Here is a 72,089-nt window from a genome sequence, read left to right on the forward strand (position 1 = left end):
ATCTGCAACTCTGGAGAACAGGGCTTGATCCTGCGGCCAGCTTCCAACTGAAGCCTCCATGTCTACCTCTCTCTAAGGTTTGTTCTGGCATGGGAACAGCTCCAGCTAAAGGAGTTGGAAGTGCGGGGATGTTAACAACTTTCCACAAGATCAACCCTCAATTAATCAGGAGTGGGAATAGGTGGATAAATACTCCTGTTTCCTCAGCTCTTGGGGGAATAATTATAAAGAAGAGTTTATACAGTCTCCCAGAGGGGCTCGGCAGGATTGAACCCCAGTTGCCCACAGAAGTGGCTCATTAATTAATATATCCTTTATTGGATTTCTTCCTTCCCTGTCTCACTTCTCTGCTTCTTCACTGAAAATCTGGAATCACATACCAAACAAGGCACCGCCACTCAAACGCTTGTCTTGGTGTTTGCTTTAGGTAAATTATCAAATTAAGGCACTTTGTATAGGGGATAATGTCTTAATCTAGTAGAATATATATTTAATAAATATGATTTTTATCACTTTTTACTGAAGTATATGTTGAAGCATAAAACTACCAACCAAACTTTCTTCAGTCTGTCTCAAGAAATTCAAGAAATAGGCCACACACACAAAAGAATCATGTTACAAATATTTAATTTTAAATAATGATTTTTAAAACGGTTGAAGCATTGATTAAACATAACTTTAGGATCCAAATGTTCTTCATTTTGCCACTCTAAGTCCAGAATATGTATGCAAACGGAGTGTAGACTACAGTTGTACTGTCCAATATGGTAGCCCCTGCCCACACATGGCTAAATTAAGATTATATAAAATTAAAAATTCAGTTTCTTAGTTGCACTAGCCACATTTCAAGTACTGAATGACACATATGGCTAGTAGCTATCATATTGGACACTGCAGATATAGAACATTTCCATCGTTGCTAAAAGCTCTATGGGATATGTGGAATTAAAAGAGAGAGGACCCCTAAAACAGAAAGACAGAATGGACTTTGTGTGGCTAACTGGGACCTAAAACAAAATATTGAGTCATGTGGTCATGCCAGGATCCAGGTACAATCATGTACTCTGTTCTCAGAAAAACCACGACTTGACCTGAGGCTGAGTGTTCCTCCCTGCAGGATGGCCAGAAGCCTGATCTAGCTGATTTTAGAACACCACTCTCTACAGGGGAAACAACGAATCAGAGACTTTTCAAAACAATCTCTGTGGTCTATGGTTTTGGCTTTTATAAGCTCCGCCCTTCCACACTCTCCTCAGAGTGTATTTTCAATTTGTTCTGAGGGCTGTGTCTCCCTGGTTTTCAAACTGAATAAGCAATAAAGTTTTCTTAACTAAATTCTTGTATTCCAGATATGTTTTTGTTGACAAATAGCGCTAGCCTAGGCTCTCATGATTGGCAAATACGTGGATGACGCTCCTCCCTCTTGCTCATGGCAGACAGGCTGACTGATCACGCTGCTATTTCCCTTGAGCTTGTCCTTAGTTTCACAATCCTTCCAAAAACAAAACTCCAGACTCTCATTGCCAAACAATTAGAATTGGCACATGTATTAGCCAGAGTAACGCTAAGCTATGCTGCAGCAAAAAATTAACCCCGAAAATCACTGGGTTTCTCAGACAAATCCTGATATGGTTAGGTAAACCCTCCAGGGCAGCCATCCTCTGTGCTCTAGGCAACCCAGGCTACCTCCATCAAGGGGAGGCTCTGGCAAAATAAGTTTCTCCTGAAAGCAGGCTTGGGTCAGAAGATCAGAATGCTCTAGCATATTTCAAAATGGCTGCATTTCCCCTCCCCGGCCGGATGCACAAGGGGATTTTTCTCCCGTCTTCACTGTGGGAACCTGGAACGCCTCCTGGAGACGTGACTCACAGAAGTATGGGGCCCCCTCTATGACCGGGTCCCCTGGAGTTTTTAATTCTCAGATTTGATCACCCCGAGCCTCCAGCAATTCATCAATTACGTTTGGGTTTTCCCACCCCAGTACTGGTTCTGGCAGGGATTCTTGCTCACGGGTTAATGCTCTGGTAAGTTGTTATTTTCTGTCTGTTTCACCAATTCTGGGGTCAGTGGTTTGCCCTGTGACCTCAATTTTCTGATAGATCTAAGAAGAGCTGCTGATTTTCAGTTTGTTCAGTTTTTCTCTTATTGTTAGAATGGAGTGATCACTTCCAAGCTCCTTGTATGCTGGCACTTTTTAAAATAAGTTTTATGTTTCTATGGTGAGGTAGATGGGCTGCTCCTTTTTCTCCCCTGCCCTTTATTTTTCTTTCTCCACTCTGGACTTCCTGAGAGGAAGGCTTCTTTATTGTTCTCATTAGAAGTGGCTTCTTTCAGAGTGTTTTCTTCCCTGTGGTTATAGTTATTAACTTCCTCTACCCCAAGTGCATTGGACCCAAAACTCATTATTACATCTCAAGTGTTCTCCTTACCCTACTTATAAAGAAACCTGTCACAGTGACACAGGCATTAGGAATTCTTTCTCTATACAGTGATACACTACATAGCATCATTTCAAAGACTTAGGAGGCATATGCTGCAATTATAGGACAAAAAAGCAATGAGCGAATTGTCATGGCCATTTCAACTCCGATACTTGCTGTTTGTATGTCCTCAGCTGGCCCATCTCGCACAGCACCTCTTCTGTTTCCTAATTTTTAGAATTTTGAACTAAAAAAGATATTGATTGGCTTGCTACCCAATGAGCTGGATGTTCCATTTGGTTATTTCTGGACAGCCTGGAGCAATGTCAATCTGTTTACTCCCTTCCTCCAAACCCCATTCTTCCCAGGTAAGGCTCTTTTGAGGAATCTTCTCTGTTAATTCACCAGAGGAAGAAATAAAACCCAGGTAGAGGCGCTGCATGGTAGCACATCACTGAGTCTTTGTCATCTGCAATTTTGTAGCGTCATACTGAATAGCTTAAGTGCTTTGAACTACCAAGGATCAGTCCGACTGGTTATTTTTTTGGTCCCACCTTTCCATACAATAGGCTTTTACATCAGTCTATTAAATAGTTAAAATATATTTGCCTCTCATTCTCTCTTGGACATTTTTACAGACTTGCTGGCTTTGAGCAATTACGTTACAGTAAACTCAGTGTTATCATGCTAGGCCAAGGAAGAACTTTGTCTAGTTAATCACGTTGCCTGATTAATTGAGATGCCCAGATTTTCAAATAATTAAGAAATACATCTAATGCGGGTTTTGTGTTAAACAGAATCTAATTTTCTTTGATGATTCAGAGGGCACTTTTAATCATCATTATTAGGAAAATCAATTGCCAGCTAAGCAAGATTTCAGACTGATACATGCAGATAAAACAGCTTTTAGAACCTATTACACCAAGCTCCATTTTTTCAGAAGTTATTCATATTCTCTACAATTTAAATCAAAGATCATATTTCTAAAGCTAAATGTCTTCCTCCCCTGAGATCCCTAGGTGACATAGATATCTGCAAAGTTTTGTTTTCTTCTGTAAACCAAGAGCCTGGAACAGTGCCTGACACATATTACAAGTTCAATAAGTATGTGTTGAATAAAGAACTGTACGAACACGTTCATAAAATATTTTTTGAAGCATCCTTCTTACTCCAGGGAGAACCATTAACTCTGCCTAAAAGGCTGTCAATTTTGCATGCCTCCGTTCCTGCTGAACTATCCAGGGGGTTCTTGGGGGTTCTACCCATTCAGGGACAAGTTAAACACACAATAGCTTTTACACAGAGTGGAAACTATGCTCTTTAAATCTTCAGTTACCACCTGTCTCCAAACTGTCTTGCAAAATGGAAGATGCTTTTTGCAAAGGAAAAGATGCTTTGGGTTTCAAAATTTAGATTCTCACTTTAGAGTGAAGAAGTACAAAGACAAAAAACATCTCCTTAAACTTCAGGAATGAATTGCATAACCTGCACTTTAAATCTCTAACTTTTTTGTCTGAGATTTCCCCTTGTTCTTGCTTAGCTATTGACCGTAGGCTGTCTGTGCATATTAAGCAAGACAAAGCGTACCTCTGGACTTTCAGTAAATGCATCTTTTTCTTCTACCTTCCCTACTTTTGTACTCTAGCTGCTATCACACTTGTTTTAAACGCGATGACTACATCATTTTAGCTTCAAGTAGTTGTGACCATTTTAGCTGGAAGTCTCAAATAGTGACAACTCACTAAGTCACATGTAACTTTTTCCCCTTGTAGTGAACATTCATTCCCTATGACAAGTCATGGTCTCTTAGATTTCACCTTAAAAATATAATAAACACTCTGATACTGTCTTTTTAAAATTTTGAAAGTTTAAGACTTTTCTACATTAATTTTGATTTTTAAAAATATTGTTCATTCTTTCACTCTTGCAGCAAAATCAGATTTAAACACAGGCACAGTTAGGGGAGAGCAACGGTTTACATTCCTATTAGGGTGGAATTTTCTCGTTTTTTCTTTTCTTTTCTTTCTTTCTTTCTTTTCTTTTTTTTTGGAAGAAGATTAGCGCTGAGCTAACATCTGCTGCCAATCCTCCTCTTTTTGTTGAGGAAGACTGGCCCTGAGCTCACATCCATGCCCATCTTCCTCCACTTTATATGTGGGAAGCCTACCACAACATGGCGTGCCAAGTGGTGCCATGTCCACACCCGGGATCCAAATCGGTGAACCCCGGGCCGCCAAAGTGGAACATGCACACTTAACCGCTGCGCCATCGGGGTGGCCCTGTGGTAGAATTTTCTGAGAGTAGATTTGAGCAAAGATGAAGGTGATTAAGACATCAGCAGGAGGGTGGACTGGGAGCCACAGGCCCTCTTCTCCCACAGAGACACCAAGTTAACAACAATCTATGAATAGCCCTGTGAGTACTCTAGAAATTAATTGAGAAGTTACAGCACCTAGGCTATTGTAAAACAAAGATAGTATTCCAGTGGAAAGGGTAAGAAAATTCATGGTATTTTTCACATTCATTTGTGCCCTCCACCCATGTGGCATAGCACCGAGCAGCTGGGAGGAAGCCCTAACCCCCGAGTAGGGCTCCTTCCTTGGGATGCAAATGAAAAAGTAGACCAGGTATCCAAAATTCTGGCTTGTCTGGGGGCAACCTGAGGGAATGGTTTGTGTCTTGCCTGACTCAGAGTGCTAAAGGGATTTGGAAGCCACTGAACAAGCTTGTTAGAGCTGCAGTTCTTCAGGCAGATTTAAAGGGCAGCAAAAGATCAGAAAAGGTAGGAGAGGTCCTGAAACCTTCAGCCACACTGATTGCTGAAGATCTTCCCTACGTGAAGCCAGTACACAAAGACTGGGAGAAGTGGTTGTTTTTTCAAATGCCCAAATCCCAACAACAAAAAAAATCATAAGGCACGCAAAGAAACAGAGGAATAATGCCCAATAAAAGCAACAAAATAAATCCCCAGAAACTGACCCTAAAGAAATGTAGATCTATGAGCTACCCAAAATTGAATTTAAAATAACTGTCACAAAAATGCCCAAAGAGCTAAAACAGATCACAGATAGACAACTAAGTGAAATCAGGGAAACAATGCATGAACAAAATGAGAATATCAACAAAGAGATAGAAACTATACAAAAGAACCAAATAGAAATTGTGGAGCCGAAAAATATAATAGCTTAACTGAAACATTTGTTAAAAGGGTTAAACAGCAGACTTGATCAGGCAGAAGAAAGAATCAGCAAAATTTAAGACAAGTCCTCTGAAATCAAGTCAGAGAAGCAAAAAGGAGAAACAGCATATTAAAAGAATTATACACAGTGACCAAGTGGGATTTATTCATGGAATGCAAGTATGGCTCAACACATACAAAAATCAATCAATATAATGTACCACATTACCAGAATGAGAGACGAAAAAACACGTGATCACTGAATTTGATGCAGAAAAAGCATTTGACAAGATTCAACACTCTTTAATGATAAAAACACTCAACAAAGTAGAAGTAGAAGGCAACTTTCTCAACATAATAAAGACACTTACGAAAAACCCACAGCTAACATTCATACTTAGTGTTGAAAGAATGAAAAAGCTTCCTCTAAGATTAGGAGCAAGGCAAGGAAGTACATTTTAGCCACTTTTATTCAACACAGTATTAGAATTCCAGAGCAATTACATAAGAAAAAGAAGTAAATGTCAACCAAATCAGAAAAGAAGAGGTAAAATTATTCTGTTCACAGGTGACATGATTTTATATACAAAAAATCCTAAAGATTCCATATATAAAAAAGAAAACTGCTGAAACTAATGATCAAATTCAGCAAGGTTGCAGGATGGAAAACCAACACACAAAAATCAATTGTGTCTCTGTACACAAAAAATTAACAATCTGAAAAAAAATTAAGAAAACAATTCAATTTGTAATAGCCTTGGATATTATTAGAAAATACTTAGGAATAAACCTGACCAAGGAAAACTATACTGAAAACTATAAAACATTGCTGAAAGTACAAGAAGGCACAAATAAATGGAAACACATCCTGTGTTCATGGATTGGAAGACAGTATTGTTAAAATGTCCATACTACCCTTGGGGCTGGCCCGGTGGCAGAGTGGTTAAGTTCGCGCCCTTTGCTGCAGGCAGCCCAGTGTTTCGTCAGTCTGAATCCTGGGGGCAGACATGGCACTGCTCATCAAACCACGCTGAGGCAGCGTCCCACATGCCACAACTAGAAGGACCCACAACGAAGAATATACAACTATGTACCGGGGGGCTTTGGGGAGAAAAAGGAAAAAATAAATAAATAAAAATTAAAATAAAAAAAAAAGTCCATACTACCCAAAATGATCTACAGATTCAGTGCAATTCCTATCAAAATCCCAATGGCATTTTTTGCAGAAATTGAAAAATTCATCCTAAAACTCATCTGGGATCTCAAGGGATACCAAAGCCAAAACATTTTTTAAAAAGAACAGAGTTGAGAGATTCACATTTCTGATTTCAAAACATATTACAAAGCTTCAATAATCAAAATAGTATGGTATTGGCATAAAGAAAGACAAATTGACCAAGAGAATACCATAGAGAACCCAGAAATAAAACCTCATATATATGTGTCAAATGATCTTTGATGAGGTGTCAAGATCCTCAAAGAAGAAAGGACACTCTTCAAATGGTGTTGGGAAAACAGGATGTCTACATGCAAACAAATGAAGTTGGACCCTTCTCTTTCAACATGGACAGTTATGCGTTGCTTAATGACAGGGATATGTTCTGAGAAATGCATCGTTAGATAATTTGGTCAGTGTGTGAACATCATAGAGTGTATTTTCATAAACCTAGATGATATAGCTGACTACATGCCAAAGCTGTGTGGGTATAGCCTATGGCTCCTAGGCTACAAGCCTACCTTACTGTACTGAATACTGTAGGTAATTGTCACACAGCAGGAAATGTTTGTATATCTAAACATAGAAAACATTCAGTAAAAATACGATGTACAAGGTGAAAAATGGTACACCTGTATAGGGCACTTACCATGAATGGAGCTTGTGAGACTGGAAGTTGCTCTGGGTGAGTGAGTGAGTGAGTGGTGAGTGAACGAGAAAGCCTCAGACCTTACTGTACACCATTGTAAACTTTATAAAGTGTGCATACTTAGGCCGCTCTAAATTTATGAAAAATATTTTTCTTTTTTCAATAATAAATTAACCTTAGCTTACTGTAGCTTTTATACTTGATAAACTTTTTAATTTTTAACTTTTTGACTCTTTTGGAATCACTCAACTTAAAACACATACACATTGTACAGCTTTACAAAAATATTTTCTTTATAAACTTATTTTTTTACTTTTTAAACTTTTTTGTTAAGAACTAAGACACAGAGGCCTACAGAGGGTCAGGGTCATTAATATCACTGTCTTCCACCTCCACATCTTGTCCCACTGGAAGGTCTTCAAAGGCAATAAAACACACAGGGCGGTCATCTCCTATGATGCCTTCTTCTGGAACACCTCCTGAAGGAGCTGCCTGAGGCTCTTCTCGAGGAAGTGTCACTCTTTTCAGAAATATGTCTGAGGTGGTCTGTTTCTTTTTTCATCATAGATTTGCTTGTAAGCAGATAATGCACCATGGACATTCCTCTCTATTTATGAAAACCTTTCAGTATTGAGGTCCATGTTTTCAAACATTTTAAGGAGCTTATTGAGTTCTGCAGAAGCTTCTGGTAAACCCTCCATTGTGAATTCTCTTGGAAGTTCTTCTTCTTTTTCTTCTCTTGCAGTTTCTTTTCCTCTTGCCTCTTATTCAGCTATGTGTTCCTGTTCCAGTTCCAACAATTCTTCATTAATCAATTCCTCAGGAACTACCTCTAGGAGCTCCTCAATGTTATCCTCACCCACATCCAGGTTAAAGTTGTCTGCCATCTCAACCACAGCCTTGTTGATTTTTACAACCTCCTCATCCTTGGAAAATCCTTTGAAGTCATGGATGAACCTCTTGTGTGTCTTCTTCTAGATGCCATTAATGCACTTCTTAGTGACATCACTCCAAGCCCAAAAATGTTCTTGATGCAGTCATAGATGTGTGATCCTTCCAGAATTGCATTAGTGCCTTTTCAGAGTCTTCCTCACCTGCAACAATAGCCTGGGCAAAGGTCTTCCTCAGGTAGTACGCCTTAAAAGTTGCTGTTATTTCTTGATCAATTGGTTAGATCAAAGAGGTGGTGTTTGGAGGGAGAAACACGACTTTGATATTGAGATGGAGATCATCAATAAAAGAAGGATGTCCAAAAGCATTATCAACAATAAGCAAAATCTTGAAAGGTATGTTATTCTCCAAACAGTACTTCTCCATTTGACTGGCATAGCAATTCATGAGGGCATCTTGGAAGAGGAGCTGGGTCATCCATGACCTCTTATTGCTCCTGTAGTACACTGGCAGTGTGTGCTTATTGATATGCTTGAAGGCTCTGGGTTCTCACTGTGCCAGATCACAAAGGGTTTCATTTTATAGCCTGCAACATGGCCCCCAAGCAAGACTGTTATCCTGTCCTTAATAGCCTTGAAACCTGGCATTGACTTAGCTTCCTTATGGATAGAAGTCCTTTCAGGCATCTGTTTACAGAATAGGGAGTTTTCACCCATTTTGAATATTTTCTCTAGCAAGTAATTTTCCTCCACAATCAGCTTATCTGGAGTTTCCAAAATTTCTTCAGCTGCCTTCACATCAGCACTCATAGACTCACCACTCACTTTCACATTATGTAATGAATAACAATTCTCGAATTATTTAAACCACCCAGAGCTAGCAGTAAATTCAACATCATAGTTGGGTCCAGCCTTTTCTTTCAACATTGCATTTTTTTTGCTTTGGGCACAATCGTCATTGTGCTGAGAGGGATACACTTCTGTGTCTGGTCTTTAATCTGGTGATTAGCAGGTTCTTCATGTCTGATATAAGCCCTTCTCAAATTTTTGTTAGTATCATTGCCTTCGATCAAACAGATCCTTTAACAGTTCCCATCACTTTCTTCTTATTCTTCAAGATTGTAGCTATAGTGGAAGGGGACATGCCTGACTGGTAAGCAGTAACCATCTCTGATTTTCCACCTTTGTAGTCCTTAATCACTTTTAATTTTGTTTCCAGGTTAATCACTCAATGTGGCCTCTTACTGGCAACATTAGCAGTGAAATTTGTATGCTTAGGGGCCATGATAAGCAAAACCACATGAGATTAAATCAAACACAAGAGAAAATCTTGCAACCAAGAGACACGGTAAACACAAAATGTAGGAAGCTGCTGCCTGTGTAACATGGCATACTGTTTTACAGTAATCATTTTTTTTAAGTAGAAAGAGTACACTATAAAATAATGATAAAAAGTATAGTATAGTAAATACATAAGCCAGTAACATAGTCATTTCTTATCATTATCAAGTATTATGTACTGTACATAATTGGATGTGCTATACTTTTATATGACTGGCAGTGCAGTAGGTTTGTCTACACCAGAATCCCCACAAACATGAGTAATGCATTTCACTATTTGGTTAGAACAGCTAAATGTCACTAGGCAATAGGAATATTTCACTTCCATTATAATCTTATGGGACCACCATCATATACGCAGTCCATCACTGACCAAAATGTTGTTATGCCACACAAGATTGTATAGAAATTAACTCAAAATGGATTAAAGGCCTAAACATAAGACCTAAAACTATAAAGCTCCTAGAAGAAAACATATGGGAAAAGCTTCATGACATTGGACTTGGCAATGATTTCCCGGATATGACACCAAAATAACAGGCAACAAAAGCAAAAATAGACAAATGGGATCACATGAAACTTAAAAACTTTTTTGCATCAAAATACACAAACAACAGAGTAAAAGAACAACCTATGGAAAGGGAGAAAATATTTGCAAATCATAGATCTGATAAGGGGTTAACATACAGAATATATAAAGAACTCAAAACGCAACAAGAAAAAAAAATCAAATAACCTGATTAAAAAATTGGCCAAGAACTTAAATAGACATTTCTGCAAAGATGATATATAAATGGCCATGGTCAACAAGCATATGAAAAGATGCTCAGCCTCACTAATCATCAGGGAAATGCAAATCAAACCATGATGTGAATCACCTCACACCTGTTAGGATTGCTAGTATCAAAAAAAGAAAAAAATAGATAATAATAAGTGTCGACAAGGATGTTCAAAAATTGGAGCCTTTGTACATTGTTAGTGGAATTGTAAAATGGTGCAACTTCTATAGAAGACAATATGGAGGGTCCTCAAAAAATGAAAATTAGAATTACCCTATAATCCAGCAATCCCACTTCTGGCTGTATATCAAAAGGAATTGAAAACAGGGTCTCAAAGAGATATTTGCAAATCCATGTCCATAGAAGCACTATTCACAATAGCCAAGAAGTGAAACCCAAATGTCCATCAATGGGTGAATGGACAAAGACCAAATGTTATATACATAAAAAACAAATATTATCCAGCATTATGAAAGGAAAGAAATCCTGTCACATTCTACAACATGGATCTACTGTGAGGACATTATGCTAGGTGAAATAAGCTAGTCACAAAAGTACAAATACTGCATAATTCCACTTATACCAAGTATCTAAAGTAGTCAAATTCATAGAAACAGAAAGTAGAATTTTGGCTACCAGGAACTGGGGTAGGGGAGAGGGACAGTTGCTCAGCTGGCATAGTTTCAGATTTTCAAGATAAACAAATTCTGGAGCTCTGTTTCATAGCAACACGAATATACTTAACACTACTGAACCGCATGCTTAGATGGTGAATTTTATATGTCTTTTACCACAATAAAAAATATGGCATCAAAATATTATTTATCTTGATTATTGAGTTTTTTGGCACTCACTTACATTTTGCACTGTCAGGGAATGCCCCACCCGAGTCCCAGCTCTGCACTCCCTCACCAGCCAGGAGTGCTTACTGAAGTGGTGGAAAGGAAATTAAAGTAAAGGCATTCTGTTGGTGAAAAATGCCCAAATTTCTCCAAATTCCTTTCATTTCTCTCTCTACCTAACAAGAAATGTGCATATTTGGTCCTTGATAAATAAAGACACCAGCAAAGATGATGCCAGATTTAACCTCATTGAACATCTCCAGAGATCCTTTGTCACATCTGGCTCCACAAACCAGTCAAAGGTTAGAGGGATCTGTATTAGTCATTCAGCACCACACACAGTCGCCCCAGAGGCCTGGAGACCTCAGATGATTTGAATAAACACCAAAACTGGCTGTTAAAATAGCATTTAGAATTGAGTAAGAGTGCAGTTCATAGAAATTGTAGCTTAGAGACCAGATATGACAGATATTTGAATGCACAATTCTGAAAACAGCTAATTTCTTTAAAAGAAGCATACTATCTTAAAGAACAAAATAATCAGAATGCAGAAGAATGGGGAAGATAATTAGTATTTAATAAGACTTGTTCCACTTCAGTGAAAAGCAGCAAAGTTAATAAACCTAAAAGAAGGTCAATCTCCTATCTTGTCCCTTAAGCCTGCCATTTTTTATGTCTTTATTGTATTTCAAATGCACTTACAAATAGAAAAGTCCACCAACAAGATTTTTTGAAATATTTGTTCAAATATATTTAACAAGTATTTGAGCACTTCCTGATACAAACACTCAGGACACATTTGTGAGAAAAAAAATATCTCCAATTTCTTGAATAAAAAACCACACTAGTAAGAAATCTTACTTTATTTTTCTCCTTATTTTCACACATTGAAGTGCTATTTTGGAAATCTGAAGAGGGAATGAAATACAAGCTTTTCTAAATCAACGGCCCCCAAATTGTTTACTGTGGGCCTAATTTTTATCAGTTGGTGTTTAGTCCCCAGGCAAATCCCACTCTCTGTGGCCCTCAGATATCTCTATTATTAGCACGTCAAGTTCTCTAGCAGGAAAGCCTTACCTAGGAGTTGTTTATTCAATGATTTTTTTTGAGGAAGTGCTGTCAAGAGAAACCAGTAAGGGAGTAAGGAAAGCAAGATGGAGCAGGGAAAGGAGCTGAATAATAATGTGGTCTCGGCTGGAGTCAAGCTTCTGCCTGATGCTATGAGGAGCTCTGGAGGGTTCATTACACCACAGAGAGGTCTCAGCCAGAAGCAAAAGAGTAGGCTTAAAATTCCAACATTATTCAGTGTCGGCCATAGCTACTCTGACTTGGGGTAGATGGGATATGGAGACTAAGGGAAAAACTCCCAGGCATCTCCAATAAGGTGGCTCTCGTTAGCTAAGGACAACTGGAGGATGGATGCCCAAATCCGGTAGAGGAGATCTATGCAGGGCAACAACAGCATCTACCCTGGCTATTGAAAGGTCTGAATTTTTCAGTGAAGCAACCACAAAGTGGTAGACTTTGAAAAGCTACAGGATGAAAATATCCTTTCTCCTAGGAAATGGTCTACAGAATTTCTTAATGATGCCCAAAGCCTTCTCCAGCCAACCATATTTGCTTTAATGCGTGGCCTGTCCCCCTTAATTCTCCAATCCCAATAAATCCGGAGCACTATTATGCAGTGAGTAGGAGAGAAAGCCTTCCAAGAACTGTTGGGTAGACCCAACTTTGGAGATCTTCTGGTCCAACAGCTTTCAGACACTGGTATCCAAGAGTTCTCATTCACCAGAAATCTCATGGAAATCCAATGTGTAGATCCAATGAAAGGGGACTCATTTTGGTTGGAGGGTGGAGGATAGATATCCATCCCTCAGAGACTTTGGTGGTTCTTATTAGGGTACAAGGGATGCATTTTCCCTCCAATTATTAGCATACGTCTTAGGTCAGATTCTCTATAAGAAAAGGTTCACACTGGGGTTCTTGCAAGTGATGTATTGATGGTGTTGTCTCAGGAGAAACCTGTGGGTTCAAATAAAACAAACAAACAAACACAGTGATCTAGTCAAACTTTACCCTTGTGTAGTTGTGTCCCTCAGAGGTCAAAACACTTGCCCACAGCGTCACAGCTCCCCTGTGGTGGACCAAGGCTTGAAGGCAGTCAGGCTTATGTCTATGCCAGGGCTATTCTCATGATGTTTGTTTTAGGATAGGTTCCCTAGAAGCTGATCCTGAAAAAGAGATTATTTTGCAAGTGTTGTATTCAGGGGGTGATCTCAGCAGAAACTTGCAAGGAAGTGAGGGAAACAGGTAGGGCAGAGGAAGAAGCTGAGCAAGGAAACAGTCTCCTCTGATGTCTGATTTAAGGCTGACCCCATGGGGAAGGGTACCACAGTCATGTCCTAAATGGAGGCAAGGGACCAAGATTTTGTACCCCAGTATCAATCAGTCAGTGGTTTGGGACTGTAAGGAGAACACAGCTTCACAGGCATTTCCTGGAGAGGCAGCTCCTGGTGGCCAAGGGCAGGTTTCTGGATAGGAAGCAGCTGTGGGTCATTGGTTTTCAACACTCACAGCAGCTGGTGGAAGGGCTGAACAGAGGGGCAATGGGCAGGCACCGATAGCTTTTCCCACAACATCTCATGGGCTCCCTGGCAGTTGCAGTCTCTTCATGTGATTATCCACACCCTGAGAGCCCAAACCCAGAGCAGTGCCTAAGGAACTGCTTGAAAAGGCACAATCACAGCTACCGCCCACAGTTTCAATTTGGTCTTCTGGTTTTTTTCCCCATAGTGTGAGTTTTGTCAAAGGTTTTTTTAAAAAATATGTTTCCATTTAAGTTATCTCTAAAGAAGCCAACTTTTGTTTCCAAAAGGAAGTTGCCAAAAATATAGATAAACCTTTATGTTCGTTGAGGAGCTTCTCAGCTTCTGCTAGGACTGCTCATTTCCAGTCTCAGTGGTGAAGCTGTAGGGAGAGCCCCCTGCCCAGCAGACCAGTGCCCTCCACACCCCCATCCCTCCGCCTCCAGCTTGTAGCCACACCCAGGGGATGATACTTCTGATTGTGTTACTATGGCTACCCTATTCTGGATAGTCTCCGTGGGTTTTAAACAGCCATCCAATCAGCTGTTTTGTGACAGTTTGTTGTGGTTCCCCACCCCTCCCCAGTCTGTTTGTTTTCTTTTTGCTCTCATCACCATGAAATCCAATTGGATTTTTTTAATGAGGTTTCGAAGGATCTTGTGCTGATTTTCTTTTTAGGAGGAGCGCAGGCAGAGAAGGTATTAACAGAGGAGGTAGTCCACTGCAGAGATGTCAACCAGAGAGCTGGAACTGGAAACATCCTTAAAGATCTAAATCACGTTTTCTACTTATTTTCTCAGGAGCCCTTGCATTCCTCAGAGGTGTCTCTGGTTTAGTTTCCAGAGCTCCAGAGAAAGAGAAAACACTGGGCCCACGCACACGCTCACCATCACAGAAATCACAGTAGCTCCATGCTTTATTGGCTTCATATGCTGTTTTATCTTCCTTAAAAGGATTTGAGCAGCTGGTTAAAAAACAAAGGTCTGAAAACCAGGATTCGTTTTAGAGCAGATGCTGCAAGTCACACTCCATATTCCCTCAGCACTCACTATTTCTATGCACGCCACTTGCATATCTTTACCTAAAGATTTTCTCTGGTTGCAGGAGCCTGCTCTGCCACACAGGCTGGCTGGTCATGCCAGGAAAGTCACACCTCCTGGGAGCAGCCCTCAACCACAGACTGAGGGCAGTGGGTGTATAAATGCCCCAGCTCCCTCACCTCTCTGGTGGGACTTCTCTGGGCATATGGTCTACCCTGCGGCCCAAGCTTCCCCAGTGGGCTTAGGGTCCAGGTGCCCACAATGGTAAAAGTTTGATAATACACCTCCTATTAGCTGCTTTCCCTTCTGTGCCTCACTTCCCTACCAATCTTTCCTGGGCTCTCTTTTTAGACAAACTACTTGCACACAAATCTTCATCTCAGGGTCAGTTTCTGGAGCAACCCAAACCAAGACGTAGCCCAGTTCCATTCAATGTACAGATCAAAATTGGATACTCAAAGCAAAAAATGCTATACTGTTTTCTCTAAATTTTACATTTTTTTCTCTTTAAAGATAAAATTAAACTAAATTATCATTTATTTTTATTTTCATTTTTTGTTTGAGGAAGATTCACCATGAGCTAACATCTGTGCCAGTCTTCCTTTACTTTGGATGTGGGATGCCTCCACAGCATGGCTAATGAGGAGAGTAGGTCCATACCTGGGATCCTAACCTGGAAACCCAGGGCCGCTGAAGCCGAGCCCATGGAACTTTAACCACTTGGCCATGGGGCCAGCTCCTAAATTATTTTTAATGATTGAATGTTGAAGGAATGACTTCTTACTGAGGGCCTAGGAAATTGTAGGCCATGTGCTAAAAGCAATAATACACTGAAAGAAACACCTCCACTAACAAGTGAGTAAACTGTTGTTCAAAGAGCTTAGGTGAGTAACCCAAGGGATCTAGGCAAGGCTTGGATTCAGAACCTACTTTGGGCTCCTCATTTCAACATTAGTACAACATAGCCATTGATCTTTCTTATTAATCTGTGATCCTCAATTGATTCTTTTCTCTCAGGGTAGCAGTCCTCAATAAAATATATGTTCCCAATATTAACTTCAAGTGGCTACATGAAAATTAACAATGTGTATAAATTATATCAAACATGTATGGCTTAATGTAGAGTTCAAATATACGACTTTGTAATTTTCTTTATCAAATATATGACATATATTATATATATATGACACATATATATATAATGTGTCATATTATATATGACAAATATATGACAGCTGTTCCAGTCCAAATTGCCAATGTACGCAATCGTGAGAGACACTAAGATTTGGGTCACTTGTTATGCAGCAATAGCTAACTAGTATCCCTTCCTTATTCTAAAGGAAACTTGGGAAAATAAATCTAACATTTAACATTCAATCGGTTTATGGTGCCTTCAGGAACAAATCAAAGCCCCTCAGCTCTATATGGTAGAAATTTCCAGTTCAGCTTCTCCTTATCTTTACAGTCTCAGACTCATCTCGTAAACTCCTGCACACAAGCAATGGACCTGCCCCAATGAACTTTTCTCCATTCTCTGAAAATGTCCCCCTGCCTTTCCTTACGGAATAATAACAACATTTGTGTAAAGTATGTTATGCAGTAAGTACCGTTTTAAGAATTTTACTACTATTATTTCACAGTTTTCACCACACTTCTACATGTCAAGTGCTATCATTCTTTCAAGTTTGAAGATGAGGAAAAAAGGCATAAAGAATTTAAGTAATTTGCCCAAGGTCATGCAGTAGTGTAGCAGAGATTCAGTCCTAGAGTATCTGCTTCCAGAGGCTGAGGGCTTGTTTAACCATTGCCATCTCTGTTTTAATATTTGTTTTCTTTTTGCTGAGAAAGATTTGCCCTGAGCTAACACCCATTGCCCATCTTCCAGTCTTCTTCTTTTTTACCTTTTCATGGGAGCTGCTGCCATTGACCACTAACAGACGAGTGGAGTAGGTCTGCACCCAGGATCTGAACCCAGGCCACTGAAGTGGAGCACACCGAACTTAACCACTAGGCCACTGGGGCTGGCCCAACCATTGCCTTGTCTTATTCTGTGCCTAGCATGCTTAGCCTCTCATTTCAAGACCTAGTTCCCCAACAGAGCCACCTTTACATGCCACACCCTGGGTTCCAGGCAATGTTCCAAGACCTTTGGATACTCGAGTACTAATCCACCCAACAGTGTATAGTTATTATTGTCCATCATTATCCCTATTTTACAGATGAAGAAACTGAGGTACAGACAGGTTAAGTTACTTGCTCAGTGTCACACAGCACATTAGTGACAGAATCTATATTCAAGAAGAGGCCATCTGGCTCCAGAATTCAGTCTCTGTCATACCACAAACTATTGCTCTCACATCACCTACTCACATCAGGGACAGGCTTGTGTGGCATCCCCAAGGAGAGCTGTTCCTTCCTTCTCTTGTTCTCCCATATCCTCTTACGCAGACCACGGTCCACGCTTTTGTATTTATTCCAAACCTTAACTTTCTGACTGTCCATCTTCCTATGAAAGAATTTGTTCTGCAAAATTAGGAACCATATTTGGAGTCATAAAAAATATAGATTTCCCAGGGCTGGCCCCGTGGCCGAGTGGTTAAGTTCGTGAGTACTGCTTTGGCAGCCAGGGGTTTCTCCAGTTCGGATCCTGGGCACGGACACGGCACAGCTCATCAGGCCATGCTGAAGTGGCATCCCACATAGCACAACCAGAGGCACTCACAACTAGAATCTACAACTATGTACTGGGGGACTTTGGGGAGAAGGAAAATTTAAATGAAAAAGAAGATTGGCAGCAGTCATTAGCTCAGATGCCAATCTTTAAAAATAGAGAGAGAGAGAGATTTCCCTTTGGGAAAAGAAGCTTCCCACCAGTCTTGTCTAGTGGGGAACCATAGATCACAAGTTCATGTCCATGTTTAAGGATAAGGAGCTGTAGTGGATACTGGTGCTGGCTGCACAGGGGCCCTTACTGGGCTGGTGCACCCATTGTCCAGCTATAGGAATGTTGGCTGGAATCAGTTCACAGCTTCCTTCTTCTCCACAGGATCTCCCTCATCCAATAAGAACCCGCCATCCTAGAAATGCCTGAGAAGTTCCACCAGCCAATGACTGAGTAATATGGAGGCTCAAAAAATTGCCCCCCGCCTCAAGCAGGGATGACTCTGGGATGAGATTTACACTCCAGAGTTCTCCTTGGAATCAAGCTGGAGCTGATGTCCAGCTGCATCCACCTCTTTCCTTGGCTCTTTCTCCTTGCCCATCTTGCTCCCCTCACTGCTTTAGATGTTTCTCTTGAGAGTCTTCCTTCAATAAATGCAAGAGAATCTCAAAGTCAAGCTCTGCTTCTAGGAAACCCAGCCTAACACAAGAGCCTTCTAAAGATGGGAAGTAATTTCATCATGGATAAAAGTGGTGTGTATTCAGGGAAAGTGCTATAAATTTATTTTTTCATGACAATATGGTTCTTTCTGACATCAAAGCCTGAAAGAATATTTCTGAGCAAAATTAAGTCTGTATTTGCTCTTATGTAAGGTAGGCTAATGTTAGCTGCTGTAACAAACAGACCTCAAAATGCAATGGGTCAAATAAGGTGGAAGTCCATTTCTCTTTTATGTGTCAGTTGGAGTGCCAGGTTATCAGCCCATTTGACTCCATGGAATCTTAAAGACTCAGGCTTCTCGTGTTTTTCCACCATGTCCTACTCAGAGGGGTGTTCTTTTCTGCGTGTTGGAAGCCATGGTACAGAAGCTAGCTTGCAGCAAAGTAAAAGAGCACTGAGGACGCACATCAGCCCCTTTAAAGGCTCTGTCCAGAAGTGATGTCTCTTCTGTTCACATTCCCTTGGTGAGAACCAAGTTACCACACCCAGCTATAAGGGAGAGTGGGAACTGCCAGGTAGCTGGTCAGCCAAGTAGCATTATATTATTGCAAAAAAAAAAACAAAAAAAAAACAGGAGAAGGGATTTTGGTGAAGAGTCAGCAATTCTTGCCAAAAATCCTTATTATTAGTTTTGCATTGAATCACTATTTTTTTCTAACATTCAGTAGAAAGAAAATGAGGACACATGAGGTAACAACTTTTTAAATTTACTGCAATGTCTGCCTTTTTGTAACTTCAAAGCTTGTAAAACCTGCTTTAGAAAATTTCTTGTCCTCATAAATGTGTCATAAGAAATAGTGTTAACTCATAAATTGGGCCTGATGTTAATCATTATGTTGTAAATGAAGTCACTAGGTTTTTTTTCATTCCATCTTCTAATCAGGGCTACTCAATAGAACTTTCTGTGATGATAGAAATGTTCTATATTTTTGCTGTCCAATACAGTAGCCACTAGACCATGTGACTATTGAATACTTAAAATGAGGCTAGGATGACTGACAAACTGAATTTTAAATTTTATTTACTTTTAATTAATTTAAATTTAAAGCACTCCATACAGCTGGTGGCCACCATAGTGGACAGAGCAGCTCTATATAATATATGAAAATTCTGGTGAAAGAGAAAGTCGTTCAGTTTATTTATCTCATAGCAACTGCTTTTACCAAATTTATATTGATGGTTCCTCTAAGAGTAACAGCTTCTGATCCAAGCACAAGGCGACTCTTCGTTTGTTCACTGTGCATTATCTTTGCTGCTATCTTTCAGCACCAGGCAGAGCTATTGGCACATGGTAGGCTTTTAATAAATATTCACTAGAAAAGTAAATGAATGAATACTATGTACTCCGCTCAGCTGAGCTAGGTCTGCTGCATATACAATGATCTGACCTAGCTCCTAATTCAGAACATTTTGCAATACAAGTAACCAAAAGTGAAACAATTCATATCAATTATGCATCAATGTGATTCAGCTTTTCAGATGGGCACAATTATTGGACCAAATATATCACGGCTATAGTGTTTCTTCTGGCTAGACATTAACAATGGCATACAAAGAACTTACACTCCAAATAAATTCTTCACATTCCAGATATTTTGCCTCTCTCCCACATGTGCAACACAACATTATTCGGTTAACAGCTGCATACAACTTTACTGGAATGGCAATGCAGTCGAGTACCAGAAGTCACAAGCACATTTGCCATCTGGATTCAAGATGAATGTAATTTATCCATGTCTGGGTTAATCAGAGTTTAAACTTAGTCAATTGATGGACCAAATACAAAGAGCCATCGTTTCATAAATGTGGGCCAAGTCAGTCACAAGAGATATTAGCTCACGTACTTTATGCTTAGCTCCACTTCTCTCCAGAGTAGAGCCTCCAATACTCTGCATGATTTTTACTTGTTTGCTGAACATCATGAATTAATTCATCCTTGCTGAGCCAGTCTGATTTAGCAATAAATTCCTAGTGATGTAAGTGGAGCCAAGAGCTGGGGTTTTTCCCTCTCCAAACTGATAGGGCTTTACACAAAAATATATATTTACAGATATGATTAAAAACGAGCTTCCATGCTACCTCCATCTCCCCTAGACCTGGCATGGAAGAAAAGGAAGGCCTTTAACCAGAGAGTGAAATAAAGAACTCCAGTATCTCATCACAGTGGACAGAGCATGGAATGGAGAAAGCGATGAGAAGTATCAGAGAAGAAGGTGAAAGGGTGCAGAGAAGGAGACCAAATGAAACTTAATTCTTCTTCAGTATCTAGAGGAGGACAAGAACTTCAGCCAAAGGGTCGCAGCAGTTGTAACGATTGTAAGGCTTGGGCTGCCTGAAGAAATGAGCATGGGATTATCTTTTTTTAAGGAGCCAACTGAATGTAGTTCTTCGTCTTACTGACAGTGGTCAAACATTCAAATAGTGGTGCCCTACCCAGGTAATAAATGCTCAAATAGAACAATTGTAATATAGTTTAAATATGTTCATGTTCACCAATTAGTGTTGTTACCCCTCATAATATTTCCATGACAATAGGCATAGTTTGGGTTGGAGGTAACAATCAGTCTGAATGGGAGCCACATGATGTGTCTTCCCAGAGATTGGCTCTGTCATCCAACTCAATAAGAAAACCGGGGCTGCAGAAATAAACCCAAGCATATATGGTCAACAAATACTTGACAAGGGAGACAAGAATACTCGGTAGGGAAAAGACAGACTCTTCAATAAATGGTGTTGGGGTAACTGGACAGCTCCATGCAAAAGAATGAAACTGGAGCACTATCTTACACCATACACAAAAATTAACCCAAAATATATGAAAGACTTGAACATAAGACCTGAAACCATAAATCTCAAAGAAAACATAGTCAGTAAGCTCCTTGACATTGGCCTTGGTGATGATTTTTTGAATTCGACATCAAAAGCAAAGGAAAAACAAGCAAAAATAAGCAAGTGGGACTACATCAAACTAAACAGCTTCTGCACGGCAAAGGAAGTCATCAACAAAATAAAAAGGCAACCTACCAAATGGGATAAAATATTTGCAAATAATATATCTGATAAGGGGTTAATATCCAAAATATGTATAGAACTCAAGCAACTCAATAGCAAAAAACCTAAAAAATTCAGTTAAAAAATGGGCAGAGGGTCTAAATAGAGATTTTTCCAGAGAAGACATACAGATGGCCTACATGAAAAGATGTTCAACAGCATTAATCATCAGGGGAGTGCAAATCAAAACCACAATGAGATATCACCTCACACCTGTTAGAATGCCTAGTATCAAAAAGACAAGAAATAACAAGCATTGGTGAGGATGTGGAAAAAAGAGAACTCTCCTGCACTGTTGGTGGAATTGTAAATTGGTCCAGCCACTATGGAAAGCAGTGCAAAGGTTCCTCAAAATTTAATTCCACTTCTGGGCATTTATCTTAGGAAAATGAAAACACTAACTCAAAAAATTATCTGCACCCCATGTTTACTGCAGCATTATTCACAATAGCCAAGACATGGAGACAACCTAAGTGTCCATCAAGGGATGAATGGATGAAGAAGATGGGGCATATATACACAATGGAATATTATTCGGCCATATAAAAGAACGAAATCTTGCCATTTGTGACAACATGGATGGACCTTGAGGGCATTATGCTAAGTGAAATAAGTCAGACAGAGAAAGACAATACTATATGATCTCACTTATATGTGGAATCTTAAAAACAAACAAACATCAACAGCAAAACAAGCTCATAGACACAGAGAACAGATTGGTGGTTACCAGAGATGGGGGATGAGGGGATGGGCAAAATGGGTTAAGGGGGTCAAAATGTATGAATTTCCCACTGTAAAATAAGTGTACAGTATGGTGACTATAGTTAATAATACTATTTCATATTTGAAAGTTGCTAAGAGAATTGATCTTAAAAGTTCTCATCACAAGAAAAAAAGTTTGTAACTCTGTACAGTGACGGATGTTAACTAGACTTATTGTGAAAATAATTTCACAATATATACAAATATCGAATTATTATGCTATACACCTGAAACTAATACAATGTTATACATTATTTATAATTCAACAAAAAAATTTTAGATTTTCTTGCATCAAAAGACATTCTCATAGAAGGAGAGCAAATATTTGAAAATCATATATCTGATAAGGATCTAGTATCTAGAAATATAAAGTACTCCTACAACTCAAAAACAAAAAGACAAAAAGCCCATTTATAAAGTAGGCAAAGGATTTCTTTTTATAGTGGTAAAATATATAAAACATGAAATTCACCATTTTAAACTTTTTTTAAGTGCACAATTCAGTGACAATAAGTACATTCGCAATGTTACACTATCATCACCACTATCCATTTCCAGAAGGTTTCTATCATCCCAAATAGAAATTCTGTATCCATTAAACAATAACTTCCCTCCTCTCCTCTCCTCAGTCTCTGGTAACTTCTATTAACAGTTTCTGTCTCTATGAATTTTCCCCTTCTAGTTACCTCATATAAGCGGAATCATACAATACTTGTCATTATGTGCCTAGCTTAATTTAGCATAATTAAATATTAAATTACTATTAAATTTGAGGTTCATCCATTTTGTAGCATGTATCACAATTGCATTCCTTTTTAAGGCTCAATAATATTCCATTGTATTTATATACCACATTTTGTTTATCCCTCTTATCTGTCAGTGGATATTTGGGTTTTTTTCCACCTTTTAGCTATCATGAATAATGTTATTATGAACATTGGTGTACAAGTATCTGTTTGAGTCCTTGCTTTCAGTTTTTTTGAATACACACATAGGACTGGAATTCCTGGATCATATGATAATTCCATGTTTAACTTTTTGGGAAACCTGGGCAAAGGATTTGAGTTGACATTTCTCCAAAGAAGATATACAAATGGCCAATAAGCACATAAAAAGTGCTCAGCATCATTAGTCATTAGGAAAATGCAAATTAAAACCACAGCGAAATGCCACTACACATCAGTTAGAATGGCCTTACAAAAGGAAACCTGACAACCTCAAGTTCTGGGAAGAAGTCAGAGGCAACTGGCTCTCTCATCCACTGCTGGTAGGAATGTAAGATGGAACACTTCAGAAACAGTCTAGCATTTCTTATAAAGTTAAGTGTTAACTTGCCATATGAGCCAGCAATCCCACTCCTAGGTATTTATCCAAGAGAAATGAAAACATGTCCACAAAAACACATGTACAAGAATGTTTACAGCAGCTTCATTCTTAACACAAGACTGAAATTAACCCAATGTCCATCACTTGGGAATGGATGCAAAACTGTGAGACATCGCACAGTGGAATACTGCTCAGCAGTAAAGAGTGAACCATTGAGACATGCATCAACATGGATGAATCCCAAAAACATCAAGCTAAGTAAAAGAATCCAGACTCAGAAGATTACACACTGTATGATTCCATTTCTATGACATTCCGCAAAAGGTAAACTATAGGGATGGAAAATACAGCAATAATAGGGAGTGGGGTTGATTACAAAGAATTAAGGAGTCCTTGGGGTGATGGAAGATTTCTACACGGCAATTATAGTGGTGGTCATACAACTACTCATTTATCCAAGCTCCAAGAAGTGTTCTCCTCTACAGTGTGACTTTTACTACGTGTAAGTTATACCTCAGTATACCTGACAAAAGAAAAGAAGTGCACTCCAGGAACTTAATATTAATACACGTGTTCTTATATCAATCCATTAACCGTTCTTAATTTTGCCTATTTTTTCCTCTGAGGAAAAAAAAAAGTTAGGGTAAGAGAGAGTAGTGCTCTCAGATGCTATCATTGGGCTCTTCTTTAAATCTCATTTCAACAAAAAATAAGCCAAAATAAATGACACACTGGTGACTTGGCAGCACAAAGAAGAGACAAAGCAGACAAAATAAAATAACATGATATCATTTGTTGAAATTTATGAAGTAATTTATTTGTAATGATTACAGCTGTGTAAATAGCCGTAATGGGGCTTGCAGAGAGGCTTGTGCAACCCCTGTCTGCACATCCAATTTCCTCGCTGAGAATATGGGCCTGGTGGAGTTGGACGCATACGAGAAGCTTGAAGGAACACAGACCTTCAGGACAAGACTCAGCCGGCACCAGAACTCGTGGCTTCGTGGATTACCAACATGAGCCTGATTTCCACTTGGAACTGTAACTCAAGACATCTTTAATACACAACAAAACTTGGACAGTTTACTGCTTATAAGCCTCTCTGAAAACGTGAATATTTCTTATCGGTGTTTCAGATGATAGATGAAAATGAAGCTAGGAAAATGTGAGCTGTTGGTTCTTTCACCACACACTATTCTCTTCAGTTCTCGTCAGCCTGTAACAGAGATTTGTGGGCTCTGTTTAGTATAATAATAAATAAATTATCTTTAAATCAAGGATCAGTTGTTTGAGTTCAATAGACGAACATCTGCTGCGAATCATACAGAGGGAGCTGAACTAACTTGAGAGCTACACAAACCCTCCCTTCTCTTTCGTCCCCTGCTGGTGGCTGCCCTGTTGTTCCTCCCATTTTAATGCCAGTCAGCATCCTATGGCTGAATTGGGAGAGAGAGGGGGAAAGAAGAGGAGAGTCATGGCAGGCAGTTTACTGCCACTGAAGAGCTAGAATCCACTACATTCATACTCTGAATTACCATCCTTTGCTAAGGCTATAACTTGTGATATGAAGAACGAAGAGTGTGGGGGTAAGTGTCATCTAATAGTCAAAGTAATTTTTCAGTAAGTACTTCAGGTTATCTCAAACTTCCAACAAGGGATCTCTTGTTTGAACTACAATCCACTGGCCTCATATCTAAAAGTACAACATACTTACATTAAAGATATCTGAGAACCCCAAATTCAAATCTTTTGCTCTCCTCATTATCAATTCTAAAAAAAAGATTGATTTTGAAAGAAATTAAAATACTGCTGATTTAAAGTTTGTGTTATTTCGATTCATATTTGGGTTATTTAATTTTATCTATAATCTATTTATTCATTCAAAAAATTTGAAGCTGGTGTGACTTGAGATCAATAGAAGATCACCGTGAATGTCCAGTCCACTCATTTGTTTAACACGTTTCATCCAGGCACCGCCCCATGCTAGGAGTGAGAGATGATAGTGAAGAAGATAGGCAAATTCTACGTCCCTCATGGAACTTAATGTTCTAGGGGCAAACAGGGAAACAAGAGCAAATCAATATACAAAGAAGGTAATTAGAGAATGTGGTAAGTAAATAAAAGAAATAGGTGGTGAAGTAAAAAAGATAATGTGAAAGGTCTAAGAGGGATTGGGGTCCGGAGACCACCGCCATCTCCCACAGTGGCTGATGCCTGAAATGCAGTGGCATGATGTGGCTGTACAGCTGAAAGGGAGTTGAGACATCACTGATTCTACATAAAATGATCCTTCATTTTGCATTTAAGAATAGCAGGGTCTGATAGAAAAGCCAGATTTGGCCACGTGAAAATGTCTGGGTGGGCACCAACGCCTAGAGCCCCCTGCAAGTATCAAGTAGAAATAGGAGTCCTCAGGTGCCCATGCTATCAGTCTTTGTGACACCTCAATTTTCCCTCCACATCGAAACTTCTTTCAAATCTCTCTGCCAACTCTGAGAAAATTGGTTTTGGAATCATGCTCACTGTTGCTTTGGGGAAATCTTCAGGACACAAGGTTTCAGCACTGTTTAAGTACTTCCATTCTGGAATTCTCCAGGTAGTTCCTTGTGGACCAAAGAAACAATGTCTTCAATGACTGCCTTTGCTGACATTGGCATAGCACCTCACAAGACACAAAGCATGTTAATGGACATTTGATTCTTGCAATACTACTAGGTGGATGTTGTTATTTCCACCTTATAAAAGAGGCCATAGGAGGCCATATGACCTGTCCAAGTGCACATGGCTTGTTCCAAATGGCAAAGCTGGAACTTAGTTCCAAGTAGGGTGACCCACTGTACTGGGGGTTCCCAGGAAGTGAGACTTTCAGTGCTAAAACCAGGACAGTCCCAATCAGACCATGTCATCTTGTTAAACCTAACACCAGCTCCACTTAATGTAATCTCTGGTAGGCTTGCCACTAAATGACAGCTAGAGTAGGACTCTGGAGTTGATTCTTTCTCCAGGCCCTAACGCAAGTCATTCTCCTTGACCTGTGTCCTATAGCTCTATAGCAAGTCATTACCCCACCAGCCTCCAGCAGCTGTGTATATTTTATTATGGTGCCACACGGTTGGAAGGCAGTGCTTTGAAACACAAACCTAGAAGAAGACAATAAATTCTTTAAAATATCAGAGCAGGTTCCATGTACTTCCATACCGCCCAGTTCTCAGCAACTTCTAGGCTCTTCTTTGCCTAATGGGAGCACTGGTTGGAGAAGAGGAAGGGAGTTATTTTAAAAGTTTTGCATATATCTCATCAGGGTATTTGGTAATGCAATGCTCACGCTAGGTTAATCATTCATTGCTGTGGGTGTCTCAGGAATGACAGTGAGCAATTTTATGAAAACTCTATAGTCAGTAACATTACTCCCACGTCATGGCTGGGAGGGGAGGAGGGCAGAGTCAAACAGCTCTTCACTGTCACTTAAGCTTGAGGGAAATGCAACCCCAAGAAGTATCAAATCGTAAGAAAGACTAGTCAGTTCCTTTTGCAACCACTTTACTGGAAGTATGCAAAGAGGTTAGAATAACAACTGGAGAAAGTATTCCAGACCAAAATCATTTAATTGGGTTTTTAAGTTTTTTAAGTCATAAATAATTTTTGAAATATTCAAGAATAAAAGCCTACTTCTCTTAATAAGAGCAAGGAACACATGGTGCGTGTTTACAGAATACCAGATACTCCCCTCAGCATTTTTCTGTATTGATTACTTACAGTAACTATATTAAATCATCGCAATATTCATACTTTGAAGGTACTTTATTTATTGCCTTTATTTTATAGTTGGAGAAACAAGACGCAGAAGGGTTAGAAAACTAGAGTAGAAACACATTCAGTATGTGAAGAAGCCAGGATTTGAACCCACAGGCTGGCTCTGGAGTCTCATGCCTAAGCGTCACACTGCACCACCTCTCCTTGGAGCCAAGAAAACAATCTCTGTCTGCCAAGACTGGTACCAAAATCTCCAGACGTTCGCAAATATAAATAAACTGTGAGCAGAAGAGAAGACTGGAGGGCTTTTTGACAGGAGGGTAAAGAATGGTGGTTTGGCTTCCTCTGTGTTTAGTGATGGTTGAAATTCAATCAAAGAGGGGCCTGTCCAAATGCTATTGTTTGCATTTAATTAAAACTTTCTCTCTACCAAATTTTTCCTTAAAATATGTGCACGTGATTTCTAGGATAAGTGGTAGCAAAGCAATGGAGTCTGCCACACGTTCTCTCTACCTTTATAAACATACCCAAGGATATAAACAAGTTAAAGGAAAAGATAAAAATTGACAATAATACAAACAAAAGTTAAGAGAAGACAAGTCACCGAGTGGGAGAGAAATTTCTACCAACGACAGTGACGGGGGGTTGGGTTAGGGACTTTATGCTTAGACTACATAACACTTACTTTACACTCAGAACAAATGCAAAACAGGCCCAGAGAAGATAGAAAAAGACTGATTCCTCCTTACTCTCTGCACTACATCCTGGATGAAGGAGCTGAACCATTCAGAAGGATGGGCAGCCATGTCCCAAAAGCTAAGAAATCACTTCTTGAGCCATCCTGAGAGTCCTGCCTCACCTCTGGCCTTGTCAGCTGCTCATCTGTTGCATGCTTAGGAGACTACAGCTCCCAGCATGCACTGTGGCAGAAGGTGAAGCTGGAGGCTTACAGATGGTTCTTTCCTGAAATGTTTAGTTACATAAGGACAAGCTTTGTAAGACAGGGTGGAAACAGGAGGACCTTCAACATAAGCCCGGTTGGGTGTAGGGGAAGAGAAAAGTAAGTGGAGAGAGGGAGAAGAGTTCTCTGAGTTCTCTGGGTATATTTTATGGGAAGGGGAGGGTAGGCCATAAACACAGTCAATCACATTTTAATTAGTAAACACTTGAACTCTTCATTCTAGAACAATTCATATGAAAACACCAATATAAACTTTTCTTCCTTTAGTATATAAGATATAAAATGTTTCAGAAAAGTATATATCTGAAAAAAATTTTCTATAATCCACAATAAAATTTAGAATATATCTGTATCTACATCTATAGATGTATCTTCACTTCTTTTCATTGAAGAAGGCAAGTATCAATAAACCAAAACTAGGAAAATAAGTACAAAAAGGGGAATCAAAACAGATTGAAGAAGGGCTCGCTAAAATAAAATTTAAAAATAAAAGAAAAATTCAATTCACGTAATTAAAATGGAAAGCAATAAAGTATACTGTGGTCACTGCAAAAAACATCAAAGCATTGTTTAATGGATCAAGTTAAAAAGCTGTCTCAGAATAAAGAGGCAAAGCAAATAGAAGTAAAAACTTGAAAAAAATGAAGACATACAGAGAAAACATATTCAAGGGAAGAATTATAGATATTCCTAGGACGGAAAATAGAGCATCAGAACAAATGCAATAGTCTCAACTATGAAGGAAGAAACAATGTTCTGACACAAAGCAAGCCCTAGGATTTTATACATACAGAAAGACCTCTTTGAATTCTAGAGAAATCACAAGAACCTATATCTGGACCAATCCCAGATGTTTATTTTCTAGGGTAAAGACCAAAAGAACCTGGAGCATTCAGGCAGGGCAAAATCGATAAATAAAATCAACTAGATTAGTGTTAACATCTCTTCAATATTGCACACATCAGATTGGTAAAACAGTGTCTATGTGTTTCAAATGGAAAAGCTCGTTGTTTCTGTGTTCCATACTCAGCAAAGTTGCATCCCTGAAGCATGATATTTTCAGGGCAACATTCTCAGCTATATATGACTCAGAAAATGTAAGAGGCATGAACGCTTCTTCAGAATATTTCTGAGAAAACTTGTGAATCCAACTCCAGGAGGCGAGTTGTGATGAATGCTGAAATGATATAAATATATTAGTTAAATAACAAGTGCAAGTGATGTTTCAAAATTGAATGCATAAGCTAAAGAATTCCTGAAGATGAATGGTTTTTTGTCAAAAAAAGAAATTATTTAACAATAGTCTTGGTCTTTGCCATTTTTAAAGGTTGTATGCTGAGCGGAGTGGAGAAAAATAGAACATGTACCATACTCCCTTCTCCAAATGGAGATGACGGAGAGTCAATCTTTTAGATAAGAGGAAATTTGATAAGGTTAAAGTTATCCACAAGTATACTTTAAGACAATAGGTTTCTTTCTAAAATAACTGCTGAATGTAAGTATAAATAAAATATAGTCTATACGTAGAGAAAAGCACAATCAAAAGAAAATAGGGGAAGTTCAACACAAAGAGAGTTTGAGCCGAGTATTAGTTTTTATGAACAATGTAATGAAGTTAATTTTCCCTATTGAAAGGAAAATATTTTTAGATTAAGTGAAAAATTTGACCACACCCAGTACCATATCCAAGACCATATTCAAGACTACAACAAATATTTAAATAAACAAACAAAAAACAATAGAAAATCAACCTTAACGGATTCAGAAGAACAGAAAAATTGCAAACCACATTCTCTTAACGTTACTCAATCAAACTAGAAATTGTTAAAGTAAGAAGCAAAAGCCCCAATTATTTGAAAATTAATAATGACCTATATGTTCCTTAATTATTGGGTCACAGAGAAAATAAACATTTCAATTAGACAATATTTAGATTATTGTTACATGAGACTATTTCATATGCCCATATATGGAATACTGCAAACTTGTACTTCATTATACCGTCAAACCCTTCACTGGTTTTGATGTTAAAAAAGAAAATAAAAGAAGTGAAATAATTAATGAAAATTAAAAGTATGATGAAAAACAGCAGGAAGAAAAATAACAACTAAAAAGCAATTAATGGATTTGAAAAGAGAAAAGGAGAATTAATAGACACTTTCTAGGGCTAGATTATTTTTGTGTGTGTGGATGTTGGTTCACAAATGCCCTGTACATGCAGGGCAGGGAGAAGCTGAAGAAAGAGACAGACTGCTCCAGATGAGTAGATCTATGCACCCACCCTCCAGAATCTTAAAAGTTTATATAGAAGTCTTACCAGGGCTTAGTCACGTACACTGTCTAGATGGGCTCAACAACACCTAACTCTCTCAAGGCTGCATCCTGGAAAACAGCTCTGGCTGTGCAAACAGTGGGTAGAACATACATTCCAGGGACGGGGAGGAGACGCAGAGTCTCCAATTGCCCTAGTCCAGCTCGTGGGTCAACTGGCAGTCATGTCCTCTCAATGACGTCCTCCAATAGTGGAAAACATAGGGCAACCTTACAAATCTGAGCTACAGTAGAACCATCCCTAAGTTCACACATGTCTAGGTATCAATCCTGGCTCCATCACTTACAAAACTGTGTGATATCAGACAAGTTACTTAACCTCCCTGATGCTCAGATTCTTTATCTCAAAAATGGCAATAATGATAGTCCCCCTTTCATAGAAAGATAAATTGTGTGAAATCCACTTAGCATTCTATGCCCGACGTGCTGCGAGTGCTCAATATATGGTAGTTATTCTACTTACTATAATCTTCAAGAAATACAAGAGGAAAAGACAAGTAAATAGAATTTGACATAAAAGAGCATCAGAATAATAGAGCGATATTAAAACCTACAAGACAACATTGTGTAATGTGTATGTTAGTAGAAAGAAATTTCTTCAAAAACTTAATTTTCTGGAAAGAGACATAAACTGCCAGAATTGACCATTAAACTGGTCAAATATATTTAGACTTTTAGAAAACAGATAATTTTTTTTAAGTAATCTGTGTCGGCACAAAAATAAAAAGCCACACCAATCTTTCCTTTTTAATGAACAAGTGTAAGTAACTTTTATATCAAAACCTGACAGAGACACCACTATGGGCCAACACATTTCAAAAGCATGTTTCCTAGTTGTCATAGAACCATGGAATATTAATAAGTTTTAGCTTCATTGTTTTTGAGAATCCTAATTAACTCCCCCTAAACATCCCTACACACACATACACGTACACACATACACCACGCACATCAAATTCGTGTAGGAAATTCTGTGCGCCCACGGAACCCTGGTCTCCCTTATTGTAACGTTTATCACAATGTGTCATAATAGCACATTTACTTGTCTATATCCCCTACCCAATTGATTCCACATTACTTGGGGCAAGGACCATGTCTCTCTTTCTGTCATTTTAGCCCCAGTTCTATTAGTACTTGTTGCTTGAATGAAACTATTACAGGAAAAAAAATTATTTTCCAACAATTTTGGAAAACTCCAAGTTACAAGTACATTAAGCAGAATTCTTGCCTACTAAATTGTTCATTTTGAATCTCTAACAGTATACATTTCTTATACTTTCCTGACCACAGAATCATTGTTTTCAAAAAGATTCTCTTAATACTTGTTGCCACATAATACCAATTTAGGAAACACTCATTAACTAACTTCACTCATGAATATTGATGCAAAAAATCCAAATAAAATCTTAGCCAATTAAACTCAATGTTATATTTTTAAAATTCTTCTCCTCGATAAAGTAGAGTTTATCCCAAGAATACAAGGATGATTTATTAGGAAACCTATTGATAAAATATATCAATAAGTCAGAGAAGTTTTATATATATGTATATATAATCAGCTTAACATAAGTTAAAATGAGAAAAAATCAATAAAATTTAGCCCTCCTTCAGGATGGAAACGTTTGTGAATTATTGGTAGAAAAGTCTTTTCCTGATGTGGGAAAATACTTGTCTCATAACCAACAATCACAGGCATCTCACAAGTCTTCTGCTCTCATTTCCCCTTTCTCAAATTAAAGCAAATCCTTTAACTCAGATCATGTTGACACTGAGGAATTCATCCTGAAGTGTCATGCATAATCGGTATTAAACACAAAGGGCTCCACTTCGTACATCAGAATGTATGTTTAAAAATCATAAACAAAATTAAAAGGCAAATAATTTAGGAAATATTTGTAAACATACAAGAAAGAGAAAATATCCTAAATATACTAAAAGTGCTTATATATCAACAAGAAAAACTATCTATAGGAAAGTGAGCAAAAGATATAAACAAATAATACAGAAGATAAATATAATTATCTTTTTAAATTCTACTTATATTTACATTAGTTTTACATTTATAATATTTTATACATTTTTATGTCTCTATTTTATATTCTACTCTCATTTTTCTAATTCTGTGTTCACAATGATACTTAAAACTCTTATCATCTCTCATTGATCATCCCAATTCCAATATTTCCTTACTTAAGTCAATGTTACATTCCATGAGATTAACTCTCTAAAAACAATATTCTGATTGTCTTCTCAAATACCCTCAGTGACTAAGGACTCCCAAATATTAACCAAATTGACAATGAACATAGTTTTGTCCCAGGCAATTCTGACATTAAAGAAAACATCTTGTGGGTATGTGGACCCACAACAGTAAGTGGACCCCTATAGAAGCAACCACCAGAGCCATTCATTCATTCATTCATTCATCAGATTTTCGGTAAGCCTCCAGTGACTATAGGTACCACACCAGACTCTGGGTGACAATGATGAATAAGACACAGTTCTTGCCCCTGAGGATCTCATAAGCCAGAGAAGACAAGCATAGAAAATAATGCCAGCAGTACAGTGAGCTAAGGATCATCTTGGCCCCATTCACAGAATGATACAGAAACACAAGAAGATGCACTTGACTCAGTTTGAGTCTTCCTGGAGGATGCTACATCCAAGCTCAATCTTAAAGGCTGAGTAGGAGTCACTTGGAGAAAGAGGGAAAAGGAGTAGAGCATGGTTGGTAGAACTGATGACATAAAGACAGGGAGGCAAGAAGTGGTGTTTTATATGTGATGAATATTGCTAGATCGTAAATGGTAAGCTGGGGAGTAGTGAGAGATAAGACAGTAAAAGGTAAGTAAAGGTAGGCCACGGTTTTTTTTGTCAGGTTTTCAGAACTTGATGTGTAATAAACTATAAGCTCATTGAGGGTAGGGATTACTGTGTCTTCTTCATAGCCTATCTAACACATCACTTTGATACCAGCTCAACACAATGTTGACATAAGGGAAGCCATATTGTAGAAAAATAACCATATTGTAATTTTGAATGACCTCTGATTAACTAACTCAGACATGCTCTGTAGATTATCGTGGCCCCTCCCAGTTGCTTTACAATGACAACTTTGTCCTTTGGAGTTCCTTAGGAATGTGATGACCCCCAGGCAAAGAGTCTATGCTGATGGTCATCATCAAGGACAACTGAAAGATCAGGGTATAGGGAGTTGCTCCAGTCTCTGATGCATTTCCAGTAAATCAAGGACTATCAGGACCTGAGACCAGATGTCTACCCCCACCCAGAGATTGGATGGAGGCCCCACCCAGAGACCAGCCACCTCCCCCACCTGGAGACCAGCCCCGTATATAATTGGCCTATAGGCTTTGTTCTGTAAGATGGTTCTTTGGGACATGAGTCAGCCATCTCCCCTCTTGCTAATGAGCTGTAATAAAGAAACCCATTCTCTCCTACCACCTTGCCTCCTGACTATTGGCATGTCTTGCGGCAAGCAGACAACCCCCCTTGGGCAGTAACAACTTGATCTGAATTGCCAGCTATAAAATTATACACACAGTGCCCAGAATGCAATAATCAGCCTCGTCTATGGAGCCATCTATGCATTTTAGAACCATCTGGAAGAAGGCAAATGTTGCGCCTGCCACAAAAACCTCGTATCAAGCTGAAAATTTATGTTTCTAGGGCAAAGATTCTCAATAGCTCAAAATGCACAGACTTTATTTCTCTGGGGCTTATTTCTCACTCTTCTAGTCACTTACATCGAACTTCACTGATGCGTTTTGCTAGGATATGAAGCAGATATAACCAGAGGGAGAATGTGCTTGAACTCAAGGTTTAATTCAATCCCAAACCAGAGCTCCATTGTGTGCATTATTTATCAATAGCATTTAAGCGCCCATGGTGAGCCAGCTCTGACTCTGCTCTATAAATAAACTATGTCAGACTTCATTCCTGCCCTCCCAGTCCTAATACTCTAAAGAGGAAAAGGGAGAACATATATACAGTGTTCATCAAGATAGTTACGACTGACCAAGTGACGCTTAGCTAATTGGCCAACCAGGGCAATAAGCCATTGAAACCTGGGAGGTAAGGGGCGCTGTGAGGAGCCCTCAGCTCTCCTTGCACAGGTTTTTTCTTTATCTTTTTCTCTCTTTTTTAAAGCTTTAACCATCTAACAGTGTAGATTGTTTCACTCAGTTCTGCTTCAACTCAGCTGTGAAAGGGAAGCTCTTTGAGTGAGGAAGTCTTTGATGAGTGAGAAAAAGCTCTCTTGCTGTGCTAACATCTGACGGAGAATCATAGAATCTCAAGAATTAAAAGGAATTTAGTGGGACGTATGCTGACTTCCATTTATGTCTTTTATGAGACAGTTTCGTTTTTGGTGGTAAGAAAGGACCAGGGAAGGAAATATATTGGCCCTTCGAGTTACGCATAATCTGGAGAGTCTCAGTAATAATTGTCGAGATGGAGTAAAGAGATTGCATTATAGAAGAGACCAAGTGCAGTAATGTGGTCTGACTGTTACAGAAAAGACTCAAAGCTGGGTGTAGTCCCATCAAAGAAAGAAAGGAAAGAAATCCTGTGCATAGTAGGGCAGTAGGCATTTGGCAGAGGAGGTAGTATAAAATGGAGAAGGAATAAAAGAGGGTAGGTTTTGAAATGGAAATCCTGAGTTTGCAATAAGGAGGGAGGACTAGGAATAGAAAGTTTGAGGCAGACTAGTGCCTGGGTATACTCTCCATTCAGAGAACAATGGGATGGATGATACTGGCAGGAAGTTGAGCATGATGGTTGTGGCAGCCCAAAGAATAAATAGCCATTTGAGATAAATGATCAATCTAACATTGAGATGAGGCCACAGGGAAGGGAGAGGCCTTTCTGGAAAAAAAAGAGTAAGATGTGAGAATGAGTAAGAAAAAGAATACCAGATGCAAAATCAAAGCTCAGAAGGACCCTAAAATGACAAACATGCATTGAGTTGCTTCTGAGAGACTGAAGATACAAAGGGAAAATGATAAGACCATATATTTAAAAAATAGGCCTTTGACCCAAAACCCACAGCAACCAGCCCAGGAAGCCAAACCACAACCTCTGTACCAATCAGCCCCAAATGGCCAGGACTTGATCAATAACTGGCAGCTTCTCAAATTTTTGCCTTTACTTCCAACTTGGGACCAACTGGAGAAAGCCAAAAATGCCTGCTATACAATCACATAGGCTGCCCTGCTTCTCATTAGCCCACCCACAGCCTCCCCTTGCCAACAGCCTCCAGTCAGGGCATATCCGACGCCTTCCTGTTTTATTTCCACTGTAAAGCTTTCGCACTCCTCTGCCTGCTTTTGAGTCTCTGCCAAATGCAAGTGATGGAGTCTGACTCCCTTGCTATAACAAACTCTGAATAAATAGACTTTGCTTATTCTCATTTGGATAGTCTTTGTCTATTTCCACACTTCTATGCACCCAGCATTGTTCTGGGTGCTGGAAATAATATTGAACAAGGCAGGAAAATATCTCTGCCCTTATGGGGCTAATATACTTTTGGGAGAGACAGACAATAAGCAAGGAGAGAAATTAAGTAAGCATTATGATAATAAACTACTATGAAGGAAATAAGACAGGATGATGTAATTGATTGGGGGTGGATACTGTTATACTGAATAACGAAGAAAAACTTCCTTGAGGAGGCGACATTTCAGTTGAAAGCTAAGAGGTAAAGAAGAGCCAGTCTTGTGAATTGCTGGGGGAAGAGACTCCAGGTTGAAGGAAAGGTGAGTACAAAATGCAGTGGGGAGGGTACCCTTGGTTTTGTTTCAGAAACACAGAAAAGCCCAGGGTGGAGGGGATGTGGTGAGTGAGGGGAGGGGAGAGGGAGGCTGGGAAGTTAGGTGAGGCCAGATCACACAGGGCTGAGGCTGGACATTATTTCTAGTGTGGAGGGATGTCATCAAAATGTTTTAGGCAGGAGCACTTGAGGTCCTCAGCCAAGTGCAAATGTACAAGCAGAACCAGTTTTAAATGCTCCTTTCCAGTCAATTACCACTATCAAGTCAGAGCAGTTCACCCTAAAGATTTCAGGTGTTTATAGTGATAACAGAAGTGCTGCTGGGATAATAGTGCTTGAGTGTAATTAAGCACCTCTGCTCTTCCATCATGAAGAGGAAACAAACATCCAGCTCTTTTTCAAGATCCCATGCACAGCTGATAATGGACAAGCCATCAATATCCTCTTCCCGCCACACTAGGACTGTCTTATGAGGATGCTGAAGGCTTTAATAAACCCTCTTAGATAATTTCTTTATGAGGTGGGGAATTAGTAGAGCTGAGCATGAAATAGGTTAGGGTCTGTCAACAAAGGGGTCACCATTGTTTTTGTGACTCCTACCAATGCTCCCCAGGCAGAAAACTCTAATTAGCTGGAATATTGATAACATATGTGGTTACATCGATCCGCTCTCTAAATAGCAGCCATCCCTTTGCTCAGACGGGGACTTTGCTCAGTTCTGCCATCATCAAGCTTTTTCTGTCACTGGAAAGAGTCCTTGAAAGGCTCAGCTGAGTCCTTTCCCCTCAGTTGTTAAAGAGTAGCAGGCATAACACACTAACTCCCAAGTCCCCAGAGATAAAAGAAGTGTCATAGAGGGATGATGCCGCAGCCTAATTTATAACACAGAGCAATTCAGGTATCAGTGCAATCTTGCTCCTCAATTTCTGCTGCCCACTCCACATAAAGATAAGGGTTGTGCATAACGATACAGCAAAAAAAGTATTGTCTGATCAGCATTGCCATGCTCATGGCCAGTAGCATCACGGAGGACTCCCTCTTTAGCATCAGCCTATCACTGGAAATAGCATCCTAGAGTCTGCCCAGTGTGTCTCTGTATATCAGTTGCAAACCTCAAACAAGCAAGCGAAGAGAGAAAGGGATGAGAAGGGAAGCACAGCAGGCAGATGTAACTGAACTCAGCCAGCATTCCATCAAACCCAGTTCCTCTTTGTCCTGGGCGCGTCGCTAGACTGCTTTCCAACCTTCCTTGCCTTTAGATGTGGCCAAATGATGGTCTTAGCCAATAGAATGTGAGTGGAAGTGAAGCCTGTCACTTCCAGGCCTGGCCTGTAAACACCACCACCACCACCTCCATCACCACCACCACAACGTGTTCCTCCAAGCTCTGTCGTCCCTCAGCTCGATGCCGATGAACAGCACAGGCTTAGAATCTACATTGGAAATAGAAGAATCACAAGACAGGAGGGGTCTGGGTCCCTGAAAAAGCACCTGAAGGAGGTCTGCCTGCCAACAGAGAGCATCCATTATGGACTTATAGCAACCAGAAATAAATTCCTCTTCTTTTAAATCACTGAGCTATTGGAATTTATCTGTCACAGCTGCTAGCATTAGCCTAACTAACATAGTGGGTCTCCAACTAATTAAGCCAGACTTTCAAAGAATTCACACACATAAGTGCATTTGGGATGTATTTATCACCTCAGGGTCACTGCCGTGGGCTTCCAAGTGGGAAACTGTAACATTTTTAACAGCTTTATTGATGTTCTACTTACATATCATACAATTCACTCATTGTAAGTGTACAGTTCAATGGTTTTTAGTAAATTTATACAATTATGTAGAATACATCTATCAACCCCTAAATTCCCTCATTCCTATATGCTATCAATACATGCTCCCAGCTCCAGCCTCAGGGAAGTACAAATCTGCTTTTAGTATTTCTAGCATTTATTACTTGTATGATGGTTTTGCTGTTGACCCGTGTTGTTACATGTATCAGTAGTTTGTTCTTTTAAATTGCTGCATACTATTCCATTGTATGAATATGCTAAATTATGTTTATCCATTCACCAGTTGATGGGCGTTGAATTGTTTTCAGCTTGTTATTATTATTTTTGATGCTGTTACGTATATATGTCTTTGCTTGGACATGTTTTAATTTCTCTTGGGTAGATGTCTAGGAGTTGAATTCCTGGGTTGCACAAGCCACAATTTTATGCCCAATGAAAGCCTTCGTTGACTCCCTTAGAAAGAGACTCTTCCTTGGTATTCCTAAATAATTTTGTTCATATCAGAAATACTACATTTAACACATTGAATTGACTGAATTTTTGTTTTTATTCACATATCTGTCTTTCTCTGCTAACTAGTCTGTGAGCTCCTTAAAGGTCAAAAACATGCTTTTTTGTGATATGTGAATGCTTAGAATAGTGATGAGTACTCAGTAAGTGTTTATTGAAATGTTAAATAGCCAGATAGCTTGAGGTAAATGAGCTATTGGATAGTCAGAGTGCTGAAGTGTGCATCTCAACTTGGCTAACACTGGGGACCATGTTTTTGAGAACTCCTTCTCTGTTTGATCCGGTTAGATTAAGCCAAAGGGAGAACTTTCATGAGCCAGAAGGAGGAAGTGAAACAGAAGCATCACTCTCCAAAGGTCATGGTGGGGAGATGCAGCAGTGGATGGAGCGAGGCACCTGGCAGGCCTCACTTGTCCCATCTCCTCGGGCCCTTGTCCTGCTCCTCTTCCTCACTGCACCCCCAGGCCCACCACCAGGTGCTTGGCTGTGGACCCATGGAGGTGAGATCTGCACGGAAGCAACAGCTTCCCATAGGCCCTCTTGGGTTCCTCCTTTTAGCATCCCACTCTAACGGCCTGAACATCGCTACAGAATATTCCTGCAAGTTCTGATGTCATCCATACCAGAGGTGCAGTCGGACTAGTTGGCAGCTGATTCTCTGAGTCTCTGGTTCCTCCTCCAGATCTGCACTTCCCCAGGTCTTGCCACATTTGCATAAGGTCTAATTCCCAAAATAAAGCCCTCATTTCGTACTATCCACAGTAGCTCTGTTTTCGTGCTGAACCCTGACTGATACAGTTCTCCAGGCACAGACCACATGTAAATCCTCATTCTTCTGAGAGCCCAGCACTGTGGCCTAGAGCCTCTGAAAAGCTGCCTGGTCTGCTCCAAGCAGTGGGCCTTTCCTGTCCAATGTGACATTTATTTTAAAGGTCTCTCCAGGCACAAAGCATTACCTGTGAGATCCGGGAAGAGTTTTGTTTCCAGCACTAAAATGTCACAGACGATTTCTTAATGATATTGTTTTTCTTTTCCTTCAATTAGAATTTAAAATTTTCCTGATAACATTTTAATTGCTGTTAGAATTCCTAGGTAACTGACATTTCTTAAATTTTAGAATTGGTGTTAATTGCTATCTTGAAACCTGGGGAAGATAAAGGCAATTCAAAGTAAACATAGGGAAAGAGACAGGTCAAGAGTGGTTTAAAAAAGAGAGAGAGAAAATCTAGGAAGCAATTATAGGCACTGCCACCTTATTTTCTTCTTTTTTACTTTCTTCCCACACTTGCACCTCCACTGTTTACTTTCTCGTAAAGGTAACTTATCGGGTCAAATGAACTCTTCCTATCCTCTTCGCTTTCGCAGCAGCAGAGCTGAAGCACTCAATATTCCTGCCTGGTAGTAGATTATCTTCTGATATCTCATCAATGGTAATTGGAGCAGATTGCAGATCAGAGGCAGAAGGAGTGTCACCATTAATGGTCTTTATGGCCAGTTATTACAGAGGGATGTTCCCTGCCAAGGAGGCAGTTGTCTGGCCATGATCTGTGACAAAAGCCAGGCTCTAGGAGTCATGAAATAATTAGTGGTAGTGTCAGCACTTAGGGACTCTAATGAGCCCAATTTCTCAGAGCTTAACCATGAAGTGGGTACAGGTTTTTGCTGAATTTTGGCTTAACTGAGAGAGACAGACTTGCTTTGTTCTGCAGAGGATCACGTGAGCTCTTCCCTGTGTTATTACCGGCCCTTTCTAGGGCCGGTACGGGACCCATTTTCCTGGAAACAGAAAGAAAAGGAATTCATTCTTTTTTAGAAGCTTAGCAAAAGATGTCACACTTGTTGCCAAGATGGTCACTGCAGAGGAAATGGATCAACTTAAATAAGAGAAAAGATCAAGACTCACTCTGCTCCCTGAGACATGTAAGTAGAGGAACCTGCTCCTCATAGACCAACTAGTTGGAAGCTGAAGGCAATAATTCTCCACGAATGAGTTTGTTTTTCAGAAATGGGAATTCATCCTGTGTTTAAGAGCCAAGCTCAAAAATAGGGCCTAGGTGTTGGGTGATGATGAAGAAGGGAAGGAGGGCTGATTCTGAGCACAGCTTGTGGCTGCTTCTGGGGAGTCTTCTGAACTCCGCCACTCCTGAATATATCCCGATAGCTGCATGGGGGCTCCACTGCCATTCTAAGCAGGGATTGAGAGCAGCAAAGCTGATGTGGTGAGGCCGATAACTCTAAAGGCCCCTTGCCTGGGTTTGAATCTCAGTTACTGGGCTTAGAAGTTGAGTGACTGTGGGAAAGTTATCTAAGTGTTTAATGTCTCAATTTCCTTTTCTGTAAAATGAGTATAATAATGGCATCTATATCACAGAGCTAAAAACAAAATTAAGTGAGCTAATATATGAAAAGTACTTTAATAAGTGGTTGGGCCAAGAGTTGCTACGTCATCTCTGGAAGCCCAAACATGCTTGGATATCTTCACAGAGATTCTGTCACAGCCCCACCGACCTTCCATTATTACAACTCCACCTTGGTTTGGAGCTCCACCAACACTGCCCCCCCCCCCCCAACACACACACACAGTTTGTTCCTGTCATGGCTACTTAGTCTATTAAAAATATTTTCCTCATCTACAAACCACTCAGCTACTGGTCCCCAGTCAGAACCTCTGGCCTATTTACTATCTCTAAGGAGCACTCTCCAAGGTGCCTCAGATCCTTCTATGGATTCATCGTACACGACAAGTAGACTAATAGGCAGATGGAACACCAGCCCTAGGAGCTTAACTCCACTGCCGTAGTTGCTGCAGATAAGAACCTGTCTTTCTCACCACACGGAAGTGTAGTTTACACAGGATGAGTCATAGACCCCGCCACCCGAAATACAACCTCTGTCTTCCCCAAGGAATTCACTAAGCAAGTTAGTTATGCTGCACCAGGAACCCAGCAGTTGTGGGCTACCCGAGACATGCAAGGAAGTTCACTAATATCAATGACACTCTATTTCTCCTCACAATGACGCATTGGCTTCTACTTTCAGAGATGGTGCTCAAGAAATTTTATCATTTATATTGCAACCTATTATTTTTCCAAGTCAATTAGCCTTTTCTTTTCTCTCTAGGGCTTGACCCTACTTCCTACTATGTCCCCGAGAAACAATGCATTTCTGGCTCAAAATAGCCCTGAGATTGACCGTCAGTCAATCCAATTAGATTCTATTTCAACGACCTCCTCAATAGCTATAGGTTATGTATTCTCCAGCTTATTTTAGCCTCCGATGAGTCTTCATCTCATCACTGTAACTTTAAAGTTTGGTATTTAGCCATAAGAATGTCGATGAACTGATTGATGCATTCCCTGCATAGCTCCATAAAAAGTCAAAATAGTTAACAAAAGACAGTTAATGAGGTTAGATAAAACCAAGCAAAGGCTCTACAGTACCCCAAAATGTTTTCAGTTCTGCAAAAAGGTTTAAACTGTGTCACAGATTCAATTCTGAGCTTCCCAGCAGCCAAGTCAAGAGGAAGCACATTCACTGACAAGACACATGAGACCATTCATGAACTCTAGCCACAAGATGTTTTGGAGATATGCACAGGTTTTCCTGTCACTACAATCTGACAAACATGAGACCTTGACAAATACTGCTGTGAGAGATTCTGTTCCCTTTTGTTAACCTCAAAGCCATAAAACTCCATCCTTCATGTGCCTCTTTCACTGCCAGCCAGAAGGGGCTGCATAAGTAGCATCAGCATCTCAGAGAAAAAGTACTAGAGTTGGATATTAGACCAAAAGTCTGGACCCTGATCAGCCCCTGATTAACCCCAAGAGACAACATTTCCTCTGTCTGTTTCAATTTGTATCAAACAATATGCCATTAATCTTCATTGATCCTCACATTCTGCTTGTCTCTGCTGTTTTCTAGGGAGAAGAATTCAATTTTCTATGCAGGAAAGCTGGTTGGTCTTCAGCTGGCTTAGAGCTTTGTGTGTAGGCATTATAGTCACATTATTGAAAGTTCTAGATGAATAGTTACATATGGGATGGATTTATACACACATTAGATGGATTTATTATCAAAATGAGAAAAATCATGGTGATGGTATGAGGGACAGTATTCCCTCTATTTTTCTTCTTCTATTTAAAAAAAAATCAAATTAGTAGCCAATGTGACATGTATAACCAACTGATAAGTTTGAGCATACAGAAATAAGGTATAGATTTGAAATCAAGCCAAACTTCAGTTAAGTCAATCTTGCAAATTTAATAATTGGTACAGTCATTCCTTTGCAGAGTAATAATGAGGTATACATGATAGGCAATACACAAATGATTATAACTCGCATTACAGCATAACCACAATGATCACTACCTGAATAAACTAGAATGAAAGGAAAATGAAAATTGGAGAAAGAAAAGTTGTGTTGATGTCCCTTTAAATGCCCTTGAACCTAAAGTAAAGAGGGCTCAATGCTTAATATTTTCCAAAAGGGTTTTGATAACTAAATATTCCAGAGGATAGAGGCATAGTCTCTTCTTTCCAAAGGAATACTTTTTGCAAAAATTAATAGAAGAGGTTGTTCAGACCCCAAACAAAATTCTACCTGCAAAGATTTGGCCAAATATTTTTTTTAATCCTGGAACTAAAATGTCACTTGCTTACAAATCACTTTCTGTACCCAGGATATTTACATATAAACACACAAAGTTTAATATTGGTAATACAGGTAATATACGTGTTAGATGAGGTAGATATAGAGAAATCTGTGAGGTTATGCGTAATATATTAGGACTTGTTCTCTAAAGTAGAGGTAGGATTGCTGTTCCCTGCACTCTTACACTTAGGTGGGGCCCTCAAGATGTAAGCAAAGTGCCATGCATTATCAGCAGGCAGAAGCTTTATGACCCAATGTGTGGTTTGCCACGCTCTCTTTCCTCTCTGCCATGACAACCAGGAATTTTCAAGATGGCAGCTACTCTGTCAGCCTGGGTCCCTGAATGAAGACGACATGGAGAAGAGGATGCAGTCAACCCATGATGTACATGTAGCATAAGCTACATCATGTCATCACAGGGCTGTGTGTTACTGCAGCGTAGCTTAACCAATTGTGACTTACTGGGTTATTCTGCAGCTAGATCAGAGTAGGCTAGATTGTGCTATAAAAAACTAATAATTCAAAATCTCAAGTGCTTAAACCAACTAAGATTTACTTATCACTCATGCTACATGCCAATCATGGGCTGTCTGAGGGGTCTGATCAACATGGTCAGTCAGGGACTGGGGTGACAACCCTCCCTTGTGATTGCCAGTGCAAGGACAGGGGATGTGGCAAGTTGTTCACTTGCACTTAAAACGTCTGCCTGGAAGTTATACTGATCACTTTCACTCACATTTCATTAGCCAAATGCAAGTCACATGGTCACACCTACCTTGAGATGGGCTGGGGAAGTACAATCTTATGTGCCCAACAGAAAAGAATAAAAAAAGATCTCTGTTGTACGCCCTAAAGATCACAATACAAGGATGATACCCATTTTCCAGATGAGATTACCAATTGAGAAAGGTTTAGTAACCGATTTACACTCGCAGTTAGGAAATGAAAGAAGAAAAATATTTGAACACTGGCAGCCTGAATTCCAAGTCCTAGACTCTTAAAACAGTGCAATCATACTCACACTTTGCTGTTAATAATAATAGTGAGCATTTGGAGGTAGTACAGAGCAGTAACGGTAGCATGAAGTATTATTATGGAGTACAAATAATAATAATACTTAATAACAACAGCCAATTAGCATTAACTATGATAATAGCTAACAAGGAGGCAGAACCATCTAGCAGTTAAATGATGGATTTATGACTAGTGGTCACGTGACCTTGGGCAAGTAACTTACTCCCTCAGTTTTCAGTTGCTTCAGCTGTAATATGGTGATAATAGTATCTCTCTTGTGGAGATGTTCTGAAAATTAAAAGAGTTTCGTAAAAAGCACTGAGCAGAGTGCCTGCCTTGTAGGAGACCTTCAATAACTGTTTCCCAGGTGCTTGCTGTGCATTAGGCCCTGTGCTAAGGGCTTTGCACAGATTGCATCATACCATGTCTCAGAGATTGCCATGGCGATGGTGGTGTGTCACCTTATCTAGACTTTGTGTTATAAAATTTGCCATCCTTCCTCCTGCTCCTTCTTGTCTCCTCCATCTTTTCTCATGTACTAATCTTCACCCTACCCCTAAGGGTCTGCTTCTATGGTGACTTAACCTAAAACACTCTCAGCCACACGGCTGCCCAGACCTTTGTACTGATACTCTGATCTGTCCTGGAATTCCTACCAGATGCCTCTGATGCGCAAGTATCAGGAGCTCTTCCCTCTAATTACAAACATAGCGATTTAATCCTTTAATATTCTCACCAATAAATTTTTTATGTTCCTGATATAGATAAATACATATGCTCCCAATATAAATTTGGGATCAGAATGAAAGATAAAAAGCAGCCTAGGTCCTCAACAGATACAAAATCCAATTCAGAAATAAGACGTGTATAAAAACACAAGCACTGTACAAGGCTGTTTTGATATCTTAAAGTCTGGCTTTCCTAAGAGGAGTCTTACCTGTACGCACTCCTGGCAGTTCAGTAGGTCAGGGTAAGGACGTGAAGAATGCACATTTATTGTTATTTGGAAAATCTCAGCTGTGCATCCAGAAAACACAGTTATATCAAATGAGCTGAAAATAAGTTCCAGTGTTGGCCCTTCATTAATTATTCTCTACAACTTTGTGGCAAGCTGGGGAAACCACATGACTCCTCTCTGCCCAGTGCCTGGTACTAAAAAAGGAAAGTGGGCCTGCTACAGATGGGGATGTTCACAGAGCAAGGCCATCGTGAATTAGGTCAGCCCTTAGTTCTGAAGCATGAGAATTCCTTATTTGTAGGCTTTTCTGCCTTTGTACAGAGCATCATTGTTTTATACGAATTAATTTTGAATAGCCTTTTGGCTATCATCAAAACATTTGAGAACATCAAAGTGGATTGGGACTCCAAACTTCCATCACCCCTCTGGTCAGGCTTGAGAAGATGGCCTCCATTACTTTTTGCCCTGTTTAACCTCTGAAAATTTTAGCACTTCTCCATTGGGTTGGTCCCTCCTAATCACATGCTAGCCTATTAGAAATCAATTCTGATAAGAACATGCCTGACAAATAAATTTTGCCCTCAACTCCCAAAGAGTCTACAACATGAAGAGGGTTTGCTAAAGAGAGCTCATTTTGGAAACAAAGAAGATACACATTGCTGTGAAACACAGGGAACAAGTGAAATGCCAAGACTGAGGACACCAAGACCTGTGAGGGGGCAGCTAGTTCGGATCCTGCTCCCACAGTAATTACCTGGGCCATGCCTCACCCTCTGTCAATGGCAACGGCTGATGCAGAACCAAGCCATGAATAAGATAAGCAGCACAAAGCCTGAGAAGTTGCCCAGCACCCCTGCAGCAACATGTCTCCATGGCAGCATTCTTTTTGTCAGTTACATCTTTGCTGTCTGGTTGGTAATACCCTGTGTCACCCATGGAGCCATTATTTATTCTCATGCATTTGTGTTAAAGAACTAACATTCAGTAACTATGAGATATAGATAAATAAATAGGTCTCATAGTTACTTAATATATGTGTATATATTTTTATATAGATGTACACATGTATACGTATATACATATATATTGCATTTGAAGTATTTAATGATTATATATCATATATAAAGTATTGCTTTTAAATTTCCTCATTTACTAAGAGACACATTGACTTAGTTTAAGTTAATTATCAAAACTATATCATGACTAGATTTGGTAATGAACATATATAAAACTATAGTTTGAAATATAATTTCATATCACACCATTCAACATGGACACCAAAAGATACTAATTTTTATGACCTGATATTTGGGATGCTTGCATTTTGCATAAAAATAAAGCAGTTTATTTTTACAATTTTCTTCTTGTGTTTCAAAATGAGTAAATGCAAGAGAAGGCTTCTGACATATTTAGAAGTATTTCTTTCCAAATTACACTGTGTAAGTATGGTTAGTTCTTATTTCAATACATAATATGCCAACTTGGATATAATAATCATTGCTGTATTTTTCCTTTTAAGCATTGGTTCCTGAAGTGCCATGAAAGGCGTCCCTGCTATATGAGAAATAGTTAATATGATTGCAGCCCACAGATCTGGTGAAGATGATCTTAATGGGATTTTTATTTGTCTCTTGTTTTCCAAACCAGCATTTCTTTTTCCTCCCTTCTAACCATCAGTGCCACTGGAGCATGAATTAAACAGTATATGACTAAAGATGAAAACACCTAAAACCGATGATGGTCCAATCCACCATGGTGGCGGGTGGTGTTCATCTGAGTAAGAAATTAAGGGAGGCACAGGGCCTTGCTTGCTCATTTGCTCTCCACTAACTGTCGTACATACCCACTCAATATGCATCCTGAATCTCTCAGCTTTATTTTAAAATAATCATTATCCTACGTATTGAATTTTTTTAAAAAAAATCAATTAAAAGAGATATAAGTTCCTTTGAGCCCACAGAATACCATAGAGTCAGGAAATATTGGTCCACTCTATGATAGATGCAGCTAGCTGTCTAACTAATATCCTTTCTTACCTTCTCCCTTACAATTATAGCCCTATTCTTTTTTGGTTTGTTTTTGTTTTGTTTTGTTTTGTTTGTTGAGGAAGATTAGCCCTGAGCTAACATCCACCACCAATCCTCCTCTTTTTGCTAAGAAAGATTGGCCCTGAGCTAACATCTGTGCCCATCTTTCTCTATATGTGGGATTCCTGCCACAGCATGGCTTGATAAGCAGTGTGTAGGTCCATGCCTGGGATATGAACTGGTGTACCCCAGGCCACTGAAGCAGAACACACAAATTTAACTGCTGTGCCACCGGGCCAGCACCAGCCCTATTTTTATTTAGGGTAACTGTATCAGTTAGCTTTTGATGTATTATAATCCATAAAAAAACTCAGTGACTTAACCACCATTCATGGTTCTTTGAGTCAGTAATATGGGCTTGGTTCAGCTACTGGTTCTTATGGTCTCTGTGGGTTTCATTCATGTGTCTGAGATCATCTGCTGGTCAGCCAGGCAACTCTGTTTCTGAGGATGGGCTGGCTATTGCCTGGGGTAGCAGGGGTGATCGAGCCATGTGTCTTTCATCTCGCATCCAGCAGGACAGCTTTGGCTTGTTCACATAGTGCATCAACATAGTTCTGAGAGAGCAAGACAAAGCATGTACATTCCTTTGAGGTCTAGGCTAGAAAGTCGCATGACATCACTTCCACTTGATCCCATTGGCAAAAACAAGTTATGAGGCAAGCCCAGACTTAAGGAGTGGGGAAACAGACTGTACCTCTTAGTGGGAGGAGGTTCAAAGTCACATTGTAAGGGAGGCGGAAAAAAGAGGAAGATAATTGCTGTCATTTTTGCAAGCAATTTGCCATAGCAGCAACACTCACTCAAACACTCAAACAAACACTCAAACAGCAACAACGAAAAAATAATTCCCAGCCTTCCTTACATTGGACGGTGGCCAGATAGCCCAATTCTGGTCTAGACAGATAGTGAAACTTCTGAGAAAGCTCCTTAATGGCAGAGAGACTTGGCTGGCTTACCACTTTTCCTTTGAATCTTCCACTTCCTCCTGGCAGGAATGCAGAAGCAATGCCAGAGGTGAAACAGCTATTCTGAAACCTTGAGGTAACGACGATGAGCTTGGAAGCCACATCCTAAGATGGCTGAATGGAAAAGAAAAAGGAGACAAATGCAGCCCATTTCCGGACCACTTTTTACATGAGAAAAAGAAAATTCCTTATTTCTTTAACCCACTGTAGGTCATTTCTGTCACTGAGAGCTGAAGGTACATACTCACTGATACAAAAAAAAATGTGTATACGGCCAGTCGCAATGTAGGAAACTCAATTAACACATTTAAAATGGTGCGGCCATATAGGAGAAAAAACAGGAAAACATGTTTCCAGACGGGTTCCCTGGATCACCACAGGTGTCTGACAGAAGGATGAGCATTGAATAGAACAAGGACACAAGGGGGAGACAAGCCCACCCGGATTCACCTTCGAACTAGAGTGATGGCTGCGTGTTCTAGAGCACAGCCTAGCACTGGGTAGATGCCTTTCCAAAAATTATACATCTGAAGCAATATTTGGCGCCATGGAAACAAAGACAAAAATGTACACAAAATAGAAATAAAGACAAGAAAACTTGCATGTAAGATTTTCCCTAGGAATACAGGAATAGCTTCCGTCTACTATCCTTGTGGGAAAATCAATAATATTGGAGAACTGACAGCATTTGTACGGTAAGGTCATTGGAAATTCATTAATTCATTCAACAAATATTAATCAAGCTCCTTGATAATTGATTTATAAAGATGCCTTTTAAATTTAATTAATGTTCCCCTGCTTCACAGGATGTTAAAGGGCTATCAGAAGTGGTGACTTGGAAGGAGAATATAAATGCCTTCTTCCCTTTTTCCTTCCCTCTCCCTGCCTTTACCCTCTCCCCTCTCTTCTCCTCTTCTCTTACTTTTCCTTCCTTTCCCTTCTCTTCCCTTCCTTTCATGAAAAATAAGTTGAGAAGGAGAATCTCCTTAACATTTTTTTCTTTAGGTCTGAGATTCTCAAAACATGGAACAAGGAATAATAGTGTTATATCAAGAAGCTTTAGATGGTAAATAGACATGGCATCAAACAGTGCTGAAACGTGGTAAGAAAGTTTTTCTTTTTTCCATTTTCTTTCTATCTCTTTGTGTTTAATTTAAAAAACTTTTTTAAACAAAATAGTTATGAAAGGACTATAAAAAAATATAAAAAAATAGTGCCCTACGTCTTTCCTCCTTACCTCCTCAATTCTCCTCCCCAAAGACAACCACTTTTACTTCTTTTAGCTGTTTTTTAATAGTACTTACTTTCACACAAATAAAATGCTTATGCTACTTTTTCGATTAATCAAATTTAGAGTATATCTTTTGACGCTCTATAATTTATAAAAGTTCTTATGTGGATTTAAAAATATGTCCACAAATTCCCTGATACTCTTTGCTTGGCTTGATCCTCCTTCTCTCGAATGTGGGCTGGAATTTGTAACTCACTTCTGACAAATGGAATAAAGCAGAAGTGACTGTGTTTGACTTGGGAGATGAGGTCATAGAAAAGTAACATGGCTTCTGTCACGGTCTCTCCTCTCTCTCTGTCTCTCTCTTATCACTTGCACTAAGAGAAGCTAGCTGCCATGTTGTGAGAAGAGGCTCAAATGGTGAGGATCTGAGGCACCTGTCCAACATCCATTGAGGAACTGAAGCATCTTGCCAGGCGCCATGTGAGTGAGCTTGGAAGCATTTCCTCCCACCCCAGCCAAGTCTTCAGATGACTGCTGCCCCAGCCAACATCTGGACCATAATCTCATCAGAGACCCTGAGCCAGAACCATCCAGCTGAGCTGCTACCAAATTCTTGATCCACAGGGAGTGTGAGGAGAATAAATGTTTGTTATTTTAAGCCACAAAGTTTTGGGGTCATTTGTTATGCAGCAATAGATTACTAACAAAGTATTTTAAAACCATTTCCCCCATACTCCTAATATAGCTACCTGACACTTACAATTAATCAATGACATCTGTTTATTTCATTATACCTAAGTAAATGTTATTCACTAAACCAATTATTATATTATAATCACATGTCCTTCCTTTTACAACTTTTTGGTTTTCCTGGAATTAATAATTGCCATTGCAGCCGGCCCAGTGGTGTAGTGGTTAAGTTCATGCACTCCACTTTGGTTGCCCAGGGTTCATGGGTTGAGATCCCAGATGAGGACCTACACACCACTCATCAAGCCAGGCTGTAGCAGCATCCCATATGCAAAGCAGAGGAAGATTGGCACTGATATTAGCTCAGGGACAATCTTCCTCAAGCAAAAAGAGGAACATTGGCAGCAGATGTTAGCTCAGGGCCAATCTTCCTCACACACACACACACACACAAAGCCATTACTCTACCATACATAGTTACCTATGTAGCTATCCTCATTACTTTTCCAAATATTTCATTAGCTCTCTCATATACCTCTCAGAAGTTTTCTTTACTCCAAGTGGCATATCATAATAGATAATCTAACAACTACTTATTTTTCCCCCATAGAGACTTTTCTTCTAGAGCTATTGTCTTTTTCCTCCAATTCAAATATGGTTTTTCTTGACCTGTCATCTGGGACTTTTCTTCACTCTTGGGCTTCCACTCACTACTCTTGTGTGTCACAGTCCTTCCTTCTTGGATCATACGTCTCTTGTGTCATTTCCTCTTTTACAGAACACTACCTAATAATTTCCTAAGTATAGTAACATGGGTAAAAATTATGAGGATTTAAATGTATAAAAATATTTAATTTCTCTAAGATTATAAATTAGGAGAGGATAGTCCCTGTGAGGATTTTTTTTTATTCTCGAAATTTCTTTCTTCCAGATATTTTCCCTATTTTTTCACACTTTAGTTTTTCTCCCTGGAAGAAGTTGTTTCCAATGTACAAAGAAATGAATGGACAATATACAGTTAGTACATTTAATCGATAACTGTCCAATTTCAGAAGAAATCTGGATACGAGCAGATTTTAGTTAGTCTTGACTTTGTTATTCCCACTGCCATATGTCTACAGTACTCCTTCATATTTTATTTCAACATTCGTTAACCTGCCAGTCTCCATTACAATGTGAACTCATTACTAATCTTCAGTTGACGCTATTTCATCCCGTCTAATTTACAAGTGAAAATTGACAGTTTAGCAATAGCTATCTCCACCTTTATATCTGCTCAAGATGTCTGCGCTGGAGGCTCTGTGCTGGGGGAGATGGAGACAAATTCCATAGACATGTGACTGAGAACAAGCCAATGGAACTTTGCGCTTCATTATCCTTCTCTCTAAAATGATGGATTTCGTAGATGATCTGCAAAATGAGAGCCTTCTCGAATCGAATATCCAAGGTGTGAGTGGTTTATGTAATTTTAATTTTTTTTCTCTGATCTTAAAGACTACTGTTGTAAAAAAATATTGGTGATGAGTTCTCAGACTTTCTAGGTTCCTGCCCTTGAGTCATCATAATTCTTATACTCTAAGAAAATCACTTTTTTTCCTCATTTTATAAAATATTTAAGCTTCCTCATTTATACAGTAAGGGTAATAACTATTTGCCACCATCAAACATTAATTATGGAAATAAAGTAGTGAAAAATATAAAGTATCATGCCAATGTAAGGAACTATTATTATTACTGTTAGCTGGTTCTCGTCTATACTCTATTACCTGAGCAGAGTGTAGAAACATGAGCCCTAATTAAAGAACAGCTAGGAACTGAATTGTGTCCCCACAAAGTCATGTGTTGAACCCCTAACCCCTCTCACGTATATATTGGAGATAGAGCCTATGAGGAGGTGATTAAGGCTAAAGGGAGTCATAAGAGTAGAGTCTTGACTCCACAAAACTGGTGTCCTTATAAAAGAGGAAGCAATACCAGAAATGTGTCTCTCCATCATGTGAGGACACAGCAAGAAGGTAGCCATCTGCAAGCCAGGAAGAGAGTTGTTATCACATGCCAAAACCCGTATAAACGTTGATCTTGGACTTTCCAGCCTCCAGAACTGTGAGAAATAAATTTCTGCTGTTTAAGCCACCAGTCTATGGTATTTCATTATAGCAGCCCAAGATGACTGATGAGTATCTAAAAAAAAACCTTCAGCCTTTTTCCCTTGGTTTTAATGCTCAGCACTTTGTCCAAATGGACATGCCCTACTAATTTTCCTTCTTTCCCAGAATTTCGTACCTTAATATTGCCACTCTACTGCAGCTATGCGAAGTATTAACCCTTAAGTCAGCACATCTGTACGTCCTTGGGTAATTATGAGAGTGTCTTATTTATAATAGTCCTTTAAAAACAATTGCAAGCATTCCAGAAACTGAAAAAAATACTTTTGAAGTTTCATGCCATGGCTGTTGTATCACTTAAGTATTGGCATGATAACGCCACATGAAAAACCACCCAAAACTCAGTGTCTTAAAACAATAGTTTTTTATTCTCTCAGATATTCATGGAGAATCTTCAGCTGGGGGACAACTCAGCTTCAGGCTCTGGGATCAGGGTGGCTCTGCCTTTCACTACATGTCTGTGCAGAAGCTGATGCAGCTCTACTTGATATGCTTTTCCTTCTCCTTGTCCCAGCAGACTTCTTTTCAGGGGAATGATAGAGGCTAAGGGAGAATCAGAAACACTCAAGGTTTCATATGATTTGGAATTGACATGCGTCATCCCCATTCCATTGGCTGAAGCAAAACAGGTGGGACAGCCCAAAGTCAAGGGGCTGGGAAATATACTCGGCTTACGAAGCCATGGCAATGTGCGGATGCAAGGAGGGGTGCAGAATCGAGGACAACCATACAGTCTAAAACACAGCAGTTATCACAGTTTTGTGTTTGTTTGTTTTCATTTTTCCATCCTTCACTTGTATACCCTGCTCATTCTAAGAGTTTCTGGTGCCGTCTGTTCGTTTTCTGATGATTTGCTAGTCTTCCTTTCCACTCGTCCCTGCCTAACATTTAGAGCTGGGCCCCACATGTGGGTTCTTTTTGGCCCCACATATTGTGGTAATCATGATTCTACATGTGAGACTTGAAAGAATTTGAAAAAGTAGCTACATATCTGGCTACACACCTGTGCTTTGGTGTTGTAATTTGAATTGTGTCCCCAAAAACCATATGTTCAAGTCCCAACCCCTGGAACATGACCTTATTTGGAATTATGATCTTTACTATAACTTTGCTATAACCAAGTTAAGATGAGGTCATGTTGATTAGCGTGGGCCTAATCCAACAACCAGAATCCTTGCAAGGAGAGGGAAATTTGGACAGAGGCACACACAGAGGAGAACGCCATGTGAAGACAGAGGCAGAGACTGTAGTGCTGCTTCATCTGCAAGCCAAGCAATGGCAAAGATTGCCAGCAACCACCAGACGCAAGGAGAGAGGCATGGAACAGAGCTCCCTCAGAGCCCCAGAAAGGAACCAACCTTGTTGATAGCTTGACTTCAGACTTCTAGTCTCCAGAATTGTGAAATGGTAAATTTTTGTTCTTATAAGGCACTCTGTTTTACTTTGTTATAGCAGCCCCAAGAAACTAATATACTCAGGTATAGTTTAGTTCTTTCCTTATTCATCTGCAAATATGTACCTATATTGTACCTTATTGACAGTTATTTTATTACATTCTTCACCTTCTTGCTCCATCACTGACTACCAGTCAAATTAATTGCTTTGGTTTGTTTGTTTTGCTGTGTTTATTCTGTTTTCTTTTTAATCTAGGCCTGGTACTCAAATTAAGTGGCAGCCAAAATACCACATCCCTTCAAGAACTAGAATGCTGCTTCGGTTGCACCATGGTCTTTCCTTTCTCTGCCACGTGATATTTCTAGCACTGACTCCTCACCTGCCTGCACCTCCAGACTCCACTTACCACTGAGTCCTCCACTGAGCTCCTCCTCTGAGCTCTTGGGGCTCAGGGCTGCTCCGCCATCCTGACCTGATTCTGTTGGGCCAGGCTGTGCACAAGCCTTGGAAGATTCTTAAGTACAAGCAGATAAAGAGAATTAAGACTCACCTGATGGCACTTTTTTAAAGCTGCCCAGAGCCAGGAATCCACAGCCTCTCAGCCATTTTGAAAAGGCAGCTGGTGGAATTGTTTCTTAGGGAAGTTTCTAAGAGGCAGCTGAGAAATCGATAGACCCGCACGAGGCCAAGCAAGTCTCCCCACACAGAGAATGGTTGTGGGGACCTCCAGGTTGGCTTTCTCTCCCTTATATAAAGGAAGAAAGAAATTTTTACGTAAGATGTCTTGCCTTATATAAGGAAAACCAGCCATTAAGGTTGTTAGAGTATTTATTGCAGAGATAAATTGGTGGTAGACAGGGTAGAATAATCCAGGAAGGAAATCAGAAAAAATCACTAGTTAATCTAAAAGAAATAACAGAATTTTAAAACTAACCTAAAATTAAGTTTTACATGAAAATAAAAAATAAACATATTATATATATAGTGTGTATATATATATATAGTGCATGTATATATATATAGTGTGTATATATAAACATATTATATATATTGTGTGTATATATATATATTACCTTCTATTTTTAAGCTTTTATAAAAATGGAATTTTGAGAAAATTTAAACATCTGTCCTGAGGCAAGTTAGAAAAAAAGAGATAATATAGCCTGGTTAAATAAACATCATTTGAAATACTAGAAATGGAAGCCAGATAATAAAATGGTAATAATTGAATAGTGAAGTGGAATGTGATGCCAAACATACTCAGAATTTGGAAGTAGTGATTGAAGGGGAGCCATGGGAGAAAAGGAGATTGTAGATGTAGGGCTTAATGATAATGGGAAATGAGCATAATTAGTGTAACCTAATTCCAGTACTAATTTCTGTATCAATCAGCTTAGGCTAGTTATGCTACAGTAGCTAACAACCCAAACATCTCAGTGGCTTACACAACAAAGGCTTTCTTTTTGCATAGCATTGTGGGTCAAACTGTGGTTCGTCAGTCTGGGATCGAAGCTGAAAGAGAACCTCTGATCTGGAATGTCCAGCCCCTTGAAAGAGGGAGACGATCAATGGTGGACCCATGAGATGGCTCTTAGATCTTCCTCTCAGTACTGGTGAACCTCATCTGGTTGATCTTGCATCAGTGTGGGATGGAACAACACCCTCTCTGGTAGGGGCAGCAAATAATTGGTAACAATAAGGTAATCTTCTACAAAGGGGAATAGAGAAGTAAGGAGTACTTAAAACTCCAAGAGGAAAAAAATCCCTACCTGCCAAAGTGTTTTTTTTTTTTTTCACTAATTGGGTAAACATAGATTAGAAATCACAAATAAAATAATTATTTTGAAGGAAAATTAAATGATAAAATGTTAGATCAAGAGCAACAATTGTTATAATACTTGTAAACAGTTTACTTTGCTCTCTAACACGACTCAAAATTATTTAAAAATCAATAATATGCAGCTTACAAGACATACACTTAGATATACTTAGGGCGAAAAAATAAAGTAACGCTAAAAGTAAAGACATAGGCCAATGTGAATCAATCCACCTCAAATAAAAAGAAATAAGAAGAGATGATAATAACAGATCACAATGCAAAGGAAACATATTTGTTCACAGAGCAATCCTGCTAAAACTTCATTGAGATGAGGTCACTCTGTCCTCAAACCCTGGACCTCATGAATAAAAGCATGGTTGTTTTCTGTGATCTACTAGGATCCTAAATCTCCTGACTCATCTATACCTGATTTCACCCATCTGGCTTCATCTTCTATGACTTACCTTCCCTTTCACTCCCAGGCACATTGGAATCCTTTGCACTGGCTGTTCCATGTGCCTGGAAGGCTCTTTCCTAAGGCTTCTCCTTCAGCTGTTCACGGAAGACTCACCATTGTGGTGAGACTGTCCCCAGCCATGCTGCCCGAAACATCAGTCCCGTCTTGAGGTTGCATAGCCCCCTTCCCTCCTTCTTTTCCTTCTTGGCACTAGTTAGCACACTATGTATTTTATTTATATGTGGTATGTGTATCATCAAATTTCCTCACCAAAATATAAGCTCCAGCAAGTGAGGATTTCTATATGTTTTGTCAATACTGTATACCCTAGAAGTATTGATGAATGTCTTCTGTAATCGACCAAATAGTAAACATTTTCTGCTTTGTGGGCCGTATAGTCTCTGTTACAACTATTCAAAAATAGTCACGGACAATACATAAACGAATACACCAGCAAGGCTATATTCTAATAAAGATTTATGGACCCTGAAATTTAAATTTCATATAATTTTCAAGTGTCACAAATATTAGTCTTCTTTTGATTTCTTTTTCAAGCACTTACAAATATAAGAACCTTTCTTAGTTCAGAAGCCATACAGGAGCTGGCAGCAAGTCAGATTTGGCCCATGGGTCATAGTTTGCAGACCGCTGCTCTCTAAGAATACTTGGCATGCAGTAGATATAAAGTAAATATTTGTTGAATGAATGAATGTGAGGATAGAGGCAATGTTTATAACTGAATAGTTAATAATGAAGTTGAGTAACAAACTACATTAAGCAAGAATTGATTAAAATTACATAATCTACAAAATTGTTAACTATAATTGACTTTTATTTTATCATTATTGATCTGACAGATGAAAATATAAAGTTTGTTAATGTGATAAATTGTGCAATAGAGGTTACAGACACATGCTGATTTTACTTATTACAATCAGAAAGCTCAACTTTGTAAGTACTCAAAGAACGTCTATGAATGCTGTGTCAATTTTTAAACATGGTTGCACATTCCTTGGCACTCTTCACATTGAGGTAGGGTCTCTGTCCACTCAATTTGTATCCAGGTGGTTTTGCGCCTGCTTTAACTAACAGAGTAGTAGAAGTGATGCTATGTGATTTCTGAGACTAGGCCATTAAAACCTTGCATCTTCCACCTGTGTCTCTTTGCATGCTCATTCTCTAACTGCTTCTCTTTGCATGCCACATCTCAGAATCTGTGTCGCCATGTTGCAAAGAAGCCCAAGCCATTTGGAGAGGTTATGTGTACATGTTCAAGTCAAAAATCCGAGCGAAGCACAGCCTTCAAGCCATCCCAGCCCAGCTCCTAGTCCTCTCTCCCTACGTTCTGGAAGCCACTAGATAATGACAACCCCCAGACATTCAAGTCATGCCAGCCACAGTCTTCCTAGCTGAGGCTGCAGACATCAGGCAGCATAAACAAGCCATTCTTGCTGTGATTTGTCTGAATTCCTGACTGAGGAAATCCATGAACAAAATGAAATGTAGTGTTGAATGACCCCTCATTTCTGGTGGCTTTTTATTTAGCAACAGTTCCTAGAAAATAATTAATCATAATATCAGGCCAAAAAGAAAATTGGAATATAATTCAATAAAATAAAAAAGTTCAGATTACTTACAAATATAACTAGAAATTAAAGCATAGGTATAATACAAAATCGAAACTTACTTTAACAATAGTGCCCTGAAAAGTAATTCAGTGAAGAACATAAAACTAGGCTCTATAATTTTCTTAAATACAAATAAGTTGAAGTTTTAGAAAGTACCAATGAGGGGAATAATATAGTACAGAGAAGAAAAGGAAATTTTGAAAAAGACTCTGGCTCAGAACCACACATTTTATTTGATTATTCCCATGACTAGCCAGTTGCGAAATTCTGCAACTTTTACCAGTATTTCCATTATTTCTTTCTTTAAAGTGCTACAGACCAGATTCATCTTTTCCCAGCTTCTCTGCTCCATTGTCTGAATAACTTCTTTCTGGACTTCAAGCCTCTTGTTCTTCAAAAGAGCTCTCCCTCTGCCTCCAGGGGCTGTTATTTTAAGCAGAAGAACACAGGTTGCATCATGTCAAAAAGCTTTAATGGGATGCTTTGTGTATAAAATAAAGTCTAAAATCTTTAGTATGCCAGTCAAGGCCTTCAAAGGCTACCTCCAAAATGCTTATCCAATCTCATCCCCTATTAAAATCCCCACCTTCTATTCATATATTATTTGTTATGTTAATAATGTGGGTATTAGTTGGATGTGTCATTCATACCCAGTATCTTAGCCAAGGATGTTCATAATAGTGACAAAGATGGTGATGAATCCAGAAATTTGGATTTTGGAGGCAATTCACAGAATGCAAATCAAATGATCTTATTCTTAAAACGGGACTTTATTGGCTCATGTATATGAAAAGTTGAGGTGTATCTGGCTTTAGGTGGGGCATGGTCTAGGGATTCATATGATGGCCTCAATCTCTCTCCATCTCTCTGTCTCTCAGGACAACTTTCCTCTGTGTGGGCTTCACCCTCAGGCAGTCTCTGCAGGTGTTAACTCCTAGCAGCCCTGGGATTACATTTCATCATCTTTGCTTTGCAACACCAGTAGTAAGTAAGCTTCTTTTTTTCCTAATAGTTGCAACAGAAGGCTCAGAATGGTTTCTATTGACCTGGCTTGGATTCAATTCCATCCCTACACCTAGGAGGAAGGAAGTCACCGCTTAGCCAGGCTGAGGAAAGCAGATCTGGTGGTAGAGTCAACACAATCCAAACATGTAGAACGATACTGGCACAAAGACAGTTATCCCAGGATGGTGTCACATCAGGAAGAGGAATGAATGCAAGACACACATAGACAGCGCTCATCTATTGTGCAATGTATCAAAACAATGAAAAAACATTCTATTTAGCGTAGGAAAGGAATTATCTAAAGGAGCACCCATAAAAGCTATCTTTGAACATTTACTCATGAAAAGGAGGGAACAGACTTGATCTTTGCAGCTCTGGAGGTTGTGCACAGGGCCAATGAGTGGAAGTAACAGAGAGAGATTTTGGTTCACAAAGCAGAAGATGTTTTCTTAAAAAAAATGGGACAAGCCGGCCATAGGCTGGAGAGCATGGATGGAGCAGAATCCAGGAGAATGAAATTTAGGAGAAAACTTTCAGCTCTATCATGAGACAAAGACTCTGGGGTCATGAATAGGGACTCAATTGGCACTTGCACACCTGACTAGATGTGTTTAGAAGGCACTGGAGACGTTCAATTTCCCCAGGAAACTTACCTTTACCTGTTCATATACCAATTTCCAGTGTTTTGAGTGAGTTGGAAAGCATGCCCATGGAAACATCTATCATCGTGTAGGCCAGTCACTAGTATAGGCCTACTATTCAATTGCTCAATAAGTAATTCAGCAAATGACTTGGATTTGAGTCCTCACTACACGTTTATTTTACAGAAATAATCTACTGAATAATTTGTTCTGGATGAGGCTCCATTTCTTCATCTACAGTGAGAAATAATCGTACATGCCTCTCCCTGACAATGCTTTGAAGACCAAGTATGAGTGCTTTATCTAATGCAGGATTCAAGTGGCCATTGTCACTACTATTAAGTACTCTCTGTCTTTTGCTGATAATTTGGGTAATAAACTAGTTACTTCTGACTTGACTTTGGGAAGTTTACAATGTAGGAGGGAAAAAAATTAACAAACATAAATTAGGAGTTAATCTAGATATATAATAGTAATTTGAAGACAATCTGGCACTGATAGTATTTTTAAATGAATGTTATTTTACTCTAAAAATAATGAGTAATTTGATTTCAGTTCTCTCTCCTCAACACCCACTCCCTTCCCATAAAATATTTTTATTAAGTATTTATCAATTCATCTGATGAGTTTCGCACGCAAAACAAGATAAAAGTTTCTCTCATTTTTTCTCATAGCGTCTGCTCGAGAAATGACTCCAGAACTTAGAGCAGAAAAACATGTCACTAGAATATTAAAGCAACACAGATGATTAAAATATCACACCTTGCCTGCTTCTTTGGCAAGCTGAAGGAAGAAACAAAAATGAAATATTAGCATGTGTTTTTCACATGAATGTGTTTGGGAAAAAAGAACTTCCAAAAAAACACCACTTTTTATTTTGTTTTCACTTACATCTGATATTTTTTAAATCCTCAAAATTTATCTTGATGCTTCTCTTAAATAATAGCTCGCACAACCCAGATATGGAATATTTAATGTCAGACTCAGAACAGCATCACAATTGTTTTGACCAAGGAAAGAATACCAAATACTTTCTTCTCAGTATTCAATAAGTTTGTCCTGAGTTAACATATCTGACTTTATTATATCTAGATTTTTAAACAAACATAGACTCAAAATTAAGGATTCCTTTAATGTCTGTTAAATGTCAAAATCCCTCAAATCTCTTTTTATTTGGTAAAGGACTTTAAAGTTTAGATAATTGATCCACATGAGGTCAAGATAAGTCATCCGATACAATTTTTAAAACATAACAGTTTCTTCGATATATAATTCACATACCATAAAATTTGCAAATTTAAAGTAAGCAATTCAGTGGATTTAAGTATATCCACAGAGTTGTGCAGCTGTCACCACAACCTAATGTTAGAATATTTTCATCAGCCCAAAAGGAAACCTCATACCCATTAGCAGTCATTCCCTGCTCTCTCCTCCCACCAGCCCCTAGCAAGCCACTAATCTGTTTTCTGTCTCTATGCATTTGCCTCTTCTGGACATTGCGTATAAATGAATCATACAATGTATGACCTTCTTCACCGGCTTCTTTCACTTAGTATGTTTTCAAGGTTCATCCATGTTATGTCATGTATCCTGATTCCTTTTTATGGCCAAATAATATTACATGATATGGATATGCCACATTTTATTTATCCATTCATCAGTTGATGGACATTTGGGTTGTTTCTACTTTTTGACTATTAGGAATAATGCTCCCATGAATATTGTTATACAAGTTTTTGTGTGGACATATGTTTTCATTTCTTTGACGTATATACCTAGGAGTGGAATTGCTGGGCGATGCAGTAACTCTTTGTCAGATTCCACATGGTGTCTTTTCACTTTCTTGACGGTATCCTTTGAGGGACAAAATTTTTAATTTTGATGAAGCCTAATTTATCTTTTTCTTTTGGCAACTGTGCTTTTGATGTCAAATTTGAGAAGACTTTGTCTAATCCAAAGTCAAAAAGACTTATTCCTATATTTTCTTGTAAGAGTTTAATAGTTTTAGCCCTTACATTTAGGTCTGCAATCCATTTTGAATTAACTTTTTGTATGTGGTATATAGAAGGGGTCCAAATCATTCTTTTGCATGTAGATATCCAGTTGTCTAAACTCCATTTGTTGGGGCTGGCCCCATGGCCGAATGGTTAAGTTTGCATGCTCTGCTTCGGTGGCCCAGGGTTTCACAGGTTCGGATCCTGGGCGCAGACATGGTACCATTCATCAGGCCATGCTGAGGCAGCATCCCACATAGTGCAACCAGAGGCACTTACAACTAGAATATACAACTATGTACTGGGGGGACTCTGGGGAGAAGAAGAAAGAAAAAAAAGAACAAGAAGATTGGTGACAGATGTTAGCTTAGTGCCAATCTTTAAAGAAAAAAATAAAAATAAAAAATAAACTCCATTTGTTGAAGACTATTCTTTCCCCATTGAATGGTCTTGGCACCTCGATGTAATTTTGACCTTGAACTGATTGTGGAAAGTCTAAATAACCTAATCTAGAAGTTTTGAATGGCAGTGAATCTACATTGTTAAATTTTTCCATTAGAGTTTTCTTTAATTTGATAGTCCTTTAAAACACATAGATAATGCCTCAATCCTAAACTTTTAAGGACTTTTGGATTACTTCCTAAAGAAATCTAATTTTCACTATCTCTGAAAATGTGAAAGTTCTTGGAACTATTCATTGACTTTTTTGAATGTTGCTCAGCAACTCCTTTGCTCAGCAACTCCTTTGCTCTGCTACTTGGAGAACTGAATGTCCTAACTACTGCTCCTTTGAGAATTTCACAGTTGACAAAACCTAGTCTTTAATCTCAGTTCAGTTACCCAGTCCTTTTTTGTTCTGGTGTATCTCAAGGCAGGTGTGATGTTCAAGACATTGTAAAGAATTACCTGGCCAGACTGGCAGATTTATGCTAACATAATAGGTGAGAAAGTTTTCAGCAAGAATATTTTTACCAGCAGACATAGTACAATGAAGAGAGAGTCACATAAATTTTGTGTACTGAAAAACTCATCACCCACTTAAACGTATATTATTAAATATACACTATTAATCAAAAGATTCACTAAATTTTATTTTCTGGCCATATCTCAAGGATCTTATCCATTACAATCTTGTTAATATTCACAAACTTCATATGAAACGGTAGTAGTCAAAATGCCCCTATATATGGGAAGTATATCAATTAGCTTTTACTACATAACAAACACTCCACAACATAAAACAATGACCACTTGCTTAGCTCACAGTTCTTTGGGTCTGCTGGACAGTTCATCTGATCTTGGATCGTTCGACTGGCCTTGGCCAGGCTCACTCAGAAAACTACAGCAAGCAAGCAGGTCGGCTGCCAGCTACATAATCTAGCACAGCCTCACTCACATCCTGGAGGTCCATCAGCTCTTGGGGACCATGTGCTTCTCATCCTTCAGCAGCCTGCCCAGAGTGCTCCACACACAAGTCTCAGGATCCAGAAGTAGCAAGAGAGGCAAGCCCCAATTTACAAGTACTTCCCAAGCCTCTTGTATCACGTTTGCTACTATTTCATTAGCCAAAGCAAGTCACAGGGCCAGCCAGATTCCAGGGGAGGGGAAAAATCTACCTTGAGATGGAAAGCGATGCAAAACATGTGGCTAATTTTGCGATGTACCACAGAAAGCAAAACAAGGGCCATTTCATAGTGGTACCAAAATAATATCTTTAGCATGGGGCTTCTAATCAGGAGTTCTGTATATGGACTACCATTTAAACATTTCTGCTACTCCTGGACTTTTTTTCTTAAGGAAATACCTTCCCTTTTTTTGAAGATTGGCCCTGAGCTAACATCTGTTGCCAATCTTCCTCTTTTTTTTTCTCCCCAAATCCCCAGTACATAGTTGTACATCCTAGTTGTAGGTCATTCTAGTTCTTCTATGTGGGACCCCACCACAGCATGGCTTGATGAGTGGTGCTAGGTCCACACCCAGGATCCAAACCGGTGAACCCTGGGCCTCCGAAGTGGAGCATGCGAACTCAACCACTTGGCCACAGGACCAGCCCCTAATTGAGAACTTTCATCAGTAATTATTTTAATGGATCTAACACAAGCATGTAGAATGAAAACGTAAGGGGGAAAAAGACTCTTCTTTCATGTCTTTGTTAACCCTTCGTCCCCACTCCTTGCAAACAATAATTTTTGTGTAGTTCTCCCCTTAGACCTTTGGAGGTAATACTAAGTAAAACGTTTGCACCCTTGTGTCTGGATTTATCAACACTCAGCAGTGTCTGTTCAGGCTCCATGTTGACACAAGAAATATTTCGTTTATTTTCTCTATATCTCTCCCATCTACTTTGTGTTCCTCCTTCTATGTTTGTTGATCACATTTTCAGAAATTTTAAATCATATATTAAAATCTCTATTCTAGACCCATCAGCTTTAAGCTGTAGCTCTCAATTTCTCACCATACAAGATGGGGAATTTAATGTTCTGACATCTTTCCCCTTGGCTCTCTCAGCCTCCACCTCGACCACTTGTCAGAATCTGCCAAGCATTGCATTGCTGTGACAGGGTTGTGTAGCATTTATATTCTGACCTCTATTTATAATAAAGTTTTGTGCCCACAGTCTGGTTCTGGAAATCGTGAACAAATGAACAATACTAAAAATATGATGATGACACAGAAATCAGTGTTGTGATTGAATTCGCAAAGAGGAAGTCTTACATTTCTTAACCTGAGTCACTTGATGGAGAATATTTCAAACATCAAGGTGAAATGCATTCTATTACATTCCATCATTTGTTCATTGTAATGACATATTTGGGGTTGCTTCACATTTGTAAGATGATTTTCTCATACAACTTTATAAATCCCTTGAAAAATTATATTGCATTTCCTGTTGTTGGAAAGAGACTACATATTTGTATTTTATCACATTCCTTAAGGCATCCACTTTCCTTATCATACTACTTGCTGGATGATATAAAATGATTCCAGGCCATAAGCACAGCTGTCTTCTTACTTCTTTTTATTGTTCTCCTGGGTTAGTTCTATTGCTTCCTACGGGCTTTGAATTCTCCTATATTCTTTTAGAAATGGTATATAAGAGGTAAATTTAATGAATCCTTACATAAATGAATATAACTTTTATTTCTTAGAATTCTAGTCTCCCATTTATTTTCCCCTCAGAATTTTTAAGGCATAATTACACCATCTTTTAACATACAAGGGTGCTGATGTGAGAATTTTAATGCCAATGCAATTCGTAATCTTTAGTATGCAATGAAGTTGTGTTTATTTAAAAATTTTTAATTAGGTATAATATGCATACAGAAAAGTGGACAAATTATAGCTTGATAAATTATCTCAAAGTGATCACAAAAGTATAATCACAACACTAGTCAAGAAATAAAACACTATCTGTTCCTCAGAAGCCCCTTTGTGTCCCATTTTCAATTACTCCCTCCTCCTTCCCATAAGGCATCATTATCCTAATTCCTAATACTTTAATCATTTTGCTTGTTTCTGAAATTCATATAAATAGAAACAAAATACTATATTCTTTTGTGACTGGCTCCTGTCACTCAACATTAGGTTTGTGAAATTTACCCACATTGCTGCTTATAGAAGTGATGTATTCATTTCAATTTATGAATAATATTTCATCTTATGGATATATAAAAACTTATCCTTTATAAGGTTTATACACATTTGGGTATTTTCCAGTCTTTGGCTATTATAAATAAAGTTGTTAAGGACATTTTTGTTTGGTGCGCATATATTAACATTTCTTTTGTGTTCTATTTACTCCAACTAGGATCATAGATTATGATTATATTAAGTTTTAGAAGATCTTACCAACCATCTTCCAAGGCAGTTGTGCCAATGTCATTCTCACCAGCAGCGTGTGAGAGCTCTAGCTCCTCTAAATCTTCGCCATCACTTGGTGGCGTCTGTCTGTTTAATTGTAGCTATTCTGACTGATTGTAGTGGCATTTTGTTTTTCAAATTTTAATTGGGTATGTTTTTGATATCTGTGTTGGCCATTTGTTATATGTCTGGTCAAGTCATTTGCCAATTTTCTCATTGGGTTGATTGTATTTTTTTAATTGACTTGTAGGAGCCCCTTGCATATTCTGAATAGGAGCTTGCAGTTGGTGATATGTGTGCAATTATCTTCTCCCATTCTTCGGCTTGCCTTTTGTATTCTTTTAATAATGTTTCAATGAACAGAAATAATTGACTTCATCAATCTTTTCCTATATGGTTAGCACTTTTTCTGTGCTCTTTAAGTTTCTTATGCTTAGGTCATGAAGATATTCTGTTGTTTTCTAGAACTTTTGTTCTTTTACCATTCACATTTTGACCTACAATGAGCTGGAAGCTATTTTTGTAAAAAGTAGGGGTCAAGATTCAAATTTTCCATATTGATATCCAATTGACCCAATACTATTTATTAAAGGGAAAAAAGTCTTTTGCTTCTGGGTTGCAATGCCAACTTTGTCATAAATCAAGTAGCCATTAGTACATAGGCCTGTTTCTGGACTCTGTTGTATTTCATTGTCCTCTTAGTTAATCCTGGCACCACGCCACTCGTTCTTAATTTATAGTAGCTTTAAACTGATAGTGTAGGTAGATTTGGTAGTGTAGGTCTTCCAACTCGATATTTTTAATATAGTTTTGATTATTCTTGATCCTTCACATTTTCCATATAAATTTTAGAATTAGTGTGCCAATTTCTACAAAATAACCTGCTATGATTTTGATTGGAATTTTATTGAATATACAGATACATTTGAGCAGAATTGACACCTTAACAATATAAACCCTTCCTTTTCATGAAAATGGTATTGTTATGTATTTTCATTTTCCTACTTTTTAACAATATCTTATAATTTTCCAGTTAGAGGCCCTGCACATTTTTATAAGACTTATGCTATTCATTTGATAAACAGTATCATGTCTTTAATTATATTCTAAATATTTGCTGTTATACAGGATACAATGATTTTAATGATCATCTTATATCCATTGACCAAATTAAATATTGTTTCTGAAGATTCCTTTAGATTTTCTACATAAACAAAACAATCAAATCACGTTGTCTCCAAATAACAACAGTTTTATTTCTTCTTTCCAATTTGAACAATATTTATTTGTTTGTTTTTGTCTTATTGCAGTGGGTAGAACATCTTTTACAAGATTAAAAGTATGGGATGATATCAGACATTCTTGTCCCAATTCTGATCTTGGGGTTTTTTTCCCAGACACTCAGGTTTAGATTAAGAAAATTTCCTTTCAGGGAACCCTCATACACTGTTGGTGGGAACGCAAACTTGTGCAGCCACTATGGAAAATAGTATGGAGATTCCTCAAAAAGTTAAGAATAGAAATACCTTATGACCCAGGCATCCCACTACTGGGTATATATCCTAAGAACCTGAAATCACCAATTCCAGAAGTTCCATGCACCCCTATCTTCATTGCAGCATTATTCACAACAGCTAAGTCATGGAACCAACCTAAGTGCCCAGCAACTGATGATTGGATAAAGAAGTTGTGGTATATATATACAATGGAATACTACTTAGCCATAAAAAAGGACAAAATCATCCCATTCGCAACAACATGGATAGACCTTGAGAGTATTATGTTGAGTGAAATAAGCCAGACAGAGAAAGATGAACTCTGTATGCCTCCACTCATAGGTGGTAGTTAACATATGGACAAAGAGAACTGATCGGTGGTTGCCAGGGGAAAGGGGGGTGGGGGGAGGGCACTAGGGGTGAAGTGGTGTACCTACAACATGACTAATAATAATGTACAACTGTAATTTCACAAGGATGTTAACTTTTATAACCTTAATAAAAAAAAAGAAAGAAAACTTCCTTTCATTCCTAGTTTTCTAAGGATTTTTTTTTTTTGGTCATAAATGATAAAATGAGTGAAATCTATGAACTTCTTTTTCTGCATCTGTTGAGGTGACTATATAATTTTTTCCCATGTCTGTTAGTGAGCTAGAACACACTGATTGATTTTTTAGTGTTTAACCAACCTTGTATTTCTGGAATAAACTCAACTAGGTCATGATCCTTTTTATATATTGATATATATTGTTTGCTATTTTTAAAGGATTTTTTTTCATCTATTTCCATGTAAGATATTGCCTTGTTATTTTTCTTTGCTTGGAACATGACTTCCAGATTTTGTTATCAAAGTTATGCTGGTCTGGTAAATGAGTTGCAAAATGTTTCCTCTTTTACTACTCTTTGGAAGAGTCTGTGTAAAACATATAATATTTCTTCCTTAAATATCAGGAAGAATTTTCTGGAGAAGGTATCTTTGACTGAAGGAGTTTTTTTCCTTCTTCATTAAATATTTTAGTAACCAATTTAATTTATTCAATTATGGATTCAATCTAAGGATGTTTCTCTCTTTGTGGGTACAATAGCATCTCAAATACCTCTGAGGATCTTAAACTTAAGTTTACATCTCTTTTCCTAAGTTATTTATGTATCCCCTTGGGTCTATTGGTCTTTTTGTTCATCCTGGTCTTTCTTCTTTGTGTTGCCATTTTCTTCAAATACCTGGAAATGTTGGTTATCCAGTGATCAGTTGTGGAAGGACTAGGTTAATGACATCAGCGGCTGGCTTGGGTGTGCTCAGTCCTTATCAACTTCTACACTAAAGGAGAGGACTCAGTGTAAAATCTCTGTATGTCAATAAGGGTGTCAACTGGCAGGCTTCTCTTTCACTCCCTGAGAAGAGAGCAGGCAGGAAGCTGTGCCCCTCCTCCAAATGACATAATAAGATGAGTCCTAATCTAGAGAGCTAACCCGTGTCCTGGATGCCCAGGCTCTGCCCAGAACTTCTCTTTAGAGAGTATCTCCCTGCTTTTATCCTGGGAATGTGTTCTGCAACTGCACTCAAAGGATGATGAAAGAGGCCTGGAGAGGCTATTCTATAAGCCATTTAGCAAAGAAATTAGCTGGCCCCCTACTTTCCGTCCCTTCTCTCAGTTCCGCTCCCCATATCCGCTGATTTCACTGGCCGCAGCATGAAGAACTCCATACTCAGCTACCAACTTCTCCTGAGCTCATTCCAATCACTCATTGGCATAATTACAACTACGGTCTGTCTTCCAGAAATGTGTCGGCATCTTCGTTCTGCTGATCATCCCTTCTCCTGTTATAATTCTTTCCTGTCATTTCAATGCTTTTTAACTTTATGAGTTTTTCTTCGTAACAGATAGGACTAAAAGGTTTAGTCAGGCAGGATTCTTGAATTTACATATTTAAAATTTTTCATTTGAATATTAATTATTACTTATTAATGTTATATCAATAACATGCAACTAGGGAATTTAAAGTGATAGTGGAGTATGCTTAAGATTGTTTTTACAACACCTGAGAGATAAACTACACACAAACACACTTGTAGGTAGGGAGAAGGGGCAGTGAAAATAAGAAAGAGAGAGAAGGTATAAAATTTAGGACAATATCTAAGCAGACAATACCAGGCAGCTGCCTAGGTAGTTTTCTGGTTTTAAAGAAAAACAATCAGAAATATGCTGTAAAAAGATTCAAAATTTGTCTATGCTATAAATCTCCACAAAAATCAGGAATTAACAAAGATTTTAAAGGTCTATGTCTGCTAAAAATATTTTATCTTCATTTTACTCACACAAATCAAGAGATTATGCATATTATGCATATGTGTGCGATATATCACCAAGGAATGTCCTAATTTATCAATAAAATTACTCATTCTATTAGCATGATAACTTTGCACTTATACTATTTTAATGGCATGTATATCACGGATCTTGAAAATAAAAACATACATCTCCAACTTCCCTTTCCTGCCCCCTATTCTACGCCAACCTCTTTTTCTGATAGCTAATCTACATGGACCTGGAAAAGTTAAGAATAAAAGGAAGGGGCAACCCTGGGCCCAGGACTGATGAGTAAGTGATTTAATTGGCAATTCCCACCTACATAGGAAACCACTTTGGTAAATTATTTTATAGGGCATGAAGAATTCCCATGTTATGTCACTTGTTAATTTTCAAAAAAATTTTCCCCAAGCCACAAAAATATATCATTTTCAAGATGTGATGGTTATTCTCCCTTTGCCTATGCCAGTTCCCTTCTCCCGCTCTCTCCCCTGCTTGGTACTCTAGCAGGTCTCTTCCTCTGGACAGCCTCTCCTAGATCCACTTGCTGCCTGCCTTCCACTTGGGTCAGGACACTAATGAGTAACAGCAGGAGATGAGAGGATGGGAGGTGAGAAAGGTCAGAGGATTTCTTCCTGCTCCCTTCCTGCTTCTGCATGTGGTCTCTGACAGTAGCTGCATTTCCCCCATCTACAGCTTCCTCCACACTTCCAGAGCTCCATGGACTCCAGAGACACCAACTCCTCCCACTCATGCTAAGGACCTCCCCCTCTTGCTAGTCTCCACGTGCGTCTCCATCCCTTGGTTGTTCCCTCAGCCCTGCCCACGTCTCTGTAATTAGTCTTCCCACCAGTGCCTCTTCACCTGAACCACCTGGGTGAGCCCTGTTTCTGGGTGGAACCCTGACAGCTACACTAGATTTCAAAACTGGTACAATGCAAATCCCACACACAGGGCTTCTCTCATGCAGTGTTTCTACTGAGAGTCACAGTGGGCCGTAAGTAAATCTCTGCTACCCCATCATTAGAAATTCTATCAATGTCTCCTGACTGGTGAGATTTTTTTTTATGGCTAGAAGATGTATTTCTTTACAAAATCACTGTGTTTGAAGGTTACTTAATATATTACCCTTTGAAATATTTGACACATTTAGTCCAGGGGTTCTCGTGATCAGCTAGGGAGTTGTCTAATATCAGCTGTGATAGGCAGAATTCTAAGATGGCCCCAACATTTCCTGCACCCCATCCCCAGTTTACACACCCTGAATAACCCCCAGGACTGTGAGTTGGATGGCTTTCATTTCCGTGATTAGGTTATGTTATATAGAGCACAACTGATTTTAAGGAGGGGAAATTATCTGCTAGCTAATGCTACTGTACCAATCATACTGCAACATAAATGAGGGAAATTAATACATCGTACACCTTAAAGTGACACAACGTTATATGCCAATTAAATCGCAATGAAAAAATTTGAGAAGCAAAAATAATACTAAAGGAAGAAAGGGAGATTATCTGGGTAGGCCTGACCTAACCACTCAAGCCCAAAAGCAAAGAGTGCTGGCCAGCTGGTGACAGAAGAGAGAAGTCAGAGAGATTCGAATCGTGAAAGGGGTTTGACACCAAGGAGGGGCTCCATTGCTGAGATGGAGGGGCCAGGTGACAAGGACCTCAGAGGGGCCTCCTGAAATTGAGAGTGATCCCCAGCCAAAAGCTAGGAAGACGACAGGGAGCTCAGTCCTATAACCACAAGGAAATGAATCCTGCCCACAACCAGTGAACTTGGACAAGAATCAAGAGCCCCAGAGAGAACACAGCCCTGGCCAACAAATTGATTTCAGCTTGGTGAGACCACGAGCAGAGACTACAGTGACTATCTGCCAGAACTTCTGACCTACAGAAACTGTAAGATAATAAATTTGCGTTGTTGTAACCTGCTGAATTAACCTGGTAACGAAGCAGGTAATGTGTTACATGAAATAGAAAACTAATACAGCAATGCCCCAACCTCCAAGATTCTGGTTTTTCGGTTGGTCTGCGTTGGGTTCTAGGAGGTTCAACACCTCCCATTCTAAGTGATGCTAATATTTAGCCAGGAATGAGAATCACTGTTTTCTCAGTTGAATTGGAATCAACTGAAAAATAAAATAACCCCCGAGAGTCATTTACTTCTTTCCAGTTCACCCATTCAACAAATAGTTGTTGAATGTTTACTGGGTGCCAGGTGCTGGGCCCCGGGGATTTATTTAATGGTAAGCAAAATCAGAAATAGTCACTTACCTCGTGAAACTCACAGTCAAGAGTAGGAGATCACACGTTTTTTAAACACCATGTGTTTTCCTGCACACAAGGCAAGGGTCTTTTTCACAAAGATCGTTTGGCAGAAAATAAGCACTTGCTTAGTACTTAGATGCTTTCACTGCATCTCATGTTTCAGGGTGCCCTCTCAATTACTTAAGCTTGAATCACAGTCTTATTTGGGAGAAGATAAATTTGCCTGAAATGACCTTAATCAGAACTAGGTTGGTGTGTTTACAGAGGTCATTTGACTAATTCAAAAAAAGAACAGTAGGATGAGAATTTAACACTGACTTGTCATCATTCTTGGCTTTAAGACTCCAGGATGCAAGTGCTGGGTGTCATAGTAAACAAGTCTTTTTTTTTTTTTTTTGAGGAAGATTAGCCCTGAGCTAACATCTGCTGCCAATCCTCCCCTTTTTTGCTGAGGAAGACTGGCCCTGAGCTAACATCCGTGCCCATCTTCCTCTACTTTATATGTGGGACGCCTACTACAGCATGGCTTGCCAAGCGGTGCCATGTCCGCACCCAGGATCCGAACCACTGAACCCCAGGCCGCCAAAGCAGAACTCATGCACTTAACTGCTGCACCACCAGGCTGGCCCCTAAACATGTCTTTTAAAGATGACTTTAAAAAGAGTTTGGAGAAGAAAAATATTAAACAAATAATGTCACAAAGAAATATAAAATAACTATTGGGATAAGAGTTTCCAGAGGGAATATACAAGTACAACAGGGGTATCCAACTCGGGGATGAGGTAGGAGGATGTCAGGGAATGTGTCTCTGAGGAAGGATTGCTAAGCAAGGAAGTCGAAGATG

General features: G+C 39.0%; 1 long non-coding RNA gene across 2 annotated transcripts; it reads left to right on the forward strand.

The window, feature by feature from the left end:
* The first annotated feature begins 35,977 nt into the window (after window positions 1–35,977).
* Window positions 35,978–50,170, forward strand: LOC139078160 (uncharacterized). Of its 2 annotated transcripts, none has more exons than XR_011530973.1 (3): window positions 35,978–36,280; window positions 49,284–49,380; window positions 49,892–50,170. It is a non-coding gene; the product is annotated as an uncharacterized lncRNA (long non-coding RNA). The 2 variants fall into 2 exon arrangements; XR_011530972.1 differs by having other exon boundaries at window positions 35,987–36,280; window positions 49,897–50,170.
* Window positions 50,171–72,089: the final 21,919 nt, after the last annotated feature.

This window comes from Equus przewalskii, chromosome 21 (assembly GCF_037783145.1).
Source record: "Equus przewalskii isolate Varuska chromosome 21, EquPr2, whole genome shotgun sequence".
NCBI lineage: Eukaryota > Metazoa > Chordata > Mammalia > Perissodactyla > Equidae > Equus > Equus przewalskii.